The 72,089-nt window shown below is 35.8% G+C and overlaps 1 protein-coding gene across 2 annotated transcripts; it reads right to left on the bottom strand.

Annotated features, from left to right (window-relative positions):
* Window positions 1-20,293: 20,293 nt before the first annotated feature.
* Window positions 20,294-25,534, bottom strand: LOC111888556 (cytokinin dehydrogenase 7). Of its 2 annotated transcripts, none has more exons than XM_023884714.3 (4): window positions 24,630-25,528; window positions 24,246-24,521; window positions 22,558-22,820; window positions 20,294-20,849 (listed from the first exon to the last, which is right to left on the bottom strand). In XM_023884714.3, the coding sequence occupies exons 1-4, from the start codon at window positions 25,332-25,334 to the stop codon at window positions 20,531-20,533; spliced, it is 1,563 nt and encodes a 520-aa protein (XP_023740482.1). In that variant the 5' UTR covers window positions 25,335-25,528; the 3' UTR covers window positions 20,294-20,530. The 2 variants fall into 2 exon arrangements, with proteins under 2 accessions (XP_023740482.1, XP_042752255.1); XM_042896321.2 differs by lacking the exon at window positions 20,294-20,849 and adding an exon at window positions 21,780-22,095 and having other exon boundaries at window positions 24,630-25,534.
* Window positions 25,535-72,089: the final 46,555 nt, after the last annotated feature.

The raw sequence follows: 72,089 nt of genomic DNA on the forward strand, positions 1-72,089 counted from the left end.
TTTTCTGACTTCTTTCTCAACATACAATCTTTGGCAAAGTGATTTTTTCCTCTACAGTAGTGACAATTAAAACCTGAGTCACCATCAAGTTTTTCTTCCTTCTTTGGTTCTTCGGTTTGAGAAACACTCTTCGGTTACTCCTTTACCTTCTCAGCACTGTAGCTTCCCTGCCAGTTTCGGTTCTTATTAGCTGGGAACCTTCTTCTGATGAACTTCTTGGGATTTGACACCATTAAAGCAAAATCTTCACTTGTTAGATCATATTCAGAAAGATCTAAATCTTCTTATTCTTCAGCAACATTCTTTCCTTTGGAGATTAGGGCCAAGGACCCCATGCTAGAAACCACAGTCGTTTCTTTAATCACTGCACTCTCATGTGACTTTAATATCCCCACCAGTTTTGCCAGAGAATAAGCCTTGAATTGTTCATGTGCCTTCACAGTAGACACCACAACCATCCATTCGGGGCTAAGTCCATTCATGAAAGTGACCTTTTGTTCAATGACTTTCCTTTATATCCCATGATTTATCATCTTATTGAGTAGATGATTAAAGCGATTGAAGGCTTGAATAAGCTTATCTTTAGGCTTTTGCTTGAAGTCACCAAATTCTGAGAGCAATAAAGTTTGCATCGAATGCTCAAGATCTTCATCTGTAGAATACAGTTCCTTCAACCTTTCCCATATTTCCTTCGTTTTTGTGCCTAAACTTACCAACCGAAATGTGTCCGATTGTAAATCAAACCTAATCATCCTTAAAGCTTTGATGTTGCATTGAAACTTTTCTTTCTCATTTTTTGGTATGTCTTTCACATCATTAACGAGTTGATTGTATTCCTTTTGAGTTTTAACATTTCTTGAAGTGCTTAAGTGAGCGAATGGACCTACAATAATCACCTCCCAGATCAAGTAGCCATTATCTTCTGAACCAATCACGTAGTCTTCGAAATGATGCGTCCAGACCTCATAATCTTGAGTGTACAATATGGGAATCCTTGTCGTCGATCCTATACTATTGGAGATATTGATTGGGTTTGACTGGGAATCATCCATGGACATGATGATGTTTGTTCAAAAACCTGCTTAAGATCAGACTTGTAAATAACATTAGGGTAAGATCAATTGTTAAAGAACAATGTCAATAGCATATGACGGCTCTAACAATATCGATCAAAGCGGAAAAACCCTAAGATCCTCTTCAACAGAAGAGATGTGTATGGATTACATAGTCTCCTGCTCTGATACCAATTGATGAGTTGAAAAACTCTTAGATCGATTAGATCTTCAACAGGTTAATCAATAAAACAAACAAACACAATAAACACGATATAGAATCAAGTAATGCTTAATGATTCAAATGTAGTCATGCCTCAGCAGAGCTTCACAAAGAACTTCCACTTTAGAGGCGAGCTAGGGTTTATATTACCATTAATAAGAATAATAATGAAAGCGATAATTACAAAGGATCCATGCATTCACCTTAAATACTAAACCCTAATAAAATAAACACGGTTGGACAGGCCCAAACCGGATAACAAAACTGGGCTAAGGACCGAGCCCAAAGACGCAACACTTCAGGACCCAACACCCACAACCAAACAAGGAACAGGAAGTAAGGCAGAAGTCACACATCCCATTATTTGTTAGATCTTCATTGTATATAACCCTGTCGTATCCACTAGGTGCTTACAGAGTTAACTGTAATAGTTCTTTTATATTTGATGAAAATATTCCTTAAGAAAATCATATATTTTCTTTAGTAAAATGGTAACCACAATAGTTCCTTCTATAATCAGTTAGTTTATACTAGATATATATAATCTATTATCGAACGAACATTTAATTGTGTGTATCTGCCCTAAGCCCACAACCAAACAAGGAACATGAAATAAGGCGGAAGTCACACATTCCACTGCATATCGGATATTAATTATATATAACTATGATGTATAAACTAAATAATTATAGGATTAACCATTTAAGGTCCTTTATATTAAACAAGTTTAATAATACGAATTAAACCTCTTATAAATAAGTTTCTAGTTTCACTAACTCTATTGTAAAACATTGTTTTCGGTAATAAATGTTGTTTTCAGAAAGTTCTATAGAAAACTGTTTGTCTTAAAAGAATGATGTTGACCATAGAAAATCCTATATTTTCTATGAAACCGACTGGTTGTCTATGTTGTTCCAAGATTGAAAACCACAAGTAAAATCCATATACTTACTTCAATGATATCTAGTTTTGTTGATATGTTAAACTGAATGAATATTTGTTTACCCGGAAAACCTGATACGGCGATACTACCCTCCTATGATCACTTAATACATACGAGTTGTATATAACCAAGATTGAACAGACAGTTGAATGGGTGAATCTGCCCCAAGCCCACAACCAAACAAGGAACAGGAAGTGAGGTGGAAATCACACATTCCACTGTCTATCAGATTTCAGTTTTATCTAACCCTATGGTATATACTGAGTAATCACATAGTTAATTTCCCTTTAGACTGTTTATGAAAAGTGTATTACTACGTAAATATATCATTGTTATCTATTGTGAGTTTTACGACCATACTAATTTGACTAGTGTAAAACAAGACGTATTGTAGACGTAGAAAAGAATATGACATTTATCACCCACAAACCTGCCGGTCCCACTGTAGCTAACAACAAGGTGCGGGATTGTCAGTCCCGTATAGATCTATACACAAACTCACGCTCTCCCTCCAAGAGACTCTGGTCGTAGGGTAGACTTCCACTAGTACTTATGTGAGTACTCGAAGACGTGTCTCACAAGCTAGATTAATGACTTTACAAGTAATAATGCGGAAAACCCTTTTATAATTAAAAGATAAGTTTATAAAAAGATTATTTTGTTCCTTAAGCTAAACTTATTAAAGTTTATAAGCGTATTTCTATGTTCAATTCTAAGTTTCATGTTTTAAATATAGTTAATTGGTACAAAGACATAAATAGCAATTTATATTTTAAAACACAACATTTCCTGTGTTATACTTGTACTCTCCCCCAAAAACATTTAAAAAGTTGGAAAAAGACATAGGGGTATGAACACACCTTATGTGGTGATTTAATAGAAGATTCGATACATGATGATAAGTTCCACAAACGAAGTCTCGGGACACAAATGATTCCTAATTAGCATATTATCACACATATATGTATATAGTTAGTGAATATAACTACAAGGGTGTTTAGGAAACGACCAAGGATGCAAGAATAACTCACCAAAAGAGTGTTAAAAGCAAGTTAGGAGGCTGAAATGGTGTTCACGACCCTAAGGAGGGTTCATGGACCAAGAACACTGTTCACGGCCCATGTTGAAGGGTTCACGGCCCATGAGTGGTTCACGGCCCAAGAACATGAAGAACACTTGAAGATTTTATGGTTTAGCAAGTGCTTGAAGGCCCTATGTTGTATTCCAAGAAGATACAAAAGAAAAGGGGTGTTTAAGGGAAGAAAAGAGTGTTTCTTGTGGATGATACTTAAGAGAGAATGGGAGGATCACGACCAGAAGAAGAGAAATGAATGAAAAATGAATCCATCTCATATATATAGGGAGGTGTTTGCGGCCGAGGAGTTCACGGCCGTGAACCGAGGGTCTCGGTTCACGATCCAAAGCTTGATCACGGTCCGAAGAGGTTCACGGTTCTAAAGGGGTTTGCGGCTTCGAAGTGTTCACGGCTGCGAGGGGGTTTGCGGCTTGGACAAAGTTCTTGCTTTTCATGCATTTCACCCCAAATTCATGCAACACTTCTAATTTAAAGGATTTTGAACCCATCTAGAATTTAAATCTTCTTGATTTAGATAGATCAAAAGTAAGAAGTTTGACTTTTTTGACCAAGATTGACCTTTTGTTGACTTGAAACAACGGGTTGTCACACCCACCCTCAAGCTCCACCACTCTTAAAGCTCTGAGTTTGTAACCCTAATCTCCTTTGAAGTTTTTGAACTCATTTGGGCCTTTATGGGTGGTTTTTAGCTCTTTCTTGAAGAAGAAGACTCCATTGGTGTATTGTTTGGAGCAAAGAAGTTTCTTTCCATCATCTTGTGTTGTTATTGGACCTTTATAAGTTGTCAAGCTTCTACCTTTCTCTTTCAAGCATGCTAGATCTAGGATTTCGCTCTTATTTCTTCATGTTGGGTTTAGAAGAATGCATGGATTTCATAAATTTGGCAACTTTATGGATTATTGAGATCCCATTGCTATCATATGTTTCAGATCCGAAGTTTTATGCTATTTTGAGTTCCATGCATGAGATCTTTTAGTGATATTGCTTCATTTTGACCTAAGTTGGAATCTAGACTTGTTTTGGGCATGCATGTGTGAAAAAAGCAATGATCTTTGGAATATTTTAGACCTTAATAAGGATTTTGGAAGGTTGGAAGGAAAGGGCTTAACTGATTAAGGGGTAAATTTGTTAAGCAGCTAGAACCAGTTCCCATGAATTAGCATTTGGATGCCATGACGTGGAGACTTGGAAAACCCAACTATTTTGTCATGAAAGCACCCATGACATGGAAATGTGAGACTACGATGTGGTGATCTATCTAGCTGGCGTGGACCATTGATTTTGACCATCTTTGACCTAAGGGTATTTTGGGCATTTGGAGGGGTAATTGAGATTGGTCATTATTTGATGAACAGGTGATCAGTTGAGCTGAAATTCGGAATAGTGTCATGTTCAAAGACTTTTTCAGACCGAGATGTGAGTTTTCCTCACTGTACTTGTGGGTCGAAGGCACTAATATCGGCCCATTAGATTGATATCTTGCTATATACTTATTGATGATAGGCTAAGTACGTGGTAGATCTGTACTATTATATGACAGTTGCTGATATGCGTTAGACTTGTAGATCTGTAGGACTACCTGTGATTACCGGTTGTATGATTATCTGTATTTTGAATGTGTTTGTTATCTGTTATATGTCGACATGTTGTGTTGGGGTTGAGGCTTTACTACTCTGTACATGAGCCAACATACCAGGGGTATTCAAGTCCAATGATTGAGTGGACCCGAGGGTATTCCAGTGTGATGACTGAGTGGACCCGTTGTACATTGGTATTCCAGTCTGATGACTGATTGGGCTAGGGGTATAACAGTATGATATGACTGATTGGACCCATCATGCAATGTTATATATGTTTTGTTGTGTGGTGGTACTTTGGGGGAACTCACTAAGCTTTGGCTTACAGTTTCAGGTACTTCAGATGATCGCAGAAAAGCAAAGGCGTGATTGTGCACATCACCCTTTTTTTATGATATTGGGTCTTGGGAAAACTCTGATTATGATTATACTCTTGAACAACGATTTTTTAAACACTTTTTGATTAAAATGGGTTGTTTTTGAAAATTTTAAATTTCCATGATTTTTAGGATGTTACAAGTTGGTATCAGAGCCTTAGTTTGAGAGAATTGGATGAACATTCGTAAGAATCCAGAATCAAACTAAGGAACTGAAAAAGTTTTAAAACAAATTTTAAAATTGTTTCAAAGTAACCAAGGAAGGATGTGATGTGTACGATCAGCCAGAGCAAGGAAGTACACCCCAAGTTACCACATTGTTATTTGATATGATGTTTATGATAGAACAACATGCTAGTGATAGGCTAGGGATCTTCAAAAGTTGCATGATTGACTTGCCTGATGTATGATTCCTGATAGCCTATGGTTACTTCTTGTGTGGAATTGATATCATTATTGTAGTTGATTAGTGTATGCATCATGGTCGTACATAACTAAGATTTTATAACATGAGAATGTTCGGTTTAGCCTTATTTCATGTTTTGTTTCATTAAGGGCTTAGGCTAGAATCAAGTATTCGATTATCTATAGGATCCAATGTAATGTATGATTAGCATACACGAGTGCTACAGGGTTGGTGGAAGTTTCATGGATAAGTATATATGTGAGCAGCCGACCAGATGAGGGGTGATTAGCCACCCTCGAGAAGGTAAGGATAGGATGTGTGTGTATCCTAGTTGTTATGGTTGTATTAGGAAGTGGTGATGATCCTTGAGACAAATAAGGGTAGGTGTGGAAGGTAGTATGGGCCCGTACTACTGAAATCATAGGACCCGTACGCGTAACAAGGAAGTTACAGACCCTAAGGGTTTAGTCTTATCTTGTGATTTTAGTAATGTGTATGGTGGCAATTCTGATATGTTTTGGTTTGTTTTTTAATATGGTGTTTATGAGAGGATTTGGATCCAAATTTGGAGTGAAGTGTTCAGGATAGGTTGTGCTTGAGTGAGGATCAGATTCGTGAGATGATTGTTGCTGAGGTGGATACTGTGATCCGAAGTTCTATCCTGGAGTGGTTTGGGTCTATCAAGACCACCATGATTAAGGTGTTCAATGATCGTTATGCTGAATTTACTGAGACTGCTGCTGCTGTAGCTACCGCAACCGTTGCTGCTGTGAGGATTCGAGGGGAGAGGGCTTTCCAGTACCGCGACTTTGACAATACGCATCCCCCCAGAGTTTGATGGGGTCAAGGATACGATCATAGTGATGAGGTGGCTATCTGATGTTAAGTGTTGTTTCTTCACGTGTTCTTGCCATGCTGACCAGAAGGTCAAGTGCGCCCTAAACCTTCTCGGGTTAGGGGGCGAAGGATTGATGGAGATTGGTGACTGGTTCTTACACTCCTGAGTAGAGAGATGCTGTTACTTGGGAGCTATTCTTGGAGATGTTCCGCGCGAGATACATTCCCTTGGTGGAGAGGGAGAGGTTGGCTCAGAAGTACTTCGATTTAAGATAGACTATTGAGATGATGACGAAGATTACTAAGATATTTACGGAGAGGGATCTTTTCTGCCCTGAGTTTGTTGCTTCGGAGCAGGCTTAGATGACTCGGTACTAGAGCATGCTCAAGATGGATATTCGATAGTTCATGTCCACCTAATGTTATGCTACCCTCGCTGAGCTACAAGATGCCGCAAGTAGACGGGAGATTTAGTCGAGGGAGTTGAGGCAGGCTCGAGTTTACACACAGCCTGAAGCGAAGCGATTCAAGCCCGCTGATTCGAGACCTGGGGGACAGAGGGGCCACACTTGTAGCAAGTGCGACAAGGTTTATGAGGGTGCATGATGATCATTATCTAGATGGCACAAATGTGATAGGGAAGGCTGATAGGAGGCCCCACCATCGAGCACTAAGATCTGTTACCTGTAAAATCCTAAATCTCGAGGTAAAAATCTATTTATTAAAAAAAGATTGAGGATTTTCGGCTTACGCAGGGTGTATAGCTATGTACGTTGGGCGTAAGCCTTTAAATGCGTCGGGACGGAGGCAACGCACGTTAGGCGTACGAGGGAGTATACGAGCATATGTCAAACCTTAATTTTTCGGGTTTCACCCCTATTTAAACACATTATACCACCCTTAGACATTCATTAGCCAGCCTCCATTCCCTCTAAACCCTATATATTGAACCCTAGACTTGGGAGTGAAGATCTTGGAGTCTTTTTGGTAATTTTATGCATTCTTGTTGAGGAAGAAGGTCATTGAAGAAGGTAGTGTTGCATGCAAGCTTATGGATCTAGAAACTCCTTAACCTTGTGCATATTTTGAAGGTATAAAGTTGATACCTTGTTTACGTTCTTTCTAGATCTCTTTAGATAGGTATTTATGAGCTTTTTGTCCGAAAGCTTGGACCTTTGTGAGTTTGGGGTACTCCAGAGCATATTGGTTGTCCTTTTAGATGTTTCAGAGTGCTTTGATTCACAAAAATGGTTGCTTGATCATTTCCTTTGTGTTGTAAAAGTTAAGGTTTTGTATTTTGAGCCCTATCTAGCCATGCAAAGGTTTAAAGTCAGTGACTTTATGGGTTAAGACATATATAGTGGTCAGATCTAAAGTTGGAATAAGTGTCTTAAAGGATTAAGACCTAAAAGTTGGAGTTTTGGGACTAGGCGGAGTACATTGGGCGTACTCATGGCTACGCCCCACGTAGCCAGGCCTGTCCTCGACTTCACTGATTTGAGACATATGCCCCGCGTAGAAAGAGTACGCCCACATACGGGCCGAGAGGGTTGACTTGTTGATTTTTGCTGACTTTTGACCTTGGGTCAAAAGATTGAGGGTTTGGAGCATGGAAGGGAAAAATGGTTTTTTCGCCCTTCAGGGGCATAGTTGTGGGATTTGGACTTGTGAGTCGGGTTAATAACCTTAATTGATTAGGGTTACTTGTTGTGTTTATTAGGCCGAGTCTAGTTCCGACAGTTCGAGAGTGAGATTTATTTGTCGTCAGTATAAGGTGAGTCTCCTCGTCTATTCTTACAAGCGTGGTATAATAGTTGTGTGTGTGTGTGTGTGTGTATATATATATATATATATATATATATATATATATATGATGTGATGACCAACTGGGTCTAAGTGTCACTATTGTGTAGATGTTTATATTTGTTGAGACTTTGGGTAGTCTCCAGGGTTGCTAATAACCCACCGGGCGTGCTGATGCCCATTGAGACTTCAGATAGTCTCTAGGGTTGCTGATAACTCCTAACTATTTTATGTGTTCTATTGTATGTGATATCTTGGGGAACTCGCTAAGATTTGTGCTTACATCTGTTGATTATATGTGTTTCAGGTATATTTGAGGATCACGGGAAAGCGAAGGTCTGATTATACACATGTGTTGGGAGATTTTGTTACTAGATATTTTGGGACACTCTGATATTTGATGTGGACTTGTATTTGATACTATGACTATTTGAGATGGTTATTATGAAAACTATTTTTTTGGGGGGTTTTAAAATGAAAATTTTGGTTTGAAAATGTGGATGTTACAAGTTGGTATCAGAGCCCTGGTTTGAGGGATTTGGATGAACTCTAGGGGAATTCCAAACTCAAACTAAGGATCTGAAGATATTTATAAAAACTTCTCAAAGGAGAAAAAGAAATTTTACATGAGAAAAACCTAGTGAAGCAATGTGTATAATTAGCCATAGCTCGAGCGGTAGTTTCCCAAAATATGTCAAACTATTTTATGAGTAGTGTAGAGCGGATATCTTATGAACTGATAGAAATGCATGATAGTGATAGGCTAAGGATCCTACATGAAAGGTGTGATAGGGTTGTCTAATTTGTGATGCCTTTAGCCTAGGAGTTTGCTCTTATAAGATTGAATTTGTCATTGATATTTGCTTGGTATGTGTTGCATGATTGTACATAGTTAGGACTTTATAGCCTTAGAATGCATGATTTAGCCTTTCTTCTTGTTCCTTGTTTGGTTGTGGATTTGAGGTAGAATCATCTATTAAAATGTCTATCGGGTCTTGTATTGTGTACGATTGACATGCACAAGGAAAATGGCGAGGATAATGGAGACCTTATGAGGCGGAGTAGTGCTGGGGAGTAGTCTAGAATGAGTACCTAGATGCTTCGTAGTGTTTCTGAGGAACCAGCAGGGCAAGTTTGCAACGGATCTTGAGAAATAGAGTCCTTGTGACTTAGGGTCCTGAGAGGACGACTTGAGGCAAATACAAGGTGGTGTGCAAGGTAGTATTGGGCCCGTACTAATAAAAGCATCGGGTATGCGGTTCAAGAAAGAATCTTAAGGAACTAAGGAGCTTGCAGGAGTGAGTGGATATTTGTGTATGCACTTTAGCCTGATTTCGATAGTTTTCTTATGTGTTTGAGTATGGTGGTTACCCGAGGTTCAGCTCCAACAACCCAGTGAGGCCGAGTGCTAGTGATGATGAGATCCGTAGGATTGTTGTCGCCGAGGTGGCCGCAAAGATCAGAGGGGTTATACCAGTGATGTTTGGGTCTATTAAGACCATGTTGATTGTGACTTTCGACGAGTGCTATGCCGCCATCACTGAGGCTGTTGCTGTCGCAGCCACTGCAGTTGTTGGTGCTGCGAGATTGCATGGGGGTGATTCGTTATGGTACCGAGAGTTCAACAACACAAAGCCACCCGAGTTTGATGGGACCTAGGACCTGATTGTTACGATGAGATGAATTTATGATGTTGAGGTTTGTTTTTACACTTGCTCCTGTTCGAAGAATCTGAGGGTTCATTTCATGTTGAATCTACTTCGCTTAGGAGCGAAGGATTGGTGGAAATTTGTGATAGCTAACTATTCTCTTGCAGAGCATATTGTAGTGACATGGGAGATTTTTACTAAGATGTTCAGAGATGATTTTGTACCAATGGTTGAGAGACAGAGAGAAAGGTTGGCCCAGGAGTTCCTGTCTCTCAAGTAGAAGACAAAGACGGTGACTGAGATCACCGTGATGTTTCATGAGTGGGATTTGTTTTGCCCTGAGCACGTGTCGACTAAGTAGGCATGTGTGAGTCGGTATTTGAGTATTCTGAGGAGGGATATTTGTGAGTTCGTGGCGAACACTTCGTATTGGACATTGGCTGAGTTGCAGACCAATGCTAGGAGGAGAGAGATTGAGTTGGAGACCCAGATGAGAGAGGAGAGGAGGATTCAACTGAGAAATAGGAGATCAGTGCATTCATCACCAGTGACTAAGCGGCCCAATTCCGTTGACTCGTGAGTTGGATGCTAGAAGGGCAACACTTGCAGCAAGTGTAGTAAGGGACATGAGGGACCCTGTTGGTCGGGGACTATTTGCTAAGGCAACACTCTTATGTTCGCTCAACTAAAAAGAGTTCCTAGACTACTTAGCTTTATGACAAATATCACAAGGAGGGAGGGACTCAGACCCAAAGGAAAGCAAGTCTTTATGAAGATTTAAAGATTAAATAGTTTGATGCCACGTAAACTTAGAGACACAATAAATAATTTTTAGTTAAGGAAGGTGCATTACTTGAAGTATATGAACCTTCAAGGTAATATAACCCTCCAGATTCATTACCAGTCGCATAGTTACCTTGGACTATGAATCATGAACAACACAATTAAACTCATCAAAAACAACTTGACATTTATTGTCCTTACACAATTTATGAACATAAAGTAAATTCACATTAAAATCTGGTACAGGGACGTCAAACAAGGTTAGATATTCAGATAAATCCATGTTTCTAGTTTTATTTATTTTTGTAGAAGAACCATTTATGTGATCCACCCTAAGATCAAGTTTTGAAACATAAAAAACATTATTTAAACGAGATTCATTTTTATTCATATGATGATTTGCCCATGAATCTATAACCCATTGTTTATTAGTGATGAGTTGCAAAAAAAAAATTACCTTCCATATTTGCTAACACCTCATTTATACCTTGTTTCTTATTTATGAGACTCAAAAACTTTGAATATTGTTCACTAGTAAGGAAAAACATATAGAAGCATTGTTAGACTTTACACCATATACATAAGAATCAACATAATCAAAAGTAAGAGTGTTATTTCAGTAAATTGGTTTATTAAAATTTTGAGTCTCATTTCTAAATTTGAAGTCCTTAGGATATCTAATAAGTTTAAAATATATCTTAATGGTATGTCCCTTCAAACCAAAATTTTTACATTGCAAACTTGTATTACCAAGTGTTCTATTTCTTTTTACATCATTAAATCTACTAAGAAATCCAGTAGCTTGGGACTTTGTGGAAGTATGAATAATCGAACCACCCTTTTATATGATTCCTCATAGGACACAACAGAAAAGGCAACTTCAAGATTTGGAAGTGGTTCCATTAGTAGAATGTGACTTTTAACTTGGCTAAATGTATCATCTAAGCCGGATAAAAATTGCATAAGCTTCATTAAATTTGAGTGATTATTAGATTTAGTAGAAGCTTCACATATACATTCAACCAAGTTAAAAAGACCATCGAATTCCTTCCATAAAGCATCAAGAGCACTAAATATTTAGGCACAGGTAAACCATTTTGAGTAAGAGAATTGATCTTTTGGTGAACATTAAAAACAACAAACCTGTCAACTTTATGTTAGGTATCATACAATTCAGACCAAATATCAAAGGTAATTTCAGAACATGCATGATTAGCATACAAAGACTTAGCAATAGATCCTATATGACAACCAACTGTGTTCTCTTGGCTAAACCGATGTCTGTACTAGGCGAAAATCTAACCACTTTTTAGGGAAAGATAAGCTAGTACAAGCATACGACCACTAGCCCTTTTGTTATCAATAAATGATAGAAATCAACAATAATAAACCAAGAATATAGAAATAATAGACAAACACAACAAGAACACAACTAGACATTCCCAAGAAATTCAACTGAACAAACAGAGAAGAGAGAGCGTGCAAAAATTACAATATTCCTCAAACAACGCTCTGTAAACACAACAATGTAGTTGTCCGTTAGATCTATCAACAACTGATTGAACCTAACACTGATTAGATACGATATTCAAATGCTAGAACCTCCAAATAAACCTGACCACCGATTACACAACCCTTAGCGTTGATCGACTGAGTTAACGTTGGCCCATAGACGATAACCAAGGGTTAACCCTAGGGTGTACTCTTAACCATTTGTGTACTACCAAGAGGAATGGCGATGATTAAGCGGAGATCTAGAAGATAACACAAACACAATTAGAAGAACTGACATGCTTCAAACGAAAACACTGAAACCTCAACATCAATAGATCTTTTATTTATGAAATTAAGATCCAGTTGGTTTTTGGGAACGTACAACTTAAACATTACCTACAAAAACACTCATTTCGATACAAAAAACAAAAATACAAGATCAAACTCCATTACAGACTCTAGGAAGAACCAGAAAGTAGACAATTGTATAAACCCTAGTTCTAAGTGAAAGAGACAGTGAGAAAAATGAGCTAAATCTTCAGGTGCAAAAAATGAGTTCTAACCAAAATATGCCTTCAACCCACATTATATAGATCGAGTTAATTTTCGGTTCAATTCCGGTGTAAACCACAACCAAAGCCGTTACCATACCTGTTCCGTGTGTCAATGCAAGAATACATAAACGAACCGCATTCTATGTATAAACAACTAATGACAAAACAAACCTTGCACCAAAATATACTCACAAACTGTGACATCCCCAGAATCTCGGCCAAAAAAGACCGATTTTCATTTATGCTTTTAGAGTAAATCCTTTTGATTTGAAAGAGTTGCGGAATTTGTTCCCAAAAACAAAACATGATAAAACAATGTTTACCAAAGCATTTCATAAAAGAAATGTATTTTCATTATATAATCAAAACTCGGGGTGTCATGTTCCGATACAGACCAATAAGCATAAACGATAACATTACAAGTCATTCAACAAATATATACATATACAGACTTGTAAACAAAACAATTTGATGGTTCATCCATATTATGCCCTCGCGCCACTTCCTGTAATACAAATAAAACTGAGTGGGTCAGGCTTGGGAGCCTGGTGAGCATATAGGGTTTTCAACCCACAATAAATAATTATATTTAATTTCCACCAACCAACAATAACCCAATTACCCATTCCCGTTATTCTCACTTTATGTCCCTAAAACAACTAACATAAGGGACCTAGTCTAAGAATATTTCATCGGGGCGACAACACATGCTTCGGAGGTTCCTCAGCAATATAAGTCAAATAAGGCAACCATGAGGGGGATGGAGTACAGCGAATGAACACCCGAGTTCATTAACACCTACAGGTGGCGAACCTGCTAATGTTTCCACAAGACTATCTAGAAAAGTCTGTGGTCGTCATCTAAACTCCGCTAGATGACTAAATCAAACAACAACGAGGCCTCTCATCTGTTTTATTACACACCAACTATCTACCCATGTTCTACCCAACATATTAGTAGATAAAATATACATTTTTATACATAGTTTTGAAAACCTGTATAGCATGCTTTAATTAATACATATTCCACATAACATATGAGGCACACACACATAACACATATTTCATAGAGAATAAATCATATCTATGAGATAGAAGAAAGTGAATACACATTCACACATATAAACAACAATATACTTAATACACTCAAACCATACTTGTATTATTATCGTGTTTATGAAAGGTAGTATACACTCACTTGATCAGAAGATGATCGAACAGCACTACGACTTGCAGAAGTAGTAAATATCAGCAGATTTGGAAGATCTCTACGAAAATCGAACTTCTCGCGAGCAGAGCTTCGGCTCGGGAACCGCACTTCTCGGGATCTTCGGGATCTCGGGACTTACCTCGGGGCTCGAGAATATTACCGTGGCTTCGGGGTATTTCTGGCACGCAAATCGATGCAAAACGGGAGAGAGAAGAGAGAAAATAGCAAAAGAACTCGACTGCCCTCACATCCTATTTATAGGAGGCTGGAGCCTCGGAGTACGCGGGGCGTATGCCAGTACGCAGGGCGTACTGGTCCGAATTCGTCACTGCGTTCGTCATCCGAAGCCACTTTCTGCGAGTGTCGACATCTTCGGTGTACGCGGGGCGTACTTCGGATCGGATCGCTGACTCCCTTCGGATAATGCCGGATTTTCCAATTAAAATTAAATACAAATTATTTAATAAACTTCGGAAATTCATATCTTCTTCATACGAACTCCGTTTTCGACGTTCTTTATATCCACGCGAAGGTGAGACTACGCTCTACAACTTTCGTTTAGACTCCGTCGGCTAATTTTAACTTTATTTTTATTATTTATTTTAATAGGCCGGGACAGAAAAACTTCGTTATAAATTCATAACTTCTTCGTTTGACGTCCATTCTCGCCTAACTTTTCATCGCTTCGAGACCAACAACGAGACCTTCGATCCTCGTTTAAATTGCTTCGACTCAAAACCGCTCGATCTCAAATCGAGTATTTCGGGCTGCACACCGCTAAGCCGAAACTTCGATAAATCATAACTTTCTCATACGAAGTCAGATTTGGGCGTTCTATATATATTCGGAAACCTCGTTTCAACTACTACAACATTAACAAAAGATATCAAGTTTATTTTACACTTAAATCTTGACGCTTATTTTTATTCTTAATTAATCAAACCACATAATTAAGCAATTAAGCACAAAACACATAATACACAAATAATACAATATTATTATTTCAAAACGGGTTACAAAGGTTAACCTAGACTATTACATTGCTAAAAATGGCAAACCCGGAAACACAGGCGTTACATAAACATATTTTAATAAATTACAATTCTTACCCTAATTATGAAAATATATCTCAATGTTAATCTTGCAATAATAAACTTGCAATAAATATATCAATAATTTGCTCATTAACCTATAAAATCTAATCTAATCCTATTAAATTAGCAAAATATTTAAGAGTAAAAAATAAAGTCAATATTATTTATAATTTATCTCCCGGTATATCCCACGTAAAATAAATCAATTTGAGATAATGGTTTTGAATTTAAAACTCATTAATTAAGCAAGTCAATTAATTAGAAATTTTGATTCAATATAAATGATATCATTTTTTCCAGATAAATAACCGAAAATCTCCAAGATAATATTTTAGGATCCCATTTTTTTGGAAGATAATGATTTCCTTATTGAAAAACAATCTATATATACAATTACATTGAAGTTGTTCTTCTTATGATTTTGGATTGAGTCATATGATTTACAGTGTTCTTCTTCAATGGTCTTATTCTATAATTCTTTTTTCTAAGTTCTTTCTTTACCCTGTTCTCCTTCTTCTTCTACAATTTCTTGTATTTACTTTGTTCTTATTACTTGTTATTAATGTATTCTTATTGAGAGGTCATGAAAAAAATTAATCAATCTACTTTAATTATATTAGTTTCATTCGTTTAGTTATAGAAAAAAAAATTATATCCTTTATATTAATTTTTTTTAATATGCTGACCTATGTTTGTCAAAAGAAAGTCATAAAAGTCGTTTTAACATATGATGACAAAACTCGTGGAACGGACCAAAAGCAAGATGAAGAAATTTTTATTGTTACACTTCAACTTGCATGAACAAATACATATATCTTATTCTAAGTTTTTCAATAATTCCTTTATACATATTATTATACTCTTTAGTTAAATTTTTGAATTTTATATTATTGTATTCGTTTATCTCAATGGATTTAGTTTCAAAATCGACATTCGAGTATAAGACTTTACCGGTGTGGTGTCACTTACGTTATTTGTTCGTGACATAAAGAAACTTCTGGAAAAAACCGCACAAGAGTTGCTTCAAAAATTTAATGAAGTTATCGATATTAACTTCATTTATATAAAACTAATTTTTTACCTTTTGTCTATCTTGTTTTATAACCATTTTTTAAAATTTTTGGAGGGTAATATAAAGATTTATCCATTTGCTTTGAATGTACTTTTTGATAAGAAGTTGGTGTTCAAATTCAAATTTCACATTATAATTTGAAGAACAAAGTTGATGGTTATGCAATCTCAAACTTCACTGTTGATAATACAATCATTGTTGAATTGGAAAAAAATTTAACATCGAACAGGAAACATTATTTTACGAAGAATACTACAAACATTACACTTATTAAATTTCGTTTTTTATATTTCAGTTGACCAACTAACATATTTCTATGTACCACAAACGTATGCGTCAGAATCCGATTCGTTTAATGTTTTATTGGCTGAAGTCGGATCTCAAGACACATTAAATTAGAAGGTTTTAAATATAATATAACTAAATCTAATATTTTAAAAACTTTAAAATATTATTAACTTTTAGATTGACATATGAATTTATTTTCTACATTTAGGATGTTGTTTCGTTTACTGGTGATAATGCCACACCCGCTTCGAATCTTGATAAAAACACTGCAACAAGTCCACTAACTAAGTGGACATCCTTTAAAAAAATGCATGGACATGAAGAATTAAAACGCAACCTGTAAAATGTTTAAGATGTTGATAATCTAACAACCATGTCCTCAAACAAACGACCATCAACTTCAATGACAAATCGTACTTCTAGAGAAGGCAAGCCAAAACTATTAATTCCAAAGCAAGATAAATAATATATGATTTTCATGATTTTGTTTGAGTAGTTGAGTGATTTGAATATTATTTATTTCATATTTTGTTACATACTATTTGGTTTTGGCGTTTGATTTTTGATGACTTATTTCATACTATTCGTTTTTGTGTTAGAATTTTGATCATTTGAATACATTTTGGGTTTTATGGAATGTTGAATTATTCATCTATTTTCCTTTTAGATTTAAACTCAGATAAATTTAGAAATTTAATCATATTTTACTCTATTATTTCGTTTTAATGTGAATATTTCAACATTGTTATAATTTTATTCATTACAACCTCAATATAAATATTAGAAAACTACAACTTTTTAGGAAATTGTAAACTTTTATAAATCTTTTAACCGTTATAAAACAATTATTTATATTTCTTGTGAAATTATTGATAAATTTAATAGTAATATTTACCATTGAAATATTATTATTTTTAGATATTAATGGTATCATAAAATTTTATAGATTTAAATAATAAAACTCATTACAATGATGCTAGAGAGAGACGAAGACTAAGACGTTTACATTTACAAAATAGAAGATTGATATCTATGTCTAAAAGAGAAACTTTATTTCATCATCTAAAGCAATAAAGACTTTTGATTGTGTTTCACTTATACATTTTCCACCCTTAGATCAAATTGCTTATGTCATATTGACCAATGTTTGGTCAAACACGTTGTCCATTAATGTTTCCGCTCAAACCTTCACCAATTTCCTTTATCTCTAATATAAAATTCAAAATTCAAAATTCAAATCCTCTCCAAATTTAAAGTCGTAATTTATGTACTGACCATCTTATATGTTTGCAACTCAACATGATATATCTTCATAATTATTCTATTTCTTTTCATCGATGGTACCAAAATTCATCAAGGAAAAAACAGTCATCTTGAATTTAAATCTTATTAATATAGTAAATACCTCAAGTTTTGAAAGTAATAATCGGTTTGATACATGCTAAATTACAATTGCTCGATTTCCAACTATCTAACTCAATAATTGTATGCATTTATTCTTAAACTTACCCTTTTTTATAATGTTATTGATTATATTTACTATATTTAAGTTTAAATTGCAGAGAATTTTTCTTGAAAGTGATGAGCATTAGTTGATGTTTGTATTGAAGCTTGAGGATGATGCAAAACTCTAAATACCTTAGTGGTAATATCCTACATACTTAATAATTGAGTATTTCGAAAAAAAAATATTTTCCATTAATTTTGATAACAAATTTGTTCAATTAAGCATATTTTTATGCTTATAAATTTATTTTCTCTACTCACTTGTACTTATCATCTTGAAGATGAGAAAACATTAACCATGATTATATTGAAAACTGCCAAAAAGATCATATTGGTCATACCTTTCTAACATTATCTTCAAATGTTCTTTGCTCAATTCTTTGTTTTTTATTTGTATCGTTTTTGTGTATTTGATTTGTTTCTTCAAGAAACCCGGTTTTCTACTAATTTTGATAAAAAAAAAATGTTGAAATAAGTATACTTTTATGACTATAAATTTGTCAATTTTCTATTAATAAATCAAGTGTAAATGAATTTGAACAATTGTTAAATTTCATATTCTATAATGTAATTAATGCACTAATTAATCAAATAATAATGCATGTCCAAGTGGTTGGGTACCTCCAGGACAATAATCAAACATGCAAATTATAAGCAATTTCACAATATTTTATTTTTTTACTAGCTTTAAATTAACAATTACTTCTTTTACTTGCTTAAGATTATTGATTACTCATATATGTTTGTAATAAAATAAAATTTTGATAAATTGAAAAAATTGTTCAACAAAACCTAATTGGTTATATATCAATTTAGGCTTTTTTTTGTGTTGTCATGTTTGTGGATTTGGCTATGTAGGATTCATTTGAAGTTCTATTTCTCTACAAGAATGTTAATGTTCACATTCAAGTAGAAACAATAACAATTGATAAGTATTCCAAATGATTTTTCACTTACATTAATCAAAATTGTTACTTTAAATGGTGCGTTCTCATAGAAGTCACACCGGTTGTCACTATAGAAATCTTCTAGCGGTCTATAGAAGAATCCTAGCGGCTTTATGAATAATCTTGTTGCGTTTTCAATGAAGGGTCACACTATCAACATTCGTTCTCTAAAGTTCTTTCTCTTATTTTTGATATACATGTGTGTCACAACAATAAGGCAGAAAGAGGTGTTAATAACCATTAAAGATGAAAATGTAAGATATAATTTAAGAATATTATATAAAGTATAAATTATGGATTTGTTATATTCATTTCTATGAAAAATATGTTGTTTGATTGCTAGGTTATATATCTAGGTTTTTTTTGTAATTTGATTTTGACAAGTTTGATCTAAATTTAATAATTGAAGCAGGTATGAAAGATATGTGCTAACGATTTTGAATTTCTATTGCCCTCCAGAAACCAGTTGTAGCCTCATAGACCGTTCCTTCATATCTTGGTAGGTCTTAGCATTTCCCCAAATTTGGCTACAAGAAGTCATGGATGCACTTCTTGAATAAATCATCTAAACTGAATTTCATTTGTTAGTTGGATGCACTGACCAAAATACAAGATTTGTGAAAATTCATTATTATTTATTAGTATTAACCTTTGGCAAATTATGAACCTAATATTATATTTTTGTTCATAACATGTTTTTTTCTTGTAATAATTTCTTTGATCAGAAGATATGTATATATGATTGGATGTGGCTTGAAAAATCATATTTTAATTCTTATAAGGAAAAAATACTTTATAAATTTATCAAATTAAAATATCTGAATTTGATGTTTATGGTTATGACAATGCACTTAAACTGTAATGTTTATCGAATTTTTTTGTAGAATTTAATGTTGCTGTTACATATAATAACTTATTGTTGCTTTTGGTTTTATAGGGTCAATATGAAAAGAGTCATGTGAGCGTCCATGGAGGTTGGTACACCGAACAAAGTCAATTCATAAAGCTACTACATAACATGTTTTAATCAAAAAGTCGCATCATGTTGTGATAAAACAAAGATCACGTGGATCGTTTATGTTAAAAATTACTGTATTAAAAATCAAATTGTTCTAATACAAATATTAAATATTTTTATTTAATAAGTCTGGTTTAAAAAGTCTAAAAATGAACCTAACTAATATTTTTTATTAAAATTCCAATGACACCTCCCCACGTTTAACGCGCGGTCACAATCTAGTTATTTTTAACAAATAAGACATTAAAAGCATGACAAAAAAAAACGTACATTTATATCTCCTTGAAATATCCCGTTTATGAATGAAATCAGGTAGTTTCATTTTCATGAATCAAATAATATGACAACAAAAGTTAAAAGATATATTTTAATTAAAAATCAAATATCATAATTTATATATGAAAGTAACATGTAAACAATCAAAGCAATGGATCAAAATTGGTTGCCCAAAAGTATTCATTTACATTGTTTGCTTGAAACTTCTTCCTTTCCCAATTGAACACAAAAAACTAAAATGAAAAAAAAAAATACAAGAGTCAATAACAGAATATAAAATTTGTAACAAAAAAATAATTGTACAACCCTACAACCATATGGATTAATCAACAAGACTCATCATGTCTTGTAAAAATCTTTTGCCCCGGTGCAAGGATAGCCATCGGATCGTATCTCGATTTCATCTCCACGAACCACAACCATCGATCCCCAAAGTGTTGCTTCCAATCATCTTCGGTATTATAATGAGGAAGATACAACTTGAAATCGAATCCGCTTCTAACACAAGTTTGTATGATTTCTTGATTTTGTGAAACCAGATCTCTAACAGAAGGGGACTTTTGATACGGGTTTGTAAATCGGAGCAATGCAACTATATAAAAGATCTCTCCTTCGGGTAATACTATCGATGCACGTTCGTCCCACCTAATCGATTATTAAAAAAAAAAAGAAAAAAAAAACAAAAAATTATCTCAAGAAGATATTGATTTGATCTTTAAAATGTGGTGGTCCAAAACAAAGAAAGGACCACAATGAAATGTACACAATGATGAGGGAAGATGGAGTCTCAATCAAGAAAAATAAAAAGGAAATAAAATTGATGAGAAAAACAAAATAAATAAAATGATGAAAATGTTTGTATGGGGTATAAGATAGGGACATTTTGGTCAGGAAGAAAATGAAATAGAACCATATGGTGTCATTGTAAGGAATGGGCCCAACGGGTTTGCGTTGTCGTTTCTGATTCGCCAGAGACTGCTCCGATTGCTACATCACTTGGGAATCTCGTTTTCCATCAAAAGATAATAGTATAATACACTACCATCTAAATTACCTTCTTACCCCTCTTCCCAAATCCTATATCTCCCACTAGTCCCACCTAAAATACGTTAACCTATAAATAATACAAAAATAGTAACCTCCTTTTGTTTATTACTTTACTATAGTCTCATATTTTCATAATTTTGTTAAGAAAAAGATTTATATATATATATATATATATATATATATATATATATATATATATACAAATTATAATAATCAAATAAATGATAACAAAGTGCAATTTCTTGTATTTAACCTAACAAAAAGTAACAACTTTTGGATACAATAACATTTTATTTTATATGTTTATATTTTCTTTTTTCATATTTAATGTATACTAGTTTAAAAACCACTTTGAATTTGAATATGATTGATATAATAGGACAACTTTTAATTAAATAAAAATGAGAAAGGAAAATCAATATGATATAATAATAAACAAAACAATGAAAGTAATAGGATATTTTTCTTTCACAAATTTAAATGAAACTACTTTACTATGTTTTGCATCAAGATGATATAATAAATGAATGGTTGTAAGAGAAGTCTACTAGTAGAAAAATAATCATGCGTGAACAAAGTACATGGTTTGTATGACCTCATTTTTCTAAGAAGATCTTAACCACCCCATCTAAGCAAAATAGTCAACATATACCATATCAAATTGATCTCACTAGCCACCCTCTCTCTATTGTAGTACCCCACAACGGTCGCAATCGGCAATCCACCACATGGGACGACACGACATGTAGCCCGTCCTCCACGTGACCATCATCACTGCACGCGTGGCCTTTTTATTCTTTTCAACTAATTTTATCCTTCCCACAACACGTTAACCTCGTGGGCCCTAATTTAAACATCAAAATCGACCCCCAATTGATTCTATATCTTTACTCTGTTCCTAGATTAGATTTCGGACGTGTTTGACAAAACTAGCTGGCAACTGTAGATTTTATTTATGCAGAATTGTTCGACAAAAATAGTTTGGCAACTTTAAATGTATACACAAAATCCAAAAAATAAAAATTACGATAGCTAAAAAGTAAAAACTTTTAAAAGTTCCATGTCAAACACGAATTTATCTGCTAAATAGGCTTTTTATGGAAAAGTTCCATAGATGGATGGAAGATTTGAATATATAATATTATAGTGGGAGATTGGACGTTTAAGGATTTTTTTAAAGGATAATCTGGGACTACATATATATTTAATAGTGTCAATGTCAAGGGAAATGAGATGATAGATGATATCCTATTATATATTATATATTATGAGAAGGAGAAGGAGAAGGAGAAGGAGAATTACTTACTTGCTTCGCAGAATAGGATAGACCAACATAGGCCCCCCAATGCCATCTTTCAATATTTTCTTGAACACAAAACGATCAAAATCCATGATCGAGGTTTTGGACACAAATAGGTTGAGCCAAGGATGTGGGGTGTCCCATATGCCGTTTGCTTTTGCTTGTTTTTCGGCTTCTTTTACACGTAGTAAGAAATCCACGTAGGTGAGGTCCACCTGGAATTGGGTGTCCTCCATAAATCTCAGCCGTCCAAGCAACTTCTCTACTCTCTAATTAAAATTAAATAAATAAATAAATAACTCAGAAAAAGGAACTGTTGTTGATTATGATTATGAAAAGCAAGGGCAAAAACGTAATTTCAAAAGCAGGCGACAAAAGATGGGGTATTGAGCAAGTAGTGGGGGACCGAAAACGTCACCAAAAATCTCAATGACCAACAAAACGACAGCGCACTGGAAACGCTTACGGTGAACAATATTAATGTTTTGGCCATTTAGGACAAAGACAATATGCTCTCACCAGTGTCAAGTACGGGTGTCAATCTCGTAAATATGACCAAATTCTGTGGTTGTTTTTGCTACTTTGTGTCAGAGAATCCAATGGAAGATACTGTAGTTGCCTATTGTCAGTTTTTCTAAAAACAACTGTGTATTGGGTAGCTGATGATGGGGGATAAAATGGTAATATCACCCATACCCATCCATGCTGTCATCGGTAGACATACAAATAAACGGACCTCCTCAACTATTCTAGTGCCACGTGTACAGGTAAAACACTTGCCGAATATTTTCTTTTGACTTTTTTTTTTTCGCTCGCTTCACCCGTACTATAGTCAAACATCCTATATTGACATGCTTTTATGCACTAACCAAGGTCAATATAGTCAACCCTCGTATTTATTACACTCCCATCTTTTCATAAAAAGGCAAAACTAAATATGATATAATTGTGTTTAAAGTGATTATTACAAAGTTGTATAATAATATTTGATTAGCCAAAGTTGAAATCATTGGAGTTAGGATTCATAACTTTACTCGATTCATTATCTTTTTTGTTTTTTGGAATAATAATTGTGAAAAGATAATTTTTTTAGTAAAAATGCCACATGGATAAATTGGATACTTGGTGATGCTATCTATATAACTAAGATTGAAGTAGGGGAGATGCTATGGTGATTGCGTATGTTGTCATCATCTACTTTTACATAAATATATAAAACAAATCGTACCATCATATATTCATGCGATTTGAACAACATCTTTTAGTAAACCACAATTCCAAACCATTGTGCCATAAAAAGAAAAGGATAATTAATAAATGTGGAAAGTTAAAACAATGGGGCCTAAAGAATATAATATATTTTCCACCAAAGCATATGGTTATAAATATATACATGCATGTCCTATATGACTTTGCTCATATCAATAAATAATTCTTCTTTTATGTTATGCTTGCCAATAAATAGAAACTAGAAATACCATGTTTTTTCCTTTTCTTTTTATTTTTATTTAAAAAAAATGATTGGTTAAATATTGTGAAGATATATATATATATCCAATTATACGCTTAAAAAAAGTAACATTGGAATGGCGAAAAGTTGATGTGGTAAAGTGATTTTAATATCAGAAACAAGGAGCACTATAAAAAAGATGAGGTGCGATGCATAGGATCAAGAAAAAGACAGAGAGACTCACTGTATCGACTGTTGTAGAGCAGTTTCCCTTGTTGTAATGTAAAGCGACTTCTAAGCAATACAAAACCGGGTTGTCGAATCGGGTCATGGGAGTCGGGTCGAATGCATGATCCGGGTTAAGTAGCACTGATGGCCATCCGTTTACCGGGTCGTCGCTGTTAACAAACACGAATCCTTCAACGTAATCAAACGACTCGCCTTCTGACTGGGTTATTAACGACTCAGCGTCCTGGGTGAACTCGTCAAACTCGGAGTATACTACCCTTATCCATCTCACCTAATTGCGTTTCGTAAACGTGTAAGATTCAGCAAAAATGTGCGTACAATTTTCTAATGCACAAGGTACAATACAGTAGTTAGTTAAAGGATTGACGAAAATACCAACCATATCCGGGGCGGGTTGAACCAGGACCCGAGCCCGAGTAATGATACCGAATTGTCCAAGTCCGCCGAGAACGGAGAAGAAAAGCTCCGAATTTTGGGTGTCGGAACAGATCACGGTGTCTCCGTTACCTGTAACAACTTCCAATTCCGTTACATTTGACGTTTGTGGACCATACCGGAAAGTCTGGCCGCTAACACCGGCGTTAGACAGCGTTCCGCCGACGGTTAACCCTAGGTAATCCGTCCACGACCGCGGGGAATAACCAAACTCCGAAACGCACCATCGCAACACGTCTTCCCATAATGCTCCACCGCCGACGTCGACGGCGTAACCGTCGGTGTAGCGGATGAGGTCAATTCCGGCATCGGAAGACTCCTTCATGTCGAGGACGAGTCCTCTGTTGGCCATGGCTTGACCGTTGATTGAGTGACCGTTTCCCCTTGCCGCCACCGTCAGATTCGGCGATTGAGACGCGAATCTGATGACACTTGCGATGTCGTGGGTACCGGAAGGTCTGATGACGGCGAACGGCGTTGATGCATGCAAGCCGCCGAAGTCTTTTCCGGCGTAGCCGGTAGACCTGTAATCGATAGTGCCTTGAAGGTCCATGGCTTGGCATAATCTAGAAGCTGTTTCTTCGTCTTCTTGTTGGAGCATGGCGTCGGAGTCGTTCTCGTGAACGAAATGCTCTAAATAAGCTATCATCTTCACCGGGGGTTTAATCTCTCTATCTCTCTCTCACACACAGTAAAAACACAGTAAGGTGTTTCTCTCTCTGAAATCTGAAGGGGTTGGCTATACTACAACAATACTTTCGCAATCTGCCGCTGCTACAGAATCTAAAGTAATCTTTTTTGTTTCTCTCACTTACACTATATTGGGTGGAGTTCTCGGGCTTAAATAGCGGCGGATTTGTATTTTAAAGACCACCAACAAAAATTTAATTCCATATTTACTTTCTCTAAATATCGACGCTTTTTAACAAAATAAATATAAATAGATAGATAATAAATTGTATCATTTGAACCGAGTGTATCGTTTGAACTGTTTTGTTAACCAGCCACATGACCCCACCACACCCAATGGTAGAATACTTAAAATAATCTTTATATGTGAGAAGTTTAATTATAAACACTTTGTATGGAATTTTGCATATCTACTAATACACTCATTGTGTAGGATCAAACACTATTAAAGATACAAAGAACAATATACAAAAAAAAAAGTCATAATATTTTGTTATATTTTGCATTTTATGTGGCAATGACATGGTGATCATGGATTGTGCCCGTTTCATTTCTATAACAATGAGTTGTGGATCATTAAAAAAATGGTGAATCAACCATGCAAAAACTATGTGATGCTCGGATCAAATTATACTTAAGATACACGAATCTCACATAATTTCTAACAATAATCTTCAAGTTGATGTGTCGGCTAACCGCATACACTCTATCTATTGAGGACTAATGTAATGTCCGTAGATTCAGACTAGTCAATTTAAAGAAAAATAAACGTTAAAAATGATTTTTTTTATAAAAGATTATCTAGGATAAATAATTATAATCAAAGTAATGTTTAGGGTCAACAATTCTAACCTATTTGATGTAATAAAGAAGAATTATATAAATATTATGTGTTCTATGATTATTATAATATAATAAAATAGAGAAAATTAGTCGAATCGTTCGTAAATCGTAATAATAAGTGCGCCAAAACATATATATTATTATATATTTAAAAAGTACACGTCTTCCCGATCCCGAAAATATAAATTTCGTAGAAATCTGACTCCGTATGAATTAGATATGATTTCTATAATATATAAAAGTCAGTTGCACACAATGCATGTATGATGTAAAAGTTACAAAGAGAATGATTGACTTTTAGCTAAATCTACTAAAAAGAAAATCATGGTACTCTTTAAAATAAGAATTTTGAGAAAAAGAATGCCAAAAATGAAGTTCGTATGAATGAGTTATAATTTATAATAGCTACGCATGGATATAAAGAACGTCAAAAATAGAGTTCGTATGAACGAGTTATAATTTATAATAACATATTTACGTGTTAAAATAAAGTATAAATCATATATATATATATATATATATATATATATATATATATATATATATATATATATATATATATATATATATATATATATCATTAGAAAGGTATCGACGATACGGTCGTTATAAAACTAGTGTTGAGTACTTTCAACATTAGTTTACTACAAATATCATTAAATTTATTTAAAATAGTATTATAAATAGGTGTTTAGGTCATTTAAGTAACTATAGAGGGTGGTTTTTGAAAATTCAATTACTATAAATAAGAGGCTATAGGCTCTCATATTTCTTGCATCATTCTCTTGATTCCAGAGTCTTTTTTTTTCTTATCCCCCGAGCATTTTGGTCTCTAGTGATTCGACTTCTCTTTCTATTAGTATAGTAAGGTGAGCGCTGAAGCGCTACAAGAGTCTTTTTAAGATTCATCGACGCAGCTTTGCCCCATAGAGCCCAACTCCTAGCTAAAACTCCATTGTAAATGAGTTATGCTTACCCTAGTTTAAGTATAACTTATGTTTAAGTTCATTATCGTTATTATGAACCTATAAACAATACATGTGCTAAGTATTATAAATTATACAAAATGTTATTATAATACCTTTTAACTGCCGCATATAGTTGTTGGACTTCAGAACAACTTAAATGCCAAAATGGTCTTGCCTTCTGGTGTTTCATGTCTGGCCTATATAGTGGTTGAATGTATTGCTTAACATTTATAAAACAATATCGCTCGTAGACCTTGAGTTAATTAGTCGCAATAAATATTAGACTTAAATTTGGCAATAATAATGCTAGGTTTCGTCGAAGGAAAAGACGATTGTTAGAAATGAAACGATGTCCGAATTTCGAGTCATCGCTTTAACAAGTAAGTGCATAGTTACTTTCATCTTACACATATATATGAAGTATTTAATATAAATTACGTGCTATGTGTGAATATTATATGTGTTCTTAATATCTATGTTGGATGAAAAAAATATATATGTTTTACTTAATTTAAACTATATATGTATTTTGATACCTATAAACATATTAGGTAAAGATGGGTAGATGAAAGATGAGATGAATGATGAGAGATGAAAGATGATACAGATGATGGGAGATGAAAGATGAGATGAATGATGATATAGATGATGAGAGATGAAAGATGATACAGATGGTGAGAGGTGAAAGATGAGAAGCCTTGACCCAAGTGATGATCCATTCATCTAGAAGAGTATAGATGACGACCACGGACTATTCTAGACAATCCAGTGGAACGCTAGCAGGCTCGCAACCTGTAGGTGTTTTTGAACTATGTGTTCACCAGATGTACTCTAAAAACCCTAGCAGCTATGGACTTAGTGCCTCACAAATGAACGTTGGCAGCTATGGATTTAGTGCCCTATAGATGGACATTGGTAGCTATGGACTTAGTGACTATCAGATAACATCAACAACTATGGACTTAGTGCATGTTAGATAAAAGCTGATAGCGATGGACTTTGTGCTCATTCCTTAGGACAATCCCTAGGAATGAATGAATAAATGAAGGATAGATGATTCTTAGGGTAGATCCTTAAGAATAAAGAAGATAATAGGGATGGGAAGTTGGGTTAATTGTTTGATGAGTAAACATAATAATTATATTATTGTGGGCTGAAAACCCTATGTACTCACCAGGTTTCCAAACCTGACCCACTCAGTTTATTTGTATCACAAGTATCGATACGAAGACACATTACACTGAGAGATTATTGGAGATGTAAATCATTAGTATAAATGAATGCAAGGTCTGTTTATGCTTATGTTTCTGTATTGACGATGACATCCCAATGTTTTAATATAAATAAAATACATTTCTTCAAAAATTCTTTGATAATATTATTATCATTTTTTTTGGACAAATTTTGCAAAACTACTTTTCAAAAATGATACTCTGGTTTTTAAATAAGCATAAATAAAATTTTCAAAATGACTGAGAATTTAGGGATGTCATAACTAATAGCATCAAGTACGCATTACATAGGTACTGGAAATATCAAAACTTGATATATCTAAGTGATTATGAAAACTAGGATCTACTTTTCACTAATATAGCATCCTACTTTGAAAAACGACAATAAAAGAAAACTAACATATTGTTCATTTCCTTGTGAAATCCTATGTGCCAGTTTGTTGCAATATGAAGGATCTAATGGAGAATCCCTCTAATGGAATCAGACCCACACAACAAATAACAAATGGAGAAACCACAAATTAGGATTTATGTAAAAACTCAAAAAGCCTAGGAGAGAGAATGAGGATTTCGTATATGGATTGGGAGGGGTAGAGGTTGGACGATTTTAGGGTGTGGAATAATTGGATCTATGATTCACCTGTCACACCCCCAAACCAAGGATGACGGAAACGTCCGGGGGTGGCGGACTTCATGTATATTACATAACAACGAGTATAGTAGTGACCAAAGCAAATACAACCATCATAAATATAATTGAAAAATTTACACCATAGTATGAGTTTACATGTTTCAAAATCAATTACACTATATAACAAAATGAAATGTTTGACATCTTAATGTTCCATCCTAAAAAGCTGTTGATTTTCCTATTTCACTGATTTCCTGAGAATACAAGTAGTTTCGAAAAAGTGTCAACAATTAAGGTGGTAAGTTCATTAGCTTTTGGATGTAGAGTTTGAAAACTTTTGTTTGTAAATGTAATGTATACTTCAAGAAAAATCCATTGTTTTCCTTATAAAATGTTATGTAGTCTTAAATCCAGAGACCTAATGTATGTGTGTGTTTCGTACTTGTAACGTGTTTGTAATTGCAGCGCATACCCAAGAAAAATCCTATATTTTCCTTATAAAATGTTATGTAGTCTTAAATCCCAAGACCGAATGTATGTGTGTGTTTCGTACTTGTAACGTTGAATGCAGTTTTAAAATTGATAAAACCCTTTTTTAAAGTAGAAACTCCCGTAAACTATTTGTGTCGTTATCTCCATATGTGAGTCGCTTTAACCATACTATGATAGAGAAGACTTGTTGCGACGTTCTTCAGGTGTCGGAATTGTTATGACATTTGTCACCCTCGACCGGCCGGTCGGGCTGTTGCAATCAACATTAGGCATGGGTTGTCAATCCCAATATATATTTATATACAATTATCAGGCTCTCCCTACAAGAGACTCTGGTTATAACTTACAGGAATTTTAACCCGTACTCTAAGAGTACAATGAAGACATGTCAATTTACGTTAACGAGTTTACATGTAGAATGAATGAAAAACCTTTTCTGCAGTGTGACTGACCCTTTTTATGTAGTAAGTTACTAATGTAAATCCAAAAACTATACCTATTATAGTTTATCATGTGGTAAATGAAACCTGGTTGTATTGAGAGTAAAACCTTTTCATAGTGAGTAGTAGTTTTAGCAAAACATAACTATACTTATTATGTTTCCTCTTGTATGTTTGTAATAACTAAGGACTCTTACAATCAGTGAGTAATTTCTGTTATTTAAATGTACTTAACAGAAGACACATGTGAAATATGAAGTCATCAAAGATATACACTTTGCTCAACATGTTACAAAGTGTTATAAAAATTGTAAGCTGTTTAACTAGTTTTTAACTTTTCTGCACTGTTTTAGAAAAATCACAGAAAAATCATACAAAGTCGAAAACTAAATCCATAAACTCTGAAAGTTGATAAAAATGTATCTAGTTCGTTCATAAATTTTATTATGATTTTTAGCGATCTCCAACTTGTGTCAAAATGACCATTTTCACTGACTGGTCTAAAATCTTAGCTATAGTGATGGGCAATTTTGTAAAAATCACCATAAATTGTAGAAAAATCGTATGAATATGTGCAAGTAGTCATTTCTAAGGTATAAACTGTTGGATTAAGTGTCTAAGTCCATAACTATTTTGGTATGTACTTGACCCAATGGTGCATGGTCCTTTTTGGTTGCCTTTACCAAAGCAACTTGATAGGATGAATTATGGAGAGAAAGGATTAAATATGATGTATTAATATATTATGGGAATAATATATTAAAGGAGAAATCATATTGTTTAATTAATATTAGTCAATAATTAATTGGTAATTAGCTTTGTGACTAAAAGAGATTAATTAAACTTAAGGGACTGGAATTGTAATTATAAGATAATTGCAATTTGGGCTATGGATTGTCTTAAATTAAGGAATGGACGAATTCTATGGGGAAGTCCATAAGAAATCGTCCAAGGCCCTTAATTAAAGGAGTCCATGGGTTGCTTAGGGCTTAAGCATCCAAATTAGGGTTTCCTTGTTAGATAACCCTAATAGCCTCACTATATATAGAACCCTTAAGGCTCAAAAACATGGGGAACAACTCTTCTAGGGTTAGAACACGTTTTGTGCAGCCTCCATCCTCTTGCTTATGGTGTTTGTGAACCATTAGAGGAGTGATATTTGTGACTCTAAGCTTTCTAAAGTCAATACAAGGAGATTTGGGATTGTTATTGCTACATAACAATCAAGGTAATATCTTAAACCCATTCTTATGTTAATATGATTACTTGTATGTTAGAATTAGGGTTTATAGTCTTGGATAACTTGCATGTACAATAAAGAAACCTAGATCCAAGCATTAGGGTTTGTATGAACACATAGGATGTCTTATGACCAAAACCCATCAGTGGTATCAGAGACTAGACTGGTTTCTATTGTATTGATGCTTGATATGTTTGAAAAATTCGATTTTTTGGTTTCTGAAGGCTGGACTCGCCGAGTCCATAGCTGAACTCGCCGAGTCCATGCAGACTCGACGAGTCCTTGCTTATCTCGGCGAGTCAACTCGTCAGATGGAGCATATTTCGCGATTTCTTGTTGTTTTTGTTTATGGATAGTTACCTTATCATATTAGATCAATATTAATCCGATTTTATGATATATTTGACTATATTCTTGATCTAATTGAAGATATTTATCAATTAATAAGATAATTGTTTCCTTATGTGATAATTGATTAATTATTTTGATTAAATTAGTAAATTGTTTTGCAAGAAATCATTAAATAAATCAAGTATGGATAATTATGTGATTAAATGTTAATTTAGATTATTTGTTATTTGATACTTATTGTTATGAAAAGTTTCATATTTTCCCCTTTAGGTTTTATAGTTTAAATTTGAACCCAAAAGTTTTGTTGTTTTGAAATTTAAATAGTTAAAACCCTAATGTTTTGAAAAAGGTTTCAAAACTTGCCCTCAAGTTTTGGAATTTAAATTTTGATTAATTGTTTAATTTTGATGTATATTTAAATTTTAAACCCTAATGTTTTGAAATGTTTCAAAACTTGCCCTCAAGTTTTGGAATTTAAAAGTTGATTAAAAGTTTAATTAGGAATGTTAAATTCTAAAACCCTAGTATTGTTTTGAAAAAGTTCAAATTACACCCTTATGGTTTTATTAATTAATTAAGGTGTATAATGAAAAGAGGTTTAATAAATCCATAAAAGTTTACGATAACAATTTAATTGAATTAAAAGTGTAATTGTTCAATTTAACCACCTAATATTTTAAAAGTGTAAAATACACCCTATACTATATATATAACATTAAAAGTCTAACATTATATATATGTATGAGTAAAAGTCAGTCTTACCGTTAGTAGGCCTCATTCACGAAGCTGGTCTATAAGGGTGTTTAAGGAAATTGCCTATAAAATGACGATTGAATGGGTATCCACTCTTACCCACCGCACTCTTGACTAGTGGAGGGTCGTTAGCCGAACGGGTAGGATAGGACGAAACCTTCCATTATAAGTATAGTGAAGTATAAAAGTAACTAAATGTTTTTCAAATTCCCAATCTTAGTTACTTAGGCAAAGTGAGTTCATGCAATTCCATGAAATTACACTTTGTGCCCTTGCGAAGATGTTAGTGGAGCATGTGTGGTTTACCGGCACACTAAATGGTTCTAAGAAAAGGTAGCAAAGGGTGACTCAATGTTTGTCATAGTTCGGTGGAGCGTGTGTGGTTTATCGACACATCGAATAGGTGACTGTAACATGTGAGGGCACCATGTAAGCTTTCATGGTTATTCACACCCGCTTTGTGATCCTCGGCATCCCAGTCACAACCAAGAGGGGCATATCAAGATTTAAACATGCCATTGAAATGTTCAATGAATCTCAAAGGATCTAGGATTTTTCATAGATTTAAAACTTAAATTTCTTTTTCGTTTTTCATGGTGGAAATTAGTGAATCGTCATTCACTTACCTTCAAATATTCTGCAATTAGGGTTACGACATCCCTCTCCCGAGTTGTGGAATATTGTGTTGGGTCCTAGCCTTAGTATCTCATTTGGGTGATTTACTAAGGACTCAATCAATCAACTAACTTGAATTAGTTTTTTCCTGTTTTGTAGATGTCAAAGTTTGACAACTATGGTCTTCCCAAATCCCGTGGAACAAGCTTTCCACATGAAGATGATATTCCACGATTCGATCGAGGAACAAGAAATCATGCTTCACGTCCTCCACCTCCTCCAATTATTCTCCCTAACCCACAAGTTCAAAGGCTTGAAAAGTTCAAGATCACTCAAGCCCTTTTGGCAAGTAAACATAAAGAAGGAAAGCCAGTGGGTGCACACGTCCTAGGGATGAAGTCACACATTGATAGGTTAAGAATGTTGGGATCTGTTGTCTGTGAGGAAATGGTTGTTGATTGGGTTCTTCAGTCACTTCCTAACTCATATAGTGAGTTCGTAAGAGAGTGCTATATGATGAACCGCGACGTGACCTTTATAGATCTCACCTATCTGCTTATTGCTGCTGAATCAGCAATGGTTTGGCGCAATAGAAAAGCAAAGTTGATTGGTGAATCTGCCTTCAAGACCTCTATGGATATAGACAATGGCAACGAAAGACATGCTATGATCGAAAGGTTTGATCATAAGAGAAAGGCAATGTCTAAAGTAGTTCCATGTCATGTTCCAAAAGAGTCAATTTGCTTTTATTGCCAAAAGAAAGGGCATTGGAGACGAAGCTACCCCATTTACCTAAGAGATCTAAGAGATGGGAGAGTCGAAGCGTATGGATCTAATATAGGTAAAATCCATTAACTAACTCTTTTAAGCTTCTATTCTAGATTCTTAATACATAATGTGATAAGATTACAATTGATGTTTTGTAGGATCGAAGAAAAGAAAGGAAGCTTAAGGGAAGAAGTGAGCAGAATCTAACCGTGAAAGAATGGATTTCGATCGCATTTCTAGAAGATTAGATTCTTGAGCTACTACTTAGAGTTAGAATTAGATTGCTAAGAAAGATGTATTAGCATAGTTTTCAATGAATTGCATTGTAAGGACAAATTTTTCCGCAATAAAATAAATTTTGATTTTATAATATTTATTTATCCTTGCAATGGCGTATATGAAAAAAATTGATGTTTGAATATTAGCAATAATGGATTTTGTTCTTATTATGTTATTTATGGAAAGTCGAGAATTTACCAAATAGGGAGAGTTTCTCATCGCCCAAAGTTTCAATTGGACAGAAATTTGGAATCACGTAACTTGGTTGCACGATGAATGAGAAATCTCATATTTGATAATTAGACTAATTCATTGACAAAGTGTCAAGTGAAGGACTAGGAGATCGAGTACACAAAGTTATGTGTTGATCAAGTCCATCATAAGAGTAACAAAGATATTCGTCATGATTTACTAAAGGTTTAGTAAATGTGATTATACTTACAAGATTAAGTGTAATTCTAGATTGATTGAAAAAGGTTTAAATCAATAGTAGAACGAATAAGAAGAATCAAGTAGGCAGAAAGATAAAAGTTTCTCCATTCTAAGAAGAAGGGAGAGTAGCTTTTATGCTTTATGATGGGTCTTAATGATTAAGAACCATATCTCAATTGATCCTCTAAGTGAGTCTTAGTACAATTGTATGTCTAAGAAGAGGAATCAAGAATTGAAGAAATGGTTAAATCAAGAAGTCAATCATACTTCGTTCCAAAAACAAGTCTTAGAGTTAAGATTGTGAAATTGAGTGATAAGTATTAAGAAGGTTTATAACATTCATCAAATGTGGAAAGTTGTGATGTCTTGGATAAGACAAAGACCAACTAGGACCAATTTATGAAGTGTTTGATAAAAGCTACACTAACTCTTGAATATTTGTTTGTCAAGAAATGGTTGTTGACAAGAGAATCTTATATGTCAAGGAGTCAGTGGGAGTCTTATTGGTCTTGAAAGGTTTCAAGAACAAATCAAATAGACCTTATCGATCATCACTAGCACACGAGTTGAGGTTTACAACCTATTGTGTTGACATTATTTTGTTTCTGTGCCGTTCCACTTGAGTTAATTACGTATATGAGTCCTATGAGTTCTCATTTGAATGCATAAAAGGCAAGGACCTTGATCAATGGAAAGTACATTGATAAGAAAAGGTGAGCTGCTTAACTACTTGGAAGACATGGTGGGCAGCTGTGCTACCATAAGGCAAAAAATCAAGATTAAGCATATGAGTTTGAATTCATCGTAAACTTTGGTTTTGACAGATTCACATGGATAGGAACAAATACACCGTTTAAATCTAAGTATCATAAGATTTCCCCCTTCATGAAAATGATTGTGAGGAAATGATTTCACTAAGAAAGATTTTAAGAAGATAGTTATTGTAAAATTGCATTCTCAAATTCGATTATGGTTACAATATCCCTTTCCATAATTTGAATTGTGAGGTTTGGCAATTAGTCTTAATTTTTTAGACACACATATGAACTATCTAAGGCAAAGGTGTATAAAGAGGCCTTGATAAACGATTATCAAAGCATCAAGTATTAAAAACATGGACTTAAGAAATTCAATAGGTATTGTTTTTCTGGAAGTTAAGATATTTATGAATACATGTCGAAGCTAGTGGGAGCATAAGTGTTATGTTTTATAATAATCATCATGATAGTGGGAGCATAAATGTTATGATTGTATGATTATTAAAGCATATATTGCAAGTTGGAAATATTAATTATAGAAAACAAGAGTTATACCTTTCAAAGTCGTAAGGGTTGTAAAGTTGTTTTACTATAATTAAGGGAGAGAATATTATGCTTCATTTCAAATCTAAAGGCTTAGGTTGAGAAATTTTGATAAATTTAGTCAAAAGTACATAGTGCGTTCTTAAAATTTTGATTATGACTACGGCATTCCTCTTCACAATTCGAATATTGAGAACATAGCAAATAAAACATTATGCATCGTGTCCCATACGCTTCGGGTATAGGATCGATTGCAAATGCTTTAATATTTTACCATTCTAAAATTTTCCAAATGTCTAGCTCATTTAGAGGGAAAAGGGACTAGAATCGGTTTTGACTAAAATAATTAAACAACTATCAAAGGACAATCCAAAGTTCGACGAGGATTGGTTGCTTGTGAGTAGTCGGAAGCATGGTATTGAATGGACCATATCGACGTTATTATGAATAGAAAAGATTCTATTAAGGATAAGTTGTCATATGGAAATGTTTCCATATTGGATGGACCATATCGAATTTATTACAAATAGATAAGATTCTATTAAGAATGAGTTGTCATATGGAAAATATGGAAGCGTGTCCATATTGGGAATTGAATATTGAAAAGAAAATCTACGTCTAGATTAGAAACTTTTATGAAAAAGGATGTTCAAAGGAATGTACTTTGAGTGAATTGTCTTGTAACAATGTCCGATAGAGGACTTTGTAATATCATTGGCAATAGTCTTTGCGACTTTGGTGCAGTGACATTACGAAAGGATCATTGCATAGAATGTTAGAATCTAGCATATTTTATAAGTAACAAGAATTTGATATTCTCACACTTATGAAAAAGGATTTGGAGTTGTGAAATGAGAATGATTGGAAATGTGTTCAATTTGATCTATTTCACAAAAGTAAGAACCATAGGTAAACATTGTGTGCATGCTAAGAGCATGGGACAAGTGTAATAATTCAAGTAAGAAGTTGATTACCCGAAACGACAAACAATGAGTAATCGATATGGTGATAAATAAAAGGAGTTTTATTTATACTCAAAGGTTTGAGGCCATATGGGATTAGTATTATTCTTGTGTTTCACATTTGCATGTTTTGACTTCCAGAATAATTGAATTTATTAAGAGTAATCGAATTATTCGAACGGGCCACAGTCGTTCATATGTTGGAAGTAGATATGAATGAAGACTGTCGTGAATTGGTGTGTGGATTGTCTAAAAGAGTATTAGACATAAGCAAATGTTTGCTGCAACGTTCATGAGTGCTTATGAATATGATTTGAGCATTGGATTAAACCCACGCTCACTTGGATCACTCCATGAATTGTATCACGAGTGATTGGTGAGACGATAACATCTTATATTCTTGAAACCGAGATGAGTGAGTTGTATCTTGCAAATCGGTTGCACATTGATAATATGTAAACGCACTAGTAACTTGGTGTTATAAAACATATTGTTGTGTGTGATTCGGTGAGTAAGTGCAAGCAAGCATTGTATCAAAGTTTATCCGTTCCTTTTATCCAAGGTAGGATAAAAGAGATATCTTTGGGCCCCTCGATGATTTTGTGATGACAAACGTAAATGCTCGGCCGGGCTAGGGCTAATTTTATTTGTTCAATTAGTCAGTTGTCATAAATCAGAAATCGAGAAATAGTACAAAGAGAATGATTAGAAATCATGTCTCATACGATATCTAGAATGGAGGAATATATGATCCCTTATCTAAGGACACGCGTATCTGATAGGATCAAAGTTGACAGTGGCTTTGGAAAGCTACGATTGCAGATCAGAATCTGAAGTCATACGCATAATAGTTATTAGACTTATCCAAGTGGGAGACTGTTGGATTAAGTGTCTTAGTCCATAACTATTTTGGTATGTACTTGACCCGATGATGCATGGTCCTTTTGGGTTGCCTTCACCAAAGCAACTTGATAGAATGAATTATGGAGAGAAATGATTAAATATGATTTATTAATATATTATGGGAATAATATATTAAAGGAGAAATCATATTGTTTAATTAATATTAGTCAATAATTAATTGGTAATTAATTTTGTGACTAAAAGAGATTAATTAAACTTAAGGGACTGGAATTGTAATTATAAGATAATTGCAATTTGGGCTATGGATTGTCTTAAATTAAGGAATGGACGAATTATATGGGGAAGTCCATAAGAAATCGTCCAAGGCCCTTAATTAAAGGAGTCCATGGGTTGCTTAAGGCTTAAGCATCCAAATTAGGGTTTCCTTGTTAGATAACCCTAATAACCTCATTATATATAGAACCCTTAAGGCACAAAAACGTGGGGAACAACTCTTCTAGGGTTAGAACACGTTTTGGGCAGCCTCCATCCTCTCTCCTCTTCATCCTCTTGCTTATGGTGTTTGTGAACCATTAGAGGAGTGAAATTTGTGACTCTAAGCTTTCTAAAGTCAATACAAGGAGATTTGGGATTGTTATTGCTACATAACAATCAAGGTAATATCTTAAACCCATTCTTATGTTAATATGATTACTTGTATGTTAGAATTAGGGTTTATAGTCTTGGATAACTTGCATGTACAATAGAGAAACCTAGATCCAAGCATTAGGGTTTGTATGAACACATAGGATGTCTTATGACCAAAACCCATCATAAACCTGAGATATCTTCATATTAAACAGTTTTGAAAAATATTAAGTCTAAGGTGGTCAAAACAGTCCGTGAATAGAGCTCAACTTTTCTGTGAAAAGCTGAAATATGAGTTTGAGTTATGTGATGGTGTTTTAACTTGTATCCCCTACCCCCCCTAAAACTTGAAGAAAACATGAAAATGTAGGGGTATGAACTCACATTGCGTTATTTCTTGGGATGGATGTTGAATAAAAGAAGTTTCCAAGTCAAGAACACTTGGAAGGCTCTTGAAGATTTGAAGATCCTAAGAGCAAATATGACGATATTTGAATAAGAGATCCATGATTCGAGTGAAGGAGAGTAGAATATTCAATACTAGGGTGAGGATACTTACCAAAAGTGGATGAAAAGCTGGAGATCAACCCTTGAAATCTCGAGTTTTGAGAGAGAGGAAATGAGAGAGAGATATGTTTGCTTTTGCTGAAAGAGTGAATATCTAGGACGAGAGATAAGGATTTTTCCAAGACTTGATTAATGCAACTTGTTGGAGAAGGGTGTGAAAGTACAAATAGTTGACTAGCTAGAGGTGAATAGAGAATGGAGGTTGTCATGGATTGGGTATGGAGGATGGCTTGTTATCCTAGCTTTGTGGGAAAAGTCAAAGTACCTTCTTGTACTTTGAATTTGTCCTCAACAATAGTGTGGGGTTTTACCTTAGAAATCTTTAAGATATGGATATTTATGATCTTAGAGGGTTGAAAATGATAAAATATGGATTTATATGAAAATACCGCGTTAAAATCATCAAAAACATGATCAAAACACAAAAAGTGGTCAAAACCGGGAAAGAAGTAGAGAAGTTGCGAAGTTCATAGGTTAGGACCGAAAATTCGGTTGTGTAGCTAAGGGGCCAAAAGGAAGTTGAACCGAAAGTAGGTTTGGTCCGAAGGTCGTCTAAACCGAAGTGAGGTGAACCGAGAGAAGTCTGGACCGAAAGTAGATCTCGGATCGAAGGGGGTCTTGGTTCTTAAGGAGGGTTCGGTCCTAATGGTAAATTCGGTTCAATAAGAGGCTTCACCCCTTAGGGTAGTTTCGGCTCTAAGAGAGGCTTCGCCCCTTTACGGTTTTTTTTCATTAATCTTCCTATTTCGAGTGATTTTTGACTAAGTTAAGGGTCGGGATGCCCCGAGTATTTATAAAAAGTGAAAAGTGATTATGAGAGAGAGATTGAGATAGACTTTGTTTGTGACCTTTGTTAGAGTTTAGCCTCATAATGCAAGGTTCGTAAACCCCATTATGCCTCTTCATGAGTGTTATACGCCTCTGTAAGGCATGTAGTTGTGTTTATTGAGTCATTACATCACTTATTCTGATTAGGGATTAGATTTCCTAAACACATGAAACCTCTAACTGATACTTTGTATTAAGATGGTGCGTTATACAATAGAAAACATATTGTAAACCCTAATATACAAGGGTTAGATGAGTTGGCCGGTTTGACTTGTTGACTTTATTTGACTTTGACTTGACCAGAATTTAACGGTTGTCACATCATCCCCCCGTTAGAAGGAATTCCGTCCCGAAATTAGCGTTTTGACTGGGACTTCAATGGTTAGGGAAAAGATGTGAATATGTTTCTTTCATCCGATCCTTTACAATGGGAATGCGACTTTGTTTTGTTCTTTTGATTTCCCGATCCATGATTTCTATCGGTTCTTCCACGAAGTGGAGACTCTCATTGATTTCAATCTCATCAAGAGGAATAACAAGAGTCTCGTTGGACAAGCACTTCTTTAAGTTGGACACATGGAAGGTAGGATGTACATTTCTGAGTTATCGCGGTAGTCGAAGCTTGTATGCTACCGGGCCACTCCTAGAAAGGATTCTCGAATGGCCCGATGTGCCTTGTATTCAGTTTTCCACGTTTACCAAAACGTATCCTTCCTTTAAATGATGAGACCTTTAGTAGAACTCGGTCACCAACCCAGAATACTAAGGGTTTGCATTGCTTATCTGTGTAGCTCTTTTGTCGATCTCGAGATGCTTTCAGTCTTTCTCGAATTCATACGATCTTTTCTGTAGTCTCCCTTATGATTTCATGGCCAATGAGGGTGCTGTTAGGAACCTGCCCCTTTGCTAGTTGTGTATCTCCCATTTCAGCCCCGCGCAGCGGTGATCTGCACTTGCGGCTATAGAGAGCTTCAAAGGGAGCGACCTTTACGTTAGGGTAATAGTTGTTGTTGTATGAAAATTCAATGAGTGGTAAGTAGGTATCCCACACTTTACTGAAGTTAATCACACAAGCTCTTAGCATGTCCTCCAAGGTTTGAACAGTTCTTTCGCTTTGTCCGTCGGTTTGTGGGTGGTAGGTCATACTCATATCTAGCCTAGTTCCCAGAGACTTTTGGAGTGTCTGCCAAAATTGAGAAAATGAATCTACTATCTCTGTCGGAGATAATTGATATTGACACACCATGCAGTCACAAAATCTCTTTGATATAAGTTCTAGTCAACTTCTCCATCTTGTCAGTTTCTTTGATTGGTAGGAAGTGCGCGGATTTGGTCAACCTATCAACGATTACCCAAATGGTATTGAGACCACCCATTATCTTGGGTAACTTGGTTATGATGTCCATGGTTATCCGCTCCCACTTCCTTTCGGGTATCACTGGTTGTTGTAGAAAACTCGAAGGCTTCTGTTATTCTACCTTGACCTTGGCATAAGTCAGATACTTGCCCACATATTTAGCGATGTTAGCTTTCCTATTCGACCATCAATACCACTTTTTGAGGTCCAGATACCTCTTGTCTGAGCCTGGATGAACAGAGTAGCGAGTTTTGTATACTTCGTTCGTGACGATGTCTCTGAATCCACCAACTTCAGTGTCCAGATCCGTGCCCCGCCGCTCTTGCCTTCTAGGGTCTTATGATCGGTGAAGATTGTACATTTCGTTTCATATAGATAGTGCCTCTAGATCTCTAGGGCGAATACTACTGCTCCTAGTTCGAGGTCATGTGTGGCCTAACCGACCCCATATGTCTTTAGCCATCTTGAGGCATAAGTAATGACTTCTCCTCGGAGCGCTGCATAGGGCCTGCTTTAGTGTTTGGAGGGCGGTTTCTTGCTTCTCTCTCTAAGTGATTTTTGATTCTCGTTTGTCGTTCCAGCGGATCTTCGCCACTTCATCTGATGATTAGATCGGTAGGGAGCATACGGGTTCGGTTTACGCGACTAGACTCATTCTAATGGTAGAACGTCCACTCTCACTCTTAGGTAGCCTTGTCCTGATGTTCATGGTAGGACTCGTACCTGGTCCGTCTATCATTAACTCATGCATATAGGTCGTATATAATTAAGATTGGTAAGACAGTCGGATGGGTGACCCTACCCCAAGTCCTCAACTAGACAAGGAACAGGAAATAGGGTGGAAACACACATCCCACATTCGTAGAATATTAATTATATACCGCCCTTGCGTATACACATAGTAGCGATAGGTTAACCGCATTCGTCCCAAGCCTCTGTGCTTGAACTTTATCTGCTGCATGCGTGATATTCCCGAAGAGTCCGCTGGGAATACTGTGGAAAGGTTTCGGAAGGTATAATACTCCTCCACTGAGTGATTCGGGGTTTTGTAATGAGAGATGACTCGGAGGTCCGTGTCAGATTTGTGTTTATGAGAGACGAGATTCGATATTCAGTGGGTTAGGTGAAGGGTCTTTTCGTAGTACATTCAATTGGGAAGGTGAGGACTAAACCAATCTGAATCAAATGACGACAACAGATCTTTTTAGTGAAACACATGTTAAGTTGTAATCGAAAGAAATATTCGGTAGAAAGATAGTGCATCCTACGTTTTCTTGTTAGTGCGTTCTGTTTTTGATCGGTGTTTACTATTACTATAAATGATTTGTACCGCAACAACTTGTACTAGTAGTATGAGTGTTTTGTTAATTAGCGATGATACTTCATATTGTGATCCCTAACAGATCTCTCTATGATCATTCGATGTATATAAGTATTTTGATTTGTTTGAACGAGATAGTATTTTAACTGTTTTTTGAAAGACGGAAATCTTAACAAACATACCACGTATGTTACAAACATATGATACTTAAATGTTCTTGTTTTTGAAACATTCCAAAAGTCCTAATAAGGTTCCTTGTTGCTTCTAGTGGTTCGGTTGTCACACTCCTCCTGCTCCTCCTTCATTCCTATCGGTTTGGCAGTCCCTCTTGAAGTGTCCCGTTTCACCGCATAGGTGGCATACTAGACTTACACTGATATTGGTGATTGAAGCGCTGTGTTGGGCCTGAGTCTTGCAGAAGCGGGTCGTATGCCCGTTCCTATTGCAGTTCTTACAGTGCAATACCCGACAAACCCCTTTGTGATGGAAGTTACACTTGTTACACTTTGGAAGTGTTCCCATATATCGTTTGGCCATTGCTTGAGTGACCTATGTTGTTGCTCATGAGGAGGCATGTGCCGTGACTGTTGTTGTAATTGCAGGGGCAACCACAGATTGTTGTCTTTTAGCGAGTTTTTGAGATAGGTTGCACTCCTTTTTGTTCCAAAACTTTCGTTTCTTGCTCTTGGGTTTGTGGTCTGAGGCATCTTCGTTGGTATACACCCACTGGTGTTCTTGATTGTTACTACAATTAGTATTGCCGACACCTCCTTCTCCTCCGCTGGCATTGTTAGCATTGAGTTGCCCCATGAGGCTGTCACGGCTGCCCTAACCGCAGCTTGAAAAGTAGCAGAGTCTATCTGCAGGATTTGTGCCTTGCTAGTTGGCTGGTTACCTCCTTGTGAAGACATAACTCTGTTGCATGGTGAGAAACGATTCGTGAGTGGGGATGATTATCTCTAGTTATATCCTTACAATTTACATACACATATATAAATTTCACACTTTACTGAACTATTCTTGATGTTTCTGCTAACATCCTTAAGATGGAGTTATGGTAATGGACAAGAGTAGGTTTTGTACGGGCCTTAAGTTTTACCCATCCTATGATTATCTTTGCCCAAACACACTTAGCTGAGGAGTTCTGATGGGATCTGGTGCATTAATGCTGGTATGATCGCACCCTATAGGTCCACGAAAAAGGAACCTTTCAACCATGATGTTTAAAAGAGCAAGATGATAATGAGTCTTGAATAAGGGCTTATACGTCGTGAGTTTTCTAACTAAGTTTATCTTAGTTCTAAGTGTATCGTGTCCCGATTTTTATGGTGTTCTGAGAACAATTCATACATATAATAAACTTATGAATTTTTAGTAGTACTATTCCCAATGAAATAATACGCATGCCCATTTCATTAGTATGATTGTAGTATATATACTTTTTAGAGAAAAATTTTGAGCCTGATGCAGGTCTACACCACATCATTACAAGGAAAAGTTGGGACCGCAAACAAATCCCTCGACTAATGTAATCCCTAAATCGCAGGGTCGAGCCTACACATGGATGAGAGTAGCACCAACGCATACTCATAAACCTAATCTACAAGGTCTTGTGAGTAACATGAACTCTGCTCACGACAATCTGTCCCCGTTGGTGCTTGAAGCGAAGTCGATGCACCCCTTAGTTCCATCAACCTCCACTTAGCTGCAACCACTCTCTCTTTGAGTGCTGAGTGCCTTTCCTGACACCCCTTTGCCTCCGATCGAGCGGTGATAAGGTCCTTAAGAAGTTGTTCCCTAAAATAGCAGTCTCTTTCCAAGTCTTGGGTACGTGAAATGGTAGTGTTTGTAGCAGCACACAGTTCCTGAACCCGGTTTACGGTCTCCCTGTTTTGGTCCTCGATATTCATGATCTGCTGGGTCATCACCGGGAGGGCTCTGCCAGCCGGTCGCCCATGGTTGAGGTCATAGTAACCTCGTTGGTCTCCAAATGGTGATCGCTGTCGCTGATGGCGACTCCACCCCTCTATCAATGTTGTCCAACGGGGTACAGGTCCAATGTAGTCAAAATGGTGCGCGAGAACCCTGGCTATGTTCGGAGAGTTGATGAACTTTGGCTCGACTTCCGTAAACCTGGAAATGGGGCGGGTTTGGAGCGAATCGACCTTGATCCAAACCCTTTTAACAAATTTCAATATCCGATTCAAACCCGCTCCGTAACTCGCAGGGTTTTGAATAATCAAACTCATACCCTTATCCATCGAATCAACAGATACCCAAACCCGCCCCATAACCCGTAGGGTTTTGAATAATCAAACATATTTTACTTAAATCATAAAATAACATTTATAATAAAACAAATGTTGATTTAGAAAAATATATTACGTACTCAAGGACTTTCGATTGGAAATAAAATCATTACTATAGTAACTTCCGATTGGTTTTTGAACGTCGATTGCAATGATAAAGATTATAAATTGCAAACTTCTTCAGTTTGATATATGAATTTGTTGATTTATAAATGAAATTTATGATTTCTTGATGAAATATAAATGAAATGACATCATGACTCTTGGTAGAAGACTATAAGTTTAGAAGTCGAGTCCTCGAGTCCTATGTAGAAACAATATAGTCTTTCTCGTTTTCTCTTTGGGCTTTCAATTGGAATTAAAAGTAAACTTCAGGCAATATAAAACATAAATATACAATTCAAAAATTTATACGAGGCGAGTTATAAACGGAGTGGATCGATGAAGATCCATACCCGACCCTTTTAATAAAAGGGTTAGCGGGTACGGATCGTTAACGGGTAAACAGATCAAAAACTATGTTCCAAACCCATATAATTCTTAAGGGTTTGGATCGAATCAGGGTCGAAACCCTCTCCATTTCCAAGTCTTCCGACTCCTCCTTGTCTTCATCTCTACCCATTATCTTCTTCGAGCTCTTCCTCGAACACCTCCTCGGGATCCCCATCCAGTTTTTTCCCTAATCATCCACTATTTCCCCAGGTTCGGAAAGTTGGGGTCTCCTGGTAAGTAGAATCTTGCTATGATGTCCGTGCGAGAATAGGAGGGGTAGGATGCATATAGTAGACATATTCCTAGAAATACTTATAGGGGTTTGATCCTCATTAGTTACTTCTATAATGACATAGTTTATACCAATTATATATTTAACAAAAGATATGATAGACCTTCGAATAAGTGATCATACTCTAAGACCACAACCAAATAAGGAACAGGAGGTAAAGCAATGATCACAGATTCTAAGTCTATGACTTCTAATGTAACTTCCCAAAAACACAGTCTAAAAATTTCGTTTAATTTAATAAAAAAAACCATAGTCAATAAACCTCATATAAAAATCCTAAGCAATGTATCTCAAAATATTATAACAATTGTCAAGTATATCAGAGTATAAACATCCCAGGCTGAACAAATGGTGTGTGCACTGCAATCTTCCCGGGGCTCCTCTTTTAAAAACTGAGTACCTGAAACCAAAACTGAAAACTGTAAGCACGAAGCTTAGTGAGTCTCCCCAAACTACCACATACCATACAATAACATATAAACACATATTAGGCCTTGCCCACTGCATCGGACCAAAGTCCGGAAACTGCATCGGACCGAAGTCCGGAACTGACTGGGACCTCGTCCCCTGCATCGGACCGAAGTCCGGAACTGACTGGGACCCCGTCCCCTGCATCGGTCCAAAGTCCAGAAACTGACTGAACATAGCATAAACATATCAACTAGCATGAACACATAGACTGCATACTGCGTCGGACCAGAGTCCAGAACACATGACACAAAACATGCTTGAATCACAAAGACATCAAGCACTTTAACTATTGCATCGGACCGAGGTCCGGAACTAACTGAATAGCATAACATAATCATAGCATATAATATGAAAATATACACTGCATACTGCATCAGACCATAATCCGGAACACATAACTCATACCATGTCTGTATCACAAAGACACCAAGCATAGTGAACTATTGCATCAGACTGTAGTCCGGAACTACTGCTAACTAAACGGGCCAGCATTGTGGCCGTAGACCCGTTCCTACTGGAAGGAAACTCACGTCACACTGATGAAGTCCCGTAGACACAATCTCATACCGCTGAAGTCCCGCAGACTCAACCTTAGCTGCTGGATGACAGATTCCCGAACTGTCAACACCAAAATAACACCCAATTAATAACTGGGTTCTAACACACAACTATAAATACATACTTTGGGTAATTACTACATTACCCCTATCTTGGCTTACCCAAGCCCAAGGCCCAATCTATAGGCCCAAAGTCAACTAGGGATCAAACGTCTACATGGGCTTCCCTTAAGGCCCAATTGTCCAGTTCAGTCCAACATGTCCCATTCTAAGGGCCCAATAATATACCCAAGTGAAATTAGGGTTTCTCATAGAATGAAGATTAGGGTTAAGTGTTTCTCACTTAACCCATTAAGGGCTTAATCCACTAAGGACTTAACCCATTAAGTCCATTATTGCTTAGATTTATTTCTACCAATGATTATTATTTAATATTTCACTTATTAAATAATTCTCGTGTGTGTGCTGATAAATTCTCAAATATTAGGATTTTCTCAATTATCCCATTAAGGACTTGATCCATTAATTCCTTTACTCTACTAGATAAATGGCATGGAATAATCTGGGCTTAATTCACAATCCAATCCCAATGGCCCAAAGTTGGATCCCAATAAGTCCAAGGCCCAAATACTCACAATTAGGGTTTTCTAAACCCTAATTAGGATTTCCACCCAAACATGGCCCAATAGGCCCAAAATAAATCTTTAAGCCCATTAGGGTTTTGCTAGTGGGGCATCACCCACTACCACCTCGGGTAGTGGTGGTCAACGGCGGCTTACGGTGGTGGTTATGGTTCTTTTCATTACATCTTCTACTAATTACAATTACAAGCTTTTAATCCACAAATAAACACACACACTAACTACTTTAACACACACATGCAACCACTCTAGTGGTGGCCGGCGGTGGTACAAGGCGGCAACCACCACCTCACGGTGGTGGTGGTTATGATCTTGGGCCAGCACAACACCAAACGCACTTCAATCATCACTCTAAATGCACCCGAAAGCCCACAGCCACTAGAGATGGTGGCTAACGGTGGCGGAATGGCGGCAGCAGGTGGTGGAATGGGTTTTCTTGATATTTTCCTGTCCAAGAATACCAATACAATATTAAATCACAAACTAGGCCTGCACACACACTAAATCACACACACAGCCACCCTCCCACGGTGGCTGGTGGCGGAAAAAGAGATGGCAGCCACCACCTCACGGTGGTGGCGGTTACTTTCCGTCTAAAATATTGCTCATCCAACCCCAAAACATGATCAACAACATATATACTCGAACCAATAAATATCTGGCCACCTCCTAAGTGGCTGACGCTACCGGAAATGGTGAGATCAGCGGCCAACAGCCGCCAGTGGCGGCTCCGATATACCCGACGTAGAATCCTCAAAAGAACGAGGAAGAGAGAGGAGGCAGGTTGCGGCGGACTTACCGAGTCATCTCGGTGGCACACGATTCACACCACGACGACACATCGGGTTCTTCCTGGCCTTCAGCGGAACTCTTGGTGGCTTGCGTAGTTGTCGGCAGCAAGTCGTGATGGTGGTGCTCCTCGACGGCCAACTTCATCTGATCGGAATAACGAGAAGGGAAGTGACGGCTAAGAAGGTTCACGAGAGGTGGTGGCGGCTGCAATGGAATAGTAGGTTTAGGGTTTCCTTAAAAAACGAGGGGGAAAAGGTTTTCGGGTTTAATCTCGCTCCATGTTCAAACATATGAGAACTTTTTACAAATTCAACCCTCCTCCCAATATTTGTTCTCAATTGAAGTCCACAAGTTACCATACAACCCTCCACTTGTGAATTATTTGCAAAACTAATCCGAAAATTATCTTTTAACCCTTGCTTTCATGATTCCTTTCATAATAAGTCCCGAAGTTACCAATTAATCCCCTAGACCTTCAAATCATTTCAATTTAAGTCCAGTAATTACCAAACACACCCTGACTTCTGGAATCCTTTTCAAATTAAATCCAGAATTTACACTTTTAACCTCCAACTTCTAAATTCTTCACAAATTAGTCTAGGACTTACATTTATTAATTTATTTAAATAAACGGGGCGTTACATCTAAGTTATATATAACTTTAGCGTATCCACTTAGTGATTACAAACCTAGTAGCAAGGATCTGTTTAGTTTTCACATAAGTTATAGTACCAGAAATACTCCTATAGTGTTTTAAATGTTATGTTTGGTTCTTAGCTATTTTCTTGTTTGGAAAGTTTTTAGGCTCATTGCTCACTACAACCGTTCCCTGGCATACATTAGTCACACCTCGGATAAATATAGTTGATTAGGCTATATTCATCCCAAGTCTGATTATATATCCCAAGGTGTACTCGTAGTGTCCAACTCCTCATTTTACTTTTGTATCGTCGTATATATGACACTATACTAGGATGTGCGCATGTACTCATACTTTTTAACAAGAAACTACTTGTTTCTAAAAGTATAGTTATTTGAAAATGTTAAATCAGAGACTTTTAGTCCCAATGTATTTATAGTTGTATATCTTATGTGGTTCGATATACTTAGTTCACTATAAATAGTGCTCTGATACCAATTTGTCACACCCCCAAACCAAGGATGACGGAAACATCCGGGGGTGGTGAACTTCATGTATAGTATCATAACAACAAGTATAGTAGTGAGCAAAGCAAATACAACCATCATAAATATCATTGAAAAAGTTACACCATAGTATGAGTTTACATGTTTCAAAATCAATTACACTATATGACAAAAAGAAATGTTTGACGTCTTAACATCTCATCCTCAAAAGCTGTTGATTTTCCTGTTTCACTGATTTCCAGAGAATACAAGTAGTTTCAAAAAACCTTTTCTGCAGTGTGACCGACCCTTTTTATGTAGTAAGTTTGTAATGTAAATCCAAAAACTATACCTATTATAGTTTATCATGTGGTAAATGAAACCCGATTGTATTGAGAGTAAAACCTTTTCATAGTGAGTAGTAGTTTTAGCAAAACATAACTATACTTATTATGTTTCCTCTTGTATGTTTGTAATAACTAAGGACTCTTACAACCAGTGAGTAATTTCTGTTATTTAAATGTACTTAACAAAAGACACATGTGAAATATGAAGTCATCAAAGATATACACTTTGCTCAACATGTTACAAAGTGTTTTAAAAATTGTAAGCTGTTTAACTAGTTTTTAACTTTTCTGCATTGTTTTAGAAAAATCACAGAAAAATCATACAAAGTAGTCAAAAACTGAATCCGTAAACTCTGAGAGTTTAGAAAATGTATCTAGTTTGTTCATAACTTTTATTATGATTTTTAGCGATCTCCAACTTGCGTCAAAATGACCATTTTCACCGACTGATATTTGCATATTTAGCCTCATAATAAGTATAGATTTTAATCATTTATTATCTAATTTATCGCATATCATGGACAAAAGGTACTTAATAATGCTTGAATTGTGTTTTCAGTCCAAAAGTGAAGTTCGGAAGCAAAAGGAAGCAGGAGAAGCGGTTGGGAGCTCGGGAATTGAACAAAGAAGAAAACCACCAAAAAACAACACCTACTCGGCGAGTAGGGTCGACTACTCGGCGAGTCCAATCGAAGATTCGAGAAGATAAAGATTCCGTGACTTATCATGTACGGGAATAAAGGGATGGACTCGACGAGTCATTTCACATCTATAAAGATAACTTCTCAGATCGAGATTCATTATTCTGAAACCTTTTTGGAGACAATAGCTACGATTGAAGAGTCAGAAGAACCCTAGAGAACGAAGATACAACCTAGAATTCAATTCCGAAGGAGATTTGAGGCAAAATTCTCATCATTCTACTTAATCTTTTGTTTTCCATTATGGCTAGACAATTAGAATTCGTTTTATTGCTGTTAATTACCTCAATCAAGAGCTAAAACTCTTAAACTTCTGTTTGGGGATACAATATTGATACTATGGTAGGATTAATTCAATGTTGGTGATTTTGTTAATTTTAGCTTGTTAAAGAACCTTGTGTGTGAATGATAACTATTTTTCTGTTAATAGGAAGATAAATTAATTAGTATGAACATCTTTTAATTGTCAACCTCATATGCTTACGTGACCACTTCATCATATGACTAGGATTAATGAACATGAAACTAGAATTAATAAGAAAAATAGGTAAATTCATGTATGAGCTTGTGTGATGACCATCAACAAGAAGTTAACTAAAGGACCAAATTAATTAGCTATTACAAGTCTAAATTAGCCCGAATAAACAATCTAGTTAATTAAATTAAATTAGACAACTGATCACTGTTTGAGTCAATTTGTTCTCTAAGGATTAGTGCAGCGAACGTGAATCTAATCACTTGAATCGGTAACCAATAGAAGAATTAACCCATTGCACAATTACCATAATATCAACCATAGGACCAATTGAGTTGAACTAAACAGAAGTCATTCCCATTATTGAATTTAGTTAAATATTTGCTTTTCTAGTTTTTAGTTTAAGTGATAGTTAGTAAGTTTCTAGTCTTGTAAAACTAGAGAAAACCCCTACTTATTAATTAATTTAGATAAAATTAGTCTTTAGTTTTAATTTACCGTTTTCTATGTTCGATACCCTACTCATTTAGCTATACCACAATTGATAGGTCCACTGCCTTTGTGTGTTCTATTTATAATTAGAAGTAGGTTTAAAACTAGTTGAGTTTACACACATCACCGACTGGTCCGAAATCTTAGCTACAGTGATGGACAATTTTGTAAAAATCACCATAAATTGTAGAAAAATCGTATGAATATGTGCAAGTAGTCATTTTTAAGTTATAAACGTGAGATATCTTCATATTAAACAATTTTGAAAAACATTAATTCTAACGTGGTCAAACAGTCTGTGAATAGAGCTCAACTTTTCTGTGAAAAGCTGAAATATGAATTTGAGTTATTTGATGGTGTTTTAACTTGTATCCCCCCTAAAACTTGTAGAAAACATGAAAATTTAGGGGTATGAACTCACCTTGAGTGATTTCTTGGGATGGATGTTGAATAAAAGAAGTTTCCAAGTCAAGAAAACTTGGAAGATTCTTGAAGATTTGAAGATCCTAAGAACAAATATGACGATATTTGTATGAGAGATCCATGATTCGAGTGAAGGAGAGTAGAATATTGAAGACTAGGGTGAAGATAGTTACCAAAGGTGGATGAAAAGCTTGAGATCAGCGCTTGAAATCTCGAGTTTTGAGAGAGAGATATGTTTGCTTTTGGTGAAAGAGTGAGTATCTAGGAAGAGAGATAATGATTTTTCCAAGACTTGATTAATGTAACTTATTGGAGAAGGGTGTGAAAGTACCAAAAGTTGACTAGCTAGCAGTGAATAGTGACTGGAGATTGTCATGGATTGGGTATGGGGGATGGCTTCTTGTCCTAGCTTTGTGGGAAAAGTCAAAATACCTTCTTGTACTTTGAATTTGTCCTCAACAATAGTGGGGGGGGGGGTTTATCTTTGAAATCTTTAATATATGGATATTGTATGATCTTAGAGGGTTGACAATGATAAAATATGGATTTATATGAAAATCCCGCGTTAAAATCATCAAAAACGGGCTCAAAACGCAAAAAATGGCCAAAACCAGGAAAGAAGTAGCGAAGTTCATAGGTTAGGATTGAAGGTTCGGTTGTGTAGCTAAGGGTCCGAAAGTAATTTGAACCGAAAGTAGGTTTGGTCTGAACCGAAGTGAGGTGAACCGAGAGAAGTCTGGACCGAAAATGGATCTCGGACCGAAGGGGGTCTCGGTTCTTAAGGAGGGTTTGATCCTAATGGTAAGTTCAGTTCTGTAAGAGGCTTCGCCCCTTAGGGTAGTTTCGGCTCTAAGAGAGGCTTCGCCCCTTTAAGGCTATTTTTTTTTATTAATCTTCCTGTTTCGAGTGATTTTTGACTAAGTTAAGGGTCAGGATGCCCCGAGTAATTATAAAAAGTGAAAAGTGATTATGAAAGAGATTTGGGAGAGATTAGGGAGAGAGAGAAAGAGCGAGAGAGATTGAGAGAAAATTTGTTTGTGACCTTTGATAGAGTTTAGCCTCGTAATGCAAAGTTCGTAAACCCCTTTGTGCCTCGTCATGAGTGTTATACGCCCCTGTAAGGTGTGTAGTTGTGTTTTATCGAGTCATTACATCACTTATTCTGATTAGGGCTTAGATTTACTGAACACATGAAACCTCTAAGCGATACTTTTTATTAAGATGGTGTGTTGTACAATAAAAAACATATTGTAATCCCTAATATACAAGGGTTAGACGAGTTGATCGGTTTGACTTGTTGACTTTATTTTACTTTGACTTGACCATAATTTGATGGTTGTCACATCTCCCTAGCAGTCTATTTATAGGTAGTTGTTAGAATCTCAGATGTATATAAACTCTAGGGTTTATCATTGTCTGATTCATACTAACTCTATCCCATCTCTAGCCTATGAAAACCGTCCACCTCAAGCATTCGAGGAGGTTCTGAAATATTTCAATGAATCCTTATGATTAATTAATAATTAGCGTCTTTTAATTAATTTACCAAAATAATTTCTAATTAATTTATTAAGAGTAAATTACTGAAATCGTCCCTGTGGTTTAGTTAAAATTACACGTTTGGTCCCTAACTTTTTTTTTGCACTCGGATCGTCCCTGTGGTTTGATTTTGTTGTGTTTTTCATTTCTGTGGTTTGATTTTATTGCATTTTTTGTCCGTTACATACATAAATTTAGGGACCAAACATGCAACTTTTACCAAACCATAGGGACGAAAAACGCAACAAAAGCAAACCACAGGGACGATCCGAGTGCAAAAAAAAAGTTAGGGACCCAACGTGCAATTTTGACCAAACCACATGGACGATTTTAGTAATTTACTTATTTATTAATTTCTTAATAAATTAATACATTATTAAATTCTATTTCTTTATGTTATTGGTCATGAGGCCAACACAAAGGACCCTGTTATTATTAGAAATATTACCAAAACAATTAATGACATTGGATACCATTTCCAACAGTCACTTACTTGTACAGCTCGTTAACATTTTTTTTTCTGTGTAGAAATTTTGACTTACCATTTAATCTTGAACTAACATCATGGGCAAGCCCAAAATCTTAGATCTGTTCAGTTCTTGGATTGCTATTGTTTTTCATGTAAAATCATGTGTTTGGACTTGAGACTTAAGGAAAAGAATAGACCAAGTCAACTACATGTGGTCAAATGTTTCATGAACGTTGAAGACCCTAGTGAAATTTGGATCAAGCAAAGATCAAATAAAATCTCAAGAATCTCGGAGTTTTTGTTATTCTTGTTTTGTATAAAAGACTAGTTGATCAACACACATAGACCCGTTCACTTCTTCTTCTTCTCTGATTCTTTTGACACTTGAGCACAAACACATTCTTACTAAGATTATCTAGCACTTGTAACATTCATGTACGATTTAATATAAGTTTTAAGGCAAATGAGTTTATAACCTCCTGAGGTTTTTAATAGGTTTTGATATAAAATATAATTTTGTTTTTCATAAAAACCGAAACGGAAGCGTTATAAATATCAAATTTATTTTTAGTTTATATCAAAACCAATCCATCAAAGATCCATTTAAAGAGATGTCATTCAAGAGTTTGGAGCTAGTTTTTCTAGTGAATCTCTCCATTTCTTCATGTGGCTGAAAACACCTTATTATCCCTCTTCTTGTTGTCTTTTGAAGAGTCTCGCAAGATTAGAAGTCTTCTTGAGTTGTCTCGTTTAGTGCTAATTTAAGTTAAGAACTTAAAGGCTTAAGACACACAAGAATACAAGAAGAAACTAGCATTCCAAGTGCCTTACTCTTGATAGTGGATATACATACAGAAAATCATTCTATTTGATTTTTTACTATCTTCATTAACACACCAAAACCAAGTAGGTTCAAAGGATTCAAAGGTTGTCATTCTAAAAACTCTTTGGTTGTTTTTTATTTCATTCTAACCTCTATAAATGGATCCTTGATGGTTTGGTTTTGATATAAACTAAAACTAAACTTATTATTTTTAATGCTTCTATTGCGGTTTTTGTGAAAAACAAACTTATATTTTGTATCAAATGCATCAGTAATGGGGTTACTCATAGTTACTTATGACTATGATTAGTCCCATTACTAATAGGTTTTGATAAAAATATAAGTTTGTTTTTCACAAAAACTACAACAGAAGCGTTAAAAATAACAAGTTTATTTTTAGTTTATATCAAAACCAAACCATAAAGGATCCTTTTGTAGAGGTTAGAATGAACTAAAAAACAACCAAAGAGGTTTTAGAATGACAACATTTGAATCCTTTGAACCCACTTGGTTTTGGGGTGTTGATGAAGATAGCAAAAAAAATCAAAGAGTATGGTTTTCTCTATGTGTATCTACCATCAAGAGTAAGGCACTCAGGATGCTAGTTCCTTCTTGTATTCTCGAGTGTCTTAAGCCTTTAAGTGCTTAAATCAAATAAGCACTAAAAGAGACAACTCAAGAAGGCTTCTAATCTTGCAAGAATCTTCAAAAGACAACAAGAAGAGGGAGAGTTAGGTGGTTTCAGCCACATGAAGAAATGGAGAGATTCACTAGAAAAACTTGCTCTAAACTCATGCAAGACACCTATTTAAATACCTATGCAAAAGCAAAAGAAACCCCATTAAATAATCCAAAGTAATCACCTTACTTTATAAGCATGGGGTACAAAGGAGGGAGGTTGACATGCAACCTACCATACCTTTCTTAACTTCAGCCATGCCTAATAAATAAGAAGAATCCTTTGATTTTTATAAACTCAAAGTTTATAAGATATAAACTTTGTTTGTAGGTAAAAGACAAAAGATTCCAACTAGTCCAAAAGGTTATGCATGCCTAATTAATGCGTACCGTATGAAATAATAACTAGTAATACTCTCTTATAATTATTATTTTCACAAAACAATAATTATTCCCTAATTAAAATACAATAGTTGATATTATATATTAATAATCGCATTAATATTAAATATACAACATGTGCCAACTTGATAAAGGCGTGACCCTATAGGATCATAAATTATTAGCAATATCACTTAAATAATGATTCTTAGGTATATAAATTCAATAATATCCCACTTACACAAGATTCATTATAGACTGACATATATAGTAGCTGACGTCTAGCAATGGGCTACTGCCCTAACAACATATGAATGGTGCCATCTTATCAACAGCCAATTCTAGGAGCTCTAAGCTACAATTGTTACTAAAGGTGTGGTATCAATTATGTGACTTTCCCAATTTCACGCCAGAAAAAACTGATTTGTTTATGCTTATTTAAAATTAGATTTTCCTTTTTGGAGAATAATATTGTGAAATTTGTTCCCATAAAACATGATAATGATATTTTCAAAGCATTCCCAAAGAAATGTATTTTGTTTATATTAAAACATCGGGATGTCATCGTCAATACATAATGATAAGCATAATGAAATATTACAAGCCTTACCATAATTAAACTAGTGGATTAAAACTCATTGAATCCCTCAACAGACTGTATATTTAATATTTCTACCTATAATACAATAAACTGAGTGGGTCAGGTTGGAAATCCTGGTGAGTACAAAGGAATTTCAATCCTATAATGTCATAATAATGTATATCTCAAACATGCAAAACCAACTATTATCCTTAACATAGATACATCATATCTCTAAAACAATTTATCCCATCCCATTGATTCCCACGTACTGATCCTATACAATGAACTCACAAGATCTAGCCTAAAAGATCGATATGAACAACAAATTGATGGCGCTGCTTCGGAAATTCCCTGGTAGCAAACAAGGATCAATAAATACATCAAATGAGGGGAATGGAATAAGTTTCACCACGAACCTCCGTTCGTAAAAACCACAAGACAATTAAGTCAGGGGTGATTATCAAGATAACTATGCCTAGCAGTGGTCTGACATCGTGAGGTATTTTTCCTCCACACTCACCATATCTGACAATATAACATCATATATACCTAGTAGCAGTTTATTACTGACACATTCTACTAGGCAGTCTATGAAGTTCCCTCAATTATTTCGTGAAAGGAAACACTGACACACAAAGCTCATCAAAAGAAAAAGTATGGGGAAATATTAATAAAGTACTCTCGTATGCTCCCATACTTCGACACACAATAGTGTCAAAAAGGACTTTTTTACTTGATAATAGTTTTGAGTTCTGACACATTATAGTACCCTAGTATGAGTAGGACTCATAGCCTAGAACATAATAATACCCCGAAAAAAGCAGCACCTGAGATACAGAGGTTTGAAAAAGACTTGGTACTTAGATAGTACTTTTGTACGTAGGACATACTCCACCGATCATCAATCTCGTCGAACAGAGTTTCTACTCTTTATTCCGATCACACACGTACCCTTAAGATGATTCTACCTAATACTCAAACTTAATTGAACTAAGCATCTCTTTTAAGTCTTATTTCATCACTAGGCAAGCCTATAATGCTTATAATCAACTTTCAATGCCAACTCTGTTTTGACAACACTATCCTAATTTAGTGTAATATTTTATAGAGAGTATTAAGTATTAACATACATTTTATCTTCTCATTTATATTACTTCTATTATTATTATCATGTAAATACATCTTAACACATATAGAATCATGTCCGGTTCGCATATCGTATATCATCAATTATACATATAACACATATTTCTAGATAAGCATATAAATCACACATAAACTTTCAACATATATTTAATAACTTTATTAAAATCGTGTTCATGAAAGCGACTATGCACTCACCTGTTAAAGTGACGATTCAAAGTTCGGACAACGCTTCACTTATAACAATTGTCTTTTCCGTTGACGTAACCTAGTATTATTATTACTAAGTTTTAGTCTAATATTCATTGTGACTAATTATTAATCTAGATTCATCATTAAATTAAAGTCTACTTCAAAATCTATCAAGTAAGGAACAACACGGTTAGATCATATCGGAGGTAATGTCTGTTTGGTATACGAAGTATACTGTTTGAAAATATCACTTTAAACACCTCACTGAATCCAGCCTAGACATCATCCCCATAAGTAACTCAAACAGTATAACGACTTGGAATCACTGAGAAATCTTGTTTATAGGTTCATAATAACGATAATGAACTTAAACATAAATTTACTTAAATTACGATAAACATAACTCTACTTACAGGTGGTTTAGTGAGAAACCAGGCTCTATGTGTGCAGAAATTTTGAGCCGAAAGCTTTACTTCCCGTGGCTTTCAGGGTCTCTAGAGCTGTGCTCCTAACACCTATGAGGTTCTAGATAAAATCTTAGAGGGTTTGGGGGTGTTTGGGAGAGAATTAGTTGAGAAGGTCTGGAGAAATGAGTGAAAAACGAGCTCTATTTGTAGGGTACCGGCGCCCAAGTACGTGGGGCTTACTCAAGAATTATGTTGGGTCTAATGGGTTTTTATGGGTTACATTGGGCGTACTAAAAACTTACGCTGGGCATAATGTGCCATGTGTTGCAATCTCGTTCCAAGCCATACGGAAGAAGTTGTGGCCTAGATCTTGTCACATGTCACTCACTGGTTTAATCCAAAAAAAATTATCGTCTAAAATCCGTAACTTTCGCATACAAGCTCCGTTTTTTATGTTCTTTATATCCAAGCGTAGGTATCGACGAGATCTACAACTTTCATTTAGATTTCATTGGCTAATTTGGACTTTATTTTAAAGGTATATTTTAACAGGCTTAGACAGTTAAAGTCCGTTAAAAATTCATAACTTTGTCATCCGGCGTCAGTTTTTGACTGTCTTTATATCGTTGAGCTCATATTAACGAGATCTTAAATTCTAGTTTAGATTGTGTCGGCTAATAATCAGTTGATCTAAAACTTGATATCTGAGTTGTATACTGCTACGCTAAATCTTAGAAAAATCATAACTTTCTCTAACGAAGTCAGATTTGGACATTCTTTGTATGTACGCTCTTGGTTTAACGTCTGCTACGATTCTCGCTTAGATCGCAAAGGTTAAAAAGTATTTTGTCAAAAATTTACTTTTTATGATATGCGGAGCCGTGTCGGTTTAGTTGCGACATTGAACGGGTCATAACTTCTTCGTTATAAGTTGGGTTTCAACGTTCTTTATATGTACCAAATCCTTGTGACATATACTATAACTTTGGTTAAGATTATTAATTCTAAATAATCTTCTATCAAAAAGTCATTTTTAACTTTTATTGTCTCTAATCTGACTAGCCCGAATCTGCGGGTGTTACAATTATCTCCCCCTTAGGATGATTACGTCCAAGAATCATCAACAAAACAAGGCTTGTATAATGATTCCACACGTTATCTTTCCATCTTAGGTAATAACTATAAACCTTATTTCCTTTCAAATAAGTATCTCCTCTTTGACTTCTTGACTTCTGGTGGTGCTCATCTTGCACCTGCTCATCGTATTATGTTGGACTTTCAATTGTAACCTTCGAGTTACAAACTTGATCCTTATTGGATACTCCTTCTTCTTCTTAGCAGACTTAACTTAAGATAAATTCTTTACTTTGATTACCATAATAGACCGATGAGTTATGTTCTAATGACCTCAGGTTGTGTGATGTAGTGCTTAGACTCAGGTCTTTTCAGTCAAATTCCAGAATGGAATATACCTTCCTTCATGTTCTAATGTGATATAATTGATGGGTTTTAGCCATAAGAACTTTCCTATGTGCGCATGCAAAACCCTAATGCTTGGATCTAGGCTTTCTAATAAACATGCTTTGAATCCAAGTCTTCTAATGACTAATTAGGTTAAATAACAACATTGAAACAGATCAAGAATCATACCTTTGAGTTCCTTGTTGATCTTGAGGTCTTGGAGCTTCTAGAGTCACAAATGTCACTCCTCTAATGGCTTACAAACACCAATAGCAAGAAGAATGATTTAGGAGAGAGGAGAGGGAAGGAATTCGGCCAGGGTTCTCTTACTTTATGAGATGTATCGAATTCCCTATGCCATGGGGTCTATTTATACTTATAGACTCCTTAAGGGTTACAACCTAAACCCTAATTGGATAATCTTCTCTTAAGGCTATCCAAATCCATTCCATAGATAAGACTTTGGACGATTTTGGCTATCCTAACACTCTTAGAATTCGTCCAAAGCATATCCTAATGGATTTACAGTCTAAAGCTTAACTATCAAAGAATTGACAGTTTATACCCCTTTATTTAATTAATCTCTTTAAGTGACCAAATTAATTCTAATTAATTCTATGACTTATATTAATCAAATAACAAATATATTATTCATTATATTATTCTCATAATATATTAATAATATTTAGTCTCTCTTAATAAATCATCCTATCAAGTTGCTATGGTGAAGGCAACCCAAAAGGACCATGCACAACCGGGTCAAACACTTGTCTAATATAGTTGCAACCTTAGACACTATTCCAACAATAATCACATTCTAGCATGTAGCACTTCTAGATACAAGCTTCTTACCTTAACTACGATTACGTTGTTTCTATTGGCTGCTTCGATTATCTTATACTTCAATCTTTTGGTTTAAGTCGGATGCTACATAGAACTTGGTTCTCTAAACCATGAACAATACTTGTGCTAACCGGAATCGATTTGATATGACTACTAGGGTCGGAATACAAATCATCTTCTTAGTTATTACCGAAACGATGGTAACGCCAGACATGAACAAAATGGAATCAATTACTAGAGCCTTGGTAACCTTGTGACTTTCCCTGATCCAAGTGTGACTCATGTGCTTCTGGTAGTATAGGCCTCTACTACCTTTCACACCTGCTCATACTCGTCCCAAGTATTGTCTCATAGTTCTCCAAGTCACCACACAAGAAAAATCATATAGCAACTTAATACATCATATAACATAATCAAGGTTTATATTATTTCATGAAATGATTACATAGATATTCAAGTTCACACTACACTAGGCCTCTTAAATTAGGCTACACCACATGATACCATCTATATGGCTACTTTATATCTCGCTCTTAGGATATATAGATCCTTACCCCTGATCCCTCGCATCATCACCTGCTTCATCAAGGATCATTTGGGAATCAAGGGCTCACCTAATCCATGCCGATGATGACTTTGTTCCCACGCAACAGAATGGGAACCAAGTCCACAAGGTAACGCTCATAATATAACCTTAAAACGCAATATCTGAAAACCTCCGATGCACGTACAGTTCAGTCCTCAGCAATCTCGACCTTTAGAGGACAATCGAACGTCCTCGAAGATTTAGTAAACCTCTTGCTAAGTGCAAGGCAGACAAATGATTGGGTAGCCCCCGAATCGAATAACACCTGAACTGGGATACCGTTAACATGGAGTGATCCTAAACAACACATAAACATAGCACATAAATATCGTAAACATCATATACAAGAGTTAGGGAGAAGAAAACATATCGGTCACTACATCCGGTGTGGCACGCGCCTCCTCGGTGGTCAGCTGGAAGGCTCGGCTCCTCACCACTAGAGCATTTGTCTTGCCCTGTCGGCCATCCGTGATCCACAGGGTCGCTGGAGCTAGCGCCGCCACTGGCGCTCCTAATGTCAACTTCGAAAAATTGACCTTTTTCTGGCCCTTCTGATTACAATGGAAGCAAATCATGTCTGACGTTTGAAGGGTGGGGGTAGGGGCAATACAATCCCTACCAAAATGCCCAAGATTGCCGCACTTATTGTTGGATTAATGTCTAAGTCCATAACTATATTTGGTTTGTACTTGACCCGACTCGGCATGGTCCATTTGGGTTGCATGACATTATGCATTTAGATAGACTAAAATGAGAGAAATAACACTTAAGGTTTATTAGTATATTATAAGTTCTAATACATTAATAAGATTATTTAATTAGTATTGATCAAGAATTAATCTAGAATTAATTAAGTGATCAAAAAAAGACTAATTAAATATATGGGATGATTGTGTAAATCATCCATACTTTTATAGTGGGCTAAGACTCCATGGATTATCAAGTTGGGCTAAAACCCATAGGATGATCCATGGATGCTCCATGGTGCATTTGAACCCATGGATCCAAGGCAATGGAAAGCCATGACAATTAGGGTTTACCCTAACTGTGACACTATATAAAGATCATATTCTTGGGAAAAATCGACCACTATGTATGATAGAAAGGGCTAGCCGACAGTGGTATCAGAGCCTAGGCTTGTTTTGAATTATACTTGATGCAAAGTGCTGAAAAATGCTGAAAACAATCGATTTTTGGGCTTTCTGGGCAATGGACTCGCCTAGTCCATGAAGAAAACCATAAGGTGATTCCAGCAAGCGCGGGTTTATTCTAATGCTCAAAACTAGTTCATAAGCACTCATGAACATTGTAGCAATCCTTTGCTATGTCTAACACCATTTAGGCATTCTACACATCAATTCATGACAATCTTCGTTCATATCTACTCCCAACATATGAACGATTGTGGACCATTTGAACAATTCGATTATTCCTAATAAACTCAATTATTCTGGAAGTCAAAACATGCAAAGTGAAACAATAGCTAAACAATTAACATAAGATAGTAACATTACTCATAAATAAAACTCCTTTATTTAATCATCAAATGTCAATTACATTTATCTATTACACGTTTCTAATACTATCTAATCTATGCTAATATCATCCTTCAGCCCAATACTCCTAGCATGCTGCAAGTGCTTAACCCTACTCAGTCCCTTTGTAAGCGGATCTGCTGGGTTATCTTCTGATGATATCCTCTTCACTACGAGTTATCCTTCTTCTACACGATGTCTAATGAAGTGATACTTTATGTCGATATGTCTTGATCTACCATGATCCCTCGGTTCCTTGGTCAAGGCAACCGCGCCTTCGTTATCACAGAAAATCTCCATTGGCTCCTTTATGGCAGGTACAACTCCAAGATCACCGATGAAGTTCTTTAGCCATATTGCCTCCTTCGACGCTTCGCTCGCTACAATGTACTCTGATTCGCATGTTGAATCAGCTACGGTTTCTTGTTTGGAACTCTTCCATGTCACTGCTCCTCCATTTAGGGTAAAGACCCAGCCCGACTGCGAACGGTAGTTGTCCCTGTCGGTCTGAAAGCTGGCGTCACTATACCCTCGCACCTTCAAGTCATCACTCCCTCCGAGGACTAAGTGTTGGGTTTTGAGCATTCTAACACTCCTAAGTGTACATGCAACCCTAAATACCTTGGATCTATGTTTTCTCTATTATACATGCAAATAAAAACTTCCAAGGTATTATCCTAATCTAGCATACAAAAACAATGAATGTAACAAGATAGAATACATACCTCTTGATGTAGAAAGTCTTCATGAAGCTTGAGTGCCAAGTGCCCCAAGTGTGACACCTCAAATGGTTCACACAACACCAAATACACATGGATTAACTTGAGAGAATTCTACACTTCATGAAAATCGGCTAGCCCTTTCTTGAATAATACTAGTGGCCGATTTTGGTCAAGAATAAGATGCTTATATAGTTAGGGTTACACCATGTAAACCCTAATTGACATGGCCTTTCATTTCCATGATCCATGGGTACAAATACACCATGGAGCATCCATGGACCATCCTATGGGTTTTAGCCCAACTTGATTATCCATGGAGCATTAGCCCACTATACAAGTATGGATGATTTACACAATCAACCCATATATTTAATTAGTCTTCTTTTGATCACTCAATTAATCCTAGATTAATTTTTGATCAATACTAATTAAATAATCTTATTATTCTTATTATTAATATACTAGAACTTATAATATATTAATAACCATAAGTGTCTTATTTCTCTCATTATAGTCTATCCAAGTGCATGATGCCATGCAACCCAAATGGACCATGCCGGGTCGGGTCAAGTCTTACCAAATATAGTTATGGACATAGACATTAATCCAACAGTCTCCCACTTGGATAAGTCTAAAACTATTATTGCGTATGACTTCAGGAACCAACTGGCAATCGTAGCTCTCAAAAGCTTCTGTCGAACTCTGACCTTGTAGATGAACTCTGACGTTTGTCAATGACTTGTCCATTAGATAAGGGATCATATATTCCTCCATTCTAGATATCATATGGACTGAGACATGGATTATAATCATTCTCTCTGTCCATTTGTTGTTTCCCGATTTGCGATTTATGACGAATGACTAATTGAACAAATCAAATCAGTCCTGGCCCGGCCGAGCACTTCCATTTGTCATCATCAAATCATCGAGGGGCTCACAGATATCGCTTTTATCCTGAAGGTAAAAGGAACGGATAAACTTCGACTCATATGGCTTGTTCTACTACTTGTTGAATCATACACAAAGGCACGTTTTATAGCACCGAGTTACCAAATGCATTTTCGTGCTATCAATGTACTATCAACTCATAGTAACAACTCATATCTCTAGGTTTGAAGAATATAAGATATTATCGTCTCATGATCACTCGTGATAAAATCCATGAAGTGATTCCAATGAGCGCGGGTTGAATCCAATACTCAGAACTTATGAGCACTCATGAGTGTTGTAGCCCTTTGTCCAACACCTTAGACCTCTACAAGCCAACCCATGACAGTCTTAATTCATATCTACTTCCAACATATGACCGACTGTGGATGGTTTGAATAACTTAGTCATTCCGGAAGAATAACCTAGTTTATTCGGGAAGTCAAAACATGCAAAGTGAAACACAATAATAATTGAATCCAATATGGTATCAAACCCTATGAACATAAATAAAGCACCTTTTATTTATCACCATATGATTACACATTATTCATTGTATACTGTTTCAGCTATCAACTTTATTCTTGAATTTAAAACAATAGTTGTCCCATGCTCCAAGCATGTACACTATGTTTTTTTTTTTTTCAAAACACTAGTCATGCCACACACCAAGTATGCATACTATGTTTGTCTATGATCTTTACTTTGTGAACTAGATCAATTGAACATAACTTCAATGATTCTCTTTTCACACTCCCAAATCCTTACTGCAAATGCAAGAATTCCATATTCATGCCATTTACTGAAATCTGTTAGATTCTAAACTTATATGCATTGATACTCTTGTAACGATTATGCACAAACTCACAAAGACTTGGCAACAATCATTACAGAGTATTCCAAAGGAGATCAACTCCTTGGAAATATCCTTCTTGCATTAAGTTTCCTTAATCTTACACTGATTGAAAATTCTAACTTTGAAACATTTCCAGATTCCATTTTTGACTATCACTTCTGAACAAGAGTTGCCTCCTTACATATGGTCCTTCCAGAATTATCACTATACTTCCAATTGTCCTTGAGTAACCAATATTTGGTAAACCTTAGATTGTCCTCGACAATTGTTCAATTCTTTTAGTCATATCCAGTTCTAAACCTTTTCCCTTCTTAATGCCCCAGGCATTTGGAAAATTTTAGAACGGATGATTATAGCACATGTAATCGATCCTATATCCGAAGCATATGGGACACGATTCATGATGTCTCACATAAAGACTAAACCAGTCTTTTGCTATAATATTTCCATTTCAATTTGCCAAGTTCTCATAATTCAGATTATGAAAAGGGATGCCGTAATCATAATCGAATTTTAGAACGCAAATAATGGACCCATATACAAAATTTCCTTATGTTGAGCCATTCCAACAAGAAATTCATATATATATATATCCTTGACTAAATGATTAAAACCTCATGATCTAAGCTTATAGATTTGAGATGAAGTATAATTTCCTCTCCCTTAATTATAGCAAAACAACCTTTTCCCAATTGAAACCTTTTGTTTTCTATAATTAACATTGCTAGCTTGCAATACTTATCATAATTATCATGCTCCCACTAACATGATGATTATTAGCGTAACAGTTATGCTCCCACTAGCTTTGACATGTACTCAGAAATCAGCTGGACTTCTAGAAATCAATACTTCATTGATACACCTTCCCTTAGATAGCACACTTGTGTGTCTAAACAGTTATGAAGAGGTATGCCGTAATCATAATGGTTAGACCTTTTTGCCACTTCTCACAAGTCCATATTAGTGTGCCGGTTAACCACACGCGCTCCACTAACGACTTTGAGAATGCAAATATCACAATTGCTATCTAGATAAAATCTACTTAGTGAAAGTGTTTCCTCACCATCATTTTCATGAATCGGAGAGAAACCTTATGACACTTAGATTTAATGGTGTATGAGTTCCTACCCATATGAATTTGTCAAAACCATAATCATAAGACAAAGATAATGACAAATCCAAAACCATATGGATTGAACTCAATCTTAACTTCTTGCCACCTGGCAGCTCAAGGGCCTGCCATTGCTTCCAAGTTGTTATGCAACAAACTGAGAACTCTAAGAACTCATATGCAAAGCCAACTTTAACTGGAATGGGCACAGAATATGTCAACACGATAGGTTATAAACCTCAAGTCGTGTGCTAGTGAAGAACTTCAGGTTTTATTCTTGATTAGTTCTTGAGACTTTCAAGACCTTTAAGACTCCCACTGTCCTCTTGACATATAAGACTCTCTTGTCAGATATTCAAGAGATAGTGTAGATTCTAATCAAGACAAACACTACACACAATTGGCCTAAGTTGATCTTTGTTTTATCCAATACATCACAACTTACCAATTTCAAATGTACAAGAGTAGAAAACTTTTACTCTTACACTTGACAAGTGTTTTAAACCTTCTTTAAGACATGTCACTCAAATTACAATCTTGGAGTATGACTCTAAGGCTTGTATTGGAACGAAGTATGACTCATCTTCTTGATTTAACCACTTCAACAATTCAAGTTCCTCTTCTTAGTCATAAGAATGCACTAAGATTTCCTTAGAGAACTAATTGTGCTATGGTTTCTTAATCATTAAGATGATCACAAAACTGATACTAAAGTACTCTCCCATCTTTTCAGATTTGAGAAACTTTTATCCTTCTGCCTAATTTGATTCTTCTTATTCGCTCTGCCTTACATTGGAACCTTTTTCCAATGTCTCAGAGTTATACTTAAGCATGTAAGTATAATCATATTTACTGAGCTTTAGTAAACTATGACGAATAGTCTTATCAAACTTTCGTGGTAGACTTAATCAGTGCACAAGAATGTGTACTCGATCCCTTAGTCCTTTACTTGACTCACACATCCATGTGAACAAGTAATTAGTCTTAATTTTCCAAAACTTGAAAGTTCTCATTCATCATGCTATACAACTTGCATGATTCCAAGTTCCGGTCCAATTGAAACTTGGGTGATGAGAATCTTTCCTTATTTAGTAAATCTAGACATTACCACAAATGAAAGAATCAATTTCATATTTCCACTCTTGCTCTTAATGGAATCATATAAGCAACAATTTTTCCTCAAATGCCATTGTAAGGATATTTTAAAATAAATAAAATCAAAAATGTTCTTTTATTTTAAAACTTTGCGGAAAAACTTATCCTTACAATCCATATGAAAACTTGTTGTTATCTATTCCTAAGCAATATCTCATAACTCCTAAGAAGTAGCTCAAGAATCCGATTTTTCAAACTATGCGATAGAAATCCATCTATGCGATCAGATTCAGCATATTCTTTCTTTAAGTTTCTTCACTTTTCTTTGATTCTTAAAACATCACCATGTGACCCAGTCACATCATGTATCAAGAATCTCATAATAGAAACTTAACAGAGTTAGATAGTGGAATTTACCTGAAGTAGAGTCAAACTTATTGACTTTAACATCCTTAGGTAAATTTGGCAGCTTCGCAACCAATGCCCCTTCCTTTGGCAATATAAACATATGGACCCTTTGATAATGGTACACGAGACTATCACAGACTTAGCTTTTTCTCTTTACCATTTGGTCAACCGAGTTGACTATGGCCGATCCCTATCCACTGGGAAGAGAGAGCTTTACTAGATATCCAATGTCATCATTGTCAATGTCCATAAAGTTTTAGGAAGTTGATCTTAGCAAATAGATAAGATCATTAAGGGTCTTGTCATAGTCTGTTTCATAGGTGTTCCAAAAGAACTCACTATCTGACTTAGAAAGTGATTGAACCACCAACTTTCTCAAGACTTTGACACCCAACTCTCCCGGCTTGTCAATATGTGACTACATCTCCAAGATGTGACCACACCTTGACCTTGCCTTGCCAATAGGGCTTGAGTGACCTTAAACTTTTCAAGAACTTGTGGGTTAGGGAGAATAATTGGAGGAGTAGAAAGAAGTATGATATCCATGGGACATCATTTTCATTAGGAAACCTTGTTCCAAAAGATTTGGGAAGATCATAGGTGCCTAAACCAGACAAATTTTGGGAGATATTCAAGATAGTTGATTTAAAGTCCTTAATATGACACCCAATATGAAATATTAAGGCTAGGACCCAACAAACTGTTTTATAACTTAGAAGAGGTATGCCGTAATCCAAGCTATAAAATATTTGAAGGTAGGTGAATGACGATTCGCCAATTTCCACCAAGATAAACGAAATGTATTATTAGGTTTTAATTGGTTTTGAAACTCCTAGATCTTTGAGATTCATTGAACTGTTCAAAGGCATGTTTCAATCTCGAGTGTGCCCTTCAGGTTTTGTGACTGGGATGCCGAGGATCACAAAACAAGGTGTGAAGTAACCATGCAAATCACTTGGTACCCTTAATAAATTACCCCTCAATCGATGTGCCGGTTAACCACACACGCTCCATCGATACTATGATAAATATTAAGTCACCCTTTACCTACCTTGTTAAGTCCAAGTTAGTGTGCCGGTTAACCACACACGCTCCACTAACGACTTAGACAAAGTGCAAAGTGTAATTTCATGGATTAGCACCTTATTCACATTTTTCCTAAGTAACTAAGATTGGGTATTATTAAGAGTTTAGTTACTTAGTATTTATCATTAATACTTTTAATGAAGGGAGAATTTTAGTCTTGTCAAACCCGTTCGGCTAACGACCCTCCACCAGTCAAGCAAGCGGTGGGTGAGAGTGGACACCCACTAAGTTGCCATTTTATAGGCAACAACCTTATACCCACCTTATAGACCGGCTTCGTGAATGAGGCGTACTAGCGGTAAGACTGACTTTACTCTTATACATATATATATATATATATATATATATATATATATATATATTATTAACTTATAATATTATAAAGTATAAGGGTTGAATTTTAACTTTTAAAATTCTAAGGGCTAACTTGGAATTAAAGTATTCATAAGGAAAACTTTTCAAATTCCAAAACTTGAGGGCAAGTTTTGAAACTAATCAAAACTAATTAATTCCATAACTTATGTGTTTAAAGTAGTTTTAATCCAAAAACTCTTCAAGTTCCATAACTTGAGGACAAGTTATGGAAGACTTTAAACTAATAAAAGAGCTAACTTTTTCTTTATTTTATAACTTATGGATTTAATTATGGTTACATATTTTTCTTTTAATGAAGTGACTCTTGAACCTCCATAACTTAAGGACAAGACTCTTCATCTTTTGTAACCATTGCCAACTTTTATGAGTTTTATGAGTCTTTAATGTGACTCTTCATGTAACTTGAGGACAAGTTACACAAACACATTTTATACTCAACTCTTAGATTAAAATGGATTGAAAACAACTATTTCAATTAACTTTTCTATTAATCTAAGCAACTCATAAGAACAAGATAATTCAAATCAAACTTTTTCATGTAATTAGCCTAATCACTAAACTAATTCAAAACATGAATCTATTGAAATTATCTTTGAAATTGGATTAGCATGAACATTACCACATCAAAAACAAGTTTATAAGTTCAAAAACAACTTAGGGTAATGTTCCTAGTCCATTTCTAGCCAAAAACGTCGAATATATGCTGTCTGGGGCTCCTACTCGGCGAGTGCATTAACCTACTCGGCGAGTAGGATGATTTTACTCATGGACTCGGCGAGTTCATCAGTGGACTCGGCGAGTCCAGTGCCCAGAAAGCCAGAAAATCGAGTTTTTCAGCATTTTTCAACAATTTGCATCAAGTATAAGAGAAAGCAAGCCTAGGCTCTGATACCACTGTTGGGTTTTGAGCATTCTAACACTCCTAAGTGTACATGCAACCCTAAATACCTTGGATCTATGTTTTCTCTATTATACATGCAAATAAGAACTTCCAAGGTATTATCCTAATCTAGCATACGAAAACAATGAATGTAACAAGATAGAATACATACCTCTTGATGTAGAAAGTCTTCATGAAGCTTGAGTGCCAAGTGCCCCAAGTGTGACACCTCAAATGGTTCACACAACACCAAATACACATGGATTAACTTGAGAGAATTCTACACTTCATGAAAATCGGCTAGCCCTTTCTTGAATAATACTAGTGGCCGATTTTGGTCAAGAATAAGATGCTTATATAGTTAGGGTTACACCATGTAAACCCTAATTGACATGGCCTTTCATTTCCATGATCCATGGGTACAAATACAGCATGGAGCATCCATGGACCATCCTATGGGTTTTAGCCCAACTTGATTATCCATGGAGCATTAGCCCACTATACAAGTATGGATGATTTACACAATCAACCCATATATTTAATTATTCTTCTTTTGATCACTCAATTAATCCTAGATTAATTCTTGATCAATACTAATTAAATAATCTTATTATTCTTATTATTAATATACTAGAACTTATAATATATTAATAACCATAAGTGTCTTATTTCTCTCATTATAGTCTATCCAAGTGCATGATGCCATGCAACCCAAATGGACCATGCCGGGTCGGGTCAAGTCTTACCAAATATAGTTATGGACTTAGACATTAATCCAACACTAAGAACCATTCCTTCGTCCTCCGAAGGTACTTAAGGATGTTTTTCACCGCAATCCAATGTGCTTTGCCAGGATTCCCTTGATATCTGCTAACCATGCTCAAAGCGAAGGCTACATCAGGGCGAGTACAAGTCATAGCGTACATGATTGAGCCAACTGCGGAAGCGTATGGTACTCGGCTCATTTCTGCTATCTCAGCTTCGGTACTCGGACTTTGAGTCTTACTCAATTTGGCATTACTTTGTATCGGTAGTTCTCCCTTCTTTGAGTTTTCCATACTAAAACGTTTTAGTACCTTCTCTAAGTAAGTATTCTGACTAAGTCCAATTAGTCTCTTACTTCTTTCTCTTACTATCCTTATTCCCAAACTGTAAGAAGCCTCTCCGAGGTCCTTCATAGCGAAGCACTTCCCGAGCCAGGACTTAACCTCTTGCAGAGTCGGGATGTCGTTTCCTATGAGTAATATGTCATCGACATATAGAACGAGGAAGCTTACTATACTCCCACTGGCTTTGACATATACACAAGATTCGTCTTCGCTTCGTACAAATCCAAACTCTTTGACTTTCTCATCGAAGCAAAGATTCCATCTGCGAGACGCTTGCTTAAGTCCATAAATGGACTTCTCAAGCTTACACACTCTATCCGGATGCTTCGGATCCACAAACCCCTCTGGCTGAGCCATGTAAACATCCTCAGCCAACTTTCCGTTAAGGAAAGAGGTCTTGACATCCATTTGCCAAATCTCATAATCATGAAATGCGGCAATTGCTAGCATCACTCTAATAGATTTAATCTTCGCAACTGGTGAGAAGGTCTCATCATAGTCAACTCCGGGAGTTTGAGTAAAGCCCTTCGCGACCAATCACGCTTTATATATGTGTACGTTCCCATCCATGTCGGTCTTCTTCTTGAAGATCCATTTGCACCCAACGGTCTTACGTCCGGGCACGTAATCAACCAAATTCCAAACTTGGTTATCATACATGGATTGGATCTCGCTATCCATTGCCTCTTTTCACTTTACAGACTCCGGGCCTGCCATGGCTTCCTTATAGCTATTAGGTTCATCAAGGTTTACTAGTGTACCATCACTAATATACGTGTCCCCTTCGGTAGTAATATGAAAGCCATAAAACTGGGGATGAAATCTAACTCTATCGGAACGTCTAAGAGGTAAGGATTCGTCAATCGGTTCAACCGGAGTTTCCTCCTCGGGTTGAATGCCAGCGGTAGAGGTTCCTTCATCTATCGACTCTTGAATTTCTTCAAGTTCGATTTGCCTCCCACGAAGACAACATTGTCCTTCGGTCTATAGAAGAGATATCCAAAGGATGTCTGCGGGTAGCCGATGAAAATACATCGCTCATTTCGAGGTTCAAGCTTGTCGTGAGTATCTCGTCTTACGAAAGCCTCGCAACCCCAAACCTTGATATGTGCCAACGAGGGAGCTTTCCCTGTCCACATCTCGTGAGGTGTTTTGGCAACCTTCTTAGTAGGGACTCGGTTAAGGATATGGGCGGCAGTCTCTAAGGCATACCCCCAAAAAGAGATTGGTAGTGAAGCACGACTCATCATAGAGCGAACCATATCCAATAAGGTTCGATTACGCCTTTCTGCCACACCATTTAACTGCGGTGTCCTAGGAGGCGTCAATTGTGAAACTATTCCACACTCCTTGAGATAATCGTGGAATTCAAGACTTAGGTACTCTCCTCCTCGATCAGATCGAAGCATCTTGATTTTCCTGCCCAATTGATTCTCCACTTCACTCTTGAACTCTTTGAACTTTTCAAAGGTGTCTGACTTTTGCTTGATTAAGTAGATATACCCATATCTACTATA

This window comes from Lactuca sativa, chromosome 7, assembly GCF_002870075.4.
Source record: "Lactuca sativa cultivar Salinas chromosome 7, Lsat_Salinas_v11, whole genome shotgun sequence".
NCBI lineage: Eukaryota > Viridiplantae > Streptophyta > Magnoliopsida > Asterales > Asteraceae > Lactuca > Lactuca sativa.

Excerpts from the sequence above, each read along its gene's own strand:
- LOC111888556 (XM_023884714.3), bottom strand. The coding sequence starts at position 25,334 with ATGATAGCTTATTTAGAGCATTTCGTTCACGAGAACGACTCCGACGCC. Across the intron at positions 24,522-24,629 it reads TTCAACCCGCCCCGGATATG|GTGAGATGGATAAGGGTAGT; the intron begins GTTGGTATTTTC and ends AAACGCAATTAG. Across the intron at positions 22,821-24,245 it reads GCTCTACAACAGTCGATACA|AGAGTAGAGAAGTTGCTTGG; the intron begins GTGAGTCTCTCT and ends AATTTTAATTAG.